Source organism: Rhinoraja longicauda, chromosome 19, assembly GCF_053455715.1.
Source record: "Rhinoraja longicauda isolate Sanriku21f chromosome 19, sRhiLon1.1, whole genome shotgun sequence".
In the NCBI taxonomy this organism is placed as follows: Eukaryota; Metazoa; Chordata; class Chondrichthyes; order Rajiformes; family Arhynchobatidae; genus Rhinoraja; species Rhinoraja longicauda.
Genome location: NC_135971.1, coordinates 41090453 through 41162541, shown reverse-complemented (window position 1 = coordinate 41162541; position 72089 = coordinate 41090453). Strand labels below are relative to the sequence as shown.

Genomic DNA, 72089 nt, shown 5'->3' with positions numbered 1-72089 from the left:
CGGATGGCGGTTTACATAGACGTTGGACACAAAATGCTGGAGAAACTCAGCGGGAAAGGCAGCGTCTCTGGAGAGAAGAGATGGGTGACGTTTCGGGTCGAGACCCTTCTTCAGACTAAACGTCAGGGGAGAGGGACACACAGAGACAAGGAGGTGTAAGGAGTGAGAACGAGACATCTTAGGGGATGCAGCTCAAGGAAAATGTAGAATAGATCATTGTTAGCTGGGAGAAGGTGAGAACAAAGTAAACAGAGATTATGTAATCGAGGACAGTCAGACTCGTAGGTAAAACGGGAAGGGGAGGGATGAAGAGGGCACACGCTGGAGGGGGGGTGAATGCACGTTCAAGTAGTAAACAACAAAGAGAGGGGGGAGCATGTAGGTTGATACTGAAGTTGTGGATCATATGGATTTGGGGCAAAAAGAATGTGCTGGATATTGATGTTAGAAGAACAAATACGTCACGCATGAACTCGCCTTGAACAGGTGTTGCGAGCGCGCTACATGGGAAATATATCGGGGCTTGCAAGTTACAATAATTTAGACATTGGGATAACATTTTATTCCACGAAGAGTCCTGCCCATCATGCCCGCTCTGGATGGAACCAAATTCACCGAACAGCACGATCATGTGAGATAATGGATTGATGGGCTGCGTCATATCCCACCTCCAGTTCTAGGCAACTGGCGCGCCGGTGTCATGAGTTTAACGATAATACTCGTTAAATGTGTAAATGCGTTCTTCACCTCCTGTCTAAATTTCCTCTGTGTAATCCCGTAGATACACGTGTTGGCGCAGGAGCTGACGTGTATGAGCAAGACCCCAACGTCATAGGCGATGTAAGATGGGCTTGAGTGATTCCCGCCCAGGAAATTCACAGCGACCCGAGTGCAGATGAAAGTTACAGCGACCGTTGTCCAAAGCAGTATGAAGGCGCCCGACACGGTGAACAGTAAAACGATGGACTTCCGCCGATTCTCCGCCTCCGTGTCCTTGCTATCCACTGCCTTCAGGCGACGACGGACTCTGTTGGCCGCTATGATGTTTTTGACCGTCAGTCCGTTGAACAATAGGATTATTAGGAAGGGTAGCAAGGGGTTAGAGATGGTACACATCCACGAAAAAACCAACCACCAATCGGACATGAAGTAGGCGCGTTTGAGTCGGCACCCCCATTTCACACTGTCCACGGTGAAGCGAGGCACGTACATAAAGTTAAAGGGGATGTACTTCAAGCAGCTCAGCGCGCACAAGGACACAATGACCGTGACGGCCGTGCAATAGGTGAGTCTCAGCTTCGCACAGCAAATGCTGACAAAACGGTCAAAGGTGAAGGACATGGTTAACCAGACGGAATAGTCCAGAGTAACGACCCGCAGGTATATATTGGAAGGACAAATTGCGCTGAGGGAGAGGAAGGAGTTGGGGGTATAGTACATGTAGATTTTCCGAATTAACACGTGAACGATGAAAACGAGGAGGTTGGAGATTGCCATCGCCACCATGTACCGGGTGATTCCTTTCGAGAGCCCGCACTTACCCCGGTAGAGGATCGCAGCCGTCAGCACGTTCGCTGGGGGAAGAGCAAAGTACAGTGAAATTAATATTTAAATGGAACCACCGATGTAATGGAACTAAAGTTACGATTGAATGTTGCGCAGCGCGACAGCCCTCAACGATGCGAATCACAAGAACCACTTAGAGGAATAACACGAGGATCCTTTTGGAGCAATTATCACATGCATTCAAAAGCACTTGATGCCGGCGAATGGTTGCATTAAAAATTCATTATTAAAAATAACATTTGCGTTTCGTAAATCCCCAAAACCTCGTGGACTTCTGAATCCTCAACTCTGTTTCTTTACACGACAACAAATGGAAAAAAAAACATTAATGAGGAAACACGCATCAAGTCAGGTGGGACTTGACAAAAGTTAGATGTCAAACCTAGAGGTCTTGCCGCTCCTTCTCAATTTCTTGCACCGCGCAGCGATTCCTATTTTGGTTTGGCAACGAATCAAAAAGAAAAGCAAAGGGGAAACTATAGGATCTGAAATTGGACCAATTAGTTCTGAGAACACTCGGCCATGCTGGCTGCATCTAATCGGGGAAAGCAGATTTAACACTTCAGTGTTTTATGTTGCAGGGAAGGGGACGACCTGAGCGAGAACAAAGTGGTGCCTGCTGGGACCAATAACAGGGGAGGTTGAATATACCGAGGATAAATATGTTGGGCAGGTGAGGGTGAAAATTTAGTATTGGCGGATGAACAGTCTGAGCGGAAAGTAGATAAAAGGAGGAGATGATGAACATCATAATTCTCCTCGTTTTATTTACCCGTTCAGGCCGATTAAAATCAGTTCAGCCTCAGTCAGCCCCCACCACCATCCATTGCTTACAAGTTAAACAGCAAACAATGTAATGTGGGAGACAAAAAGAAGTGCAGGTTCTGAAATCACGGGTTGGGCACAAGGTGCTCTTGTAAGTCAACAGGTGAAGCTACTTCCACGGAAGAAGTAGAAAGGCTAAGTTTCGAATTTGTCCAACACAAAGTGCTGGAATAACACAGCGTGCCGACGATAGTGTAGAATTGTACCGCTCGAGGCAACGCTTATCCTTGTCCTCCGGAGATGCTGCGTGACCCTTTGCATTCGGCATTTTGCTTTCCAATGTAATGTTCCACGCCTCATACCAAGCCCCTCGTTAAGCTTGTCTCCTGCAATCTCTGTCTCGTCATCCTGCCCACAGACCCGAGATCCCAATTCTCCTTCAATGCTACATTCGTCAGAAACTCATCAAATTAATTATCACAACATCATGTGCTCTTTAAAATCGAGTTTGCGTTTGGAAGTTTCTTCCTGAGTCAACGCTGAAGTTTGGGCTGCAGCAGAGGCTTCCATCTGTCCTGGTTCTTCTTCTTCCAACAGTCTTGTTCTAACCGTTCCTTTTTTAACGGTTTTTAACGGGGGGGGGGGTGCGACTTAGCGACATTTACTATTAAAAATCGCGATCTGATGACGTCACCCACCCTTCGTTAAGAATTGCCGGTAAGTTGCAACGGGCCCGTCCCGTTCCTCTCTCCTTAAATCGAAATTTTCACTGAGCTAGTTGGCGTGCGACTTACTCAGTCCATAGCGCCACCGGAAGTTTGGAAGAATTTCGTAGCGTTGTTGGTGAAGTCTCAAGTAACGAATATGACGGTTGAACTCCAAGAGATGAAAGCTGAATTCGTATCGCTTAAAGGAATGAAGGGGGAAATACTAACTATTATTAAGGATCAGTTGGCTTCATCAAAGGCTGAAATATGTGAAATCATGAATGAACACATGGAGGGAGTAACCTCCAAGCTACAAAAGTTGGACTCCGATTTTTCCGGTAAGGTGAACCACATCACTGCGTCAATACAACAACATGATGAGGCTATATGTGAGTTGGAAGCCTTAGCCGAGACGAGTGCTGAAACAACAAAAGCAGTATTGACGGAGACTCAGCGTTTATCTGATTTATTAATGAAATTAACTGAAAAATGTACTGACCTAGAGGGTCATTCTAAACGACAAAATTTAAGAATTCTTGGAGTTAAAGAAGGTAAAGAGCAAGCTAAAAACCTTCGTGACTTTACTGCTGAGCTGTTACAAGAAGTTTTGAAAATGGATTCAAGGCCCTTGCTGGATCGAGCCCACAGAGCACTGAGAGCACGTCCAGGTGCTAACGCCCCTCCAAGGCATTTGATACTGAAGGTGCATCATCCTCACGTTTTAGAAGATATGCTGTCGAGAATTGCTAGCAACAGAACTTTATCATTTCAAGGCGATGAGATTCGCATCTTCAGAGATTACCCTGCTGAGGTGGTCAAGAAAAGAGCACTGTTCAATGAGTCAAGATCTATTCTTAGGAAGATCCCATCGCCCAGATTTGGTATGTTGTATCCAGCAAAACTCCGAGTTACCTACAATCAAACAGAATCCTTTTTTACTGACCACAATAAAGCACTGGAATTCGCTCGGGAGATCGAAAGGGTTGAATATGACTTCACGGCATTATTAATTGGCAGGCAACTGATTAGACTTTAAGATATTAAAACCTAAAGATTTAAGCTTAGTGTATATACTATACGAATATTAACCTTAACTAATTACTATTAATCAAAAAAACATATATATTATTATTAATCATTACTAATAAGAAGTACAAGTAATATTTGATTTATGTAACCTTTACTTCGAACAGTTAATTAATATACCTTAGACAGAAAAATCGATTTATCATAGACTAATTAGTTTCGGGCCTGCCCCGTTTAACTCTTTTTTATATTAAAAAAAACAACAACTTCGTTAAAAAACTGAGCTAGTATTATTTTTTTTTTACATCCCACGGAAGTCCTTAGATTTTTTGCCACCTTAGGGTGGCTATCACTAACTGCACTAATTGTAGTTGTAGTTTTAGTTGTTTCTTTTTTTTTCCTGCACTCTTTTAACCTTTAATATATTGATTTTTTTTTTAGATTCAATTTTTATTATTATGTCATTTTTCAGAATTTATATACCTGTGGGAGATATTTCCGGGAGACATTCTACGTAGTACAAAAGATCATCCACCCTTCATTCAAGAAAAATGTTGTAGTTCGGGTGCCAGGCCATTTGCTTTATTATAGACTATTTATCGGTTAAGATGCAAGATACTACTATGAAAACAGGGGGTAAAGGTATTATATTTTGTAGTTGGAATGTCAAGGGTATTAATGAACCAATTAAAAGAGGTAGAGTACTTTCACATTTAAAATCTATTGATGCTGATATAATGTTCCTTCAGGAAACTCATCTCAAAAATGTAGCACATAATAGATTGAAAGGCAAATGGATTGATAAATTATTTCACTCATCATTTCCCTTTAAATCAAGAGGTGTTGCCATTTTAATTCGTAAGGTTATACCATTTATACATACTTCCTCTATAGTTGACATTGAAGGTAGATATGTTATATTAGTGGGAGAACTATATTCTACAAAATTGATATTGGTGAATGTCTATGCACCAAATTTTGATAATCCGTTATTTAAAAAATATATATTTAATACCATTCCAGAATTTGGACAATATAACTTGATAATTGGAGGAGATTTAAATTGTACATTAGATCCTTATTTGGATAGATCGTCAACTCAAAGGAAAACAAAATCCAAGTCGTGTGAATTACTAAACTCTTATATAAATAGTGCAAATATAAAAGATGTTTGGAGAATTGAAAACCCTTCAGGCCGAGAGTATTCATTTCATTCACCAGTGCATAAAACTTACTCAAGAATTGACTATTTCTTGGTGGACTCCAAACTTATTCCTTATACGTATAACTCAAAATATCATAATATTATTATATCCGATCATGCCCCTTTAACATATAGGGTAAAACTCAAATGAGTAACGGGGAAACAGACCAATTGGAGATTTAATCCTCAAATTTTAAATGAAACAGCATGTTATGACTATCTTAAATCGCAAATTGAAACTTTTTTTTACGCAAATGACCTCCCTGAAACACCTGCGTCCCTGCTTTGGGAAACATTTAAAGCGTTTGTGAGAGGATGTATTATTGCCTTTCAAGCGTCTCAAAACAAGAAGAAGCGGGTTGAACAACATGAGCTAGAAAGTCAGATAAAACAGTTAGACATAACAAATGCCATCGCTCCCTCTATTGAAATACATAATAAAATCGCAGCTCTCAAATATAAGTTAAATTATATACTTTCAGCACATATTTTAAGGCTTTTTCAATATACTAAACAAAAACATTTTGAATTTGGAGATAAACCACAGAAATTGCTAGCACGTCAACTCCGTAAATTAGAAGATGATTCTACAATTCATAAAATTAGATCAGAAAACGGAGATTTGCTTAAACTACCCAAGGACATTAATCAGAGATTTTTGCAATTTTATCAGACATTATATTCATCAAAAATAACAGATAGCTCTGCGCAGATGCAAAACTTTTTGCAGGAATGTAACCTCCCTGGTTTGAATGTGAGTGACAGAAATTTACTGGGTGCAGAAATAACTATGAAAGACGTTGAAGAGACCATTAAATCCATGAAAAATGGGAAGACTCCTGGCCCTGACGGCTTAAATAATGAATTTTATAAAAAATTTAGTGATTTGATCTCTCCACGTTTGCAAACTGTATATAGTTACGCCTTTAAACAACAGAGATTACCACAAACTCTGACTGAATCAACAATAATACTTATTCCTAAAAAAGATAAGGATTCTGAAGACCCTGGTTCGTACAGAGCGATAGCTCTTTTAAATACTGATTAGAAGATATTAGCGAAAATCTTAGCTCATAGATTAAGTCTAGTTATAGATAAATTGATACACCCCGATCAATCAGGCTTTATAGCTAAACGATATTCATTTTTCAATTTGAGACGCTTGTTCAATATAATATATTCAAATAGACTATTAAAAGAAGATTTAGCAATCATTTCGCTAGATGCTGAAAAGGCATTTGATTAAGTGGAATGGCCCTATCTTTTCTCAGTGATGGAAAAATTTCAATTAGGTGAAAATTTTTGTTCATGGGTGAAACTTTTATATACATCCCCAACAGCTAGAATATTAACTAATCAAATGCTGTCATCCAAATTTCATTTATTTAGGGGTTGTAGACAAGGATGCCCACTATCTCCGTTTCTATTTGCCCTTGTTATAGAACCACTTGCTGAGAGTATTAGATCAAATTCAGATATTCACGGTTATAACACTAAACATACAACCAATAAAATTTCTTTATATGCGGATGATGTATTAATATACATTACAAATCCTGAAATTAGCATTCCGAATTTATTAAATCTCATAACACAATTTGGTTCATTTTCAGGTTATAGAATTAACTGGTACAAAAGTGAAATTATGCCAATAATGGAACACAATCCGGCCATACTTCAACAATTTCCTTTTAAAATTGCCTATGAAAAGTTTAAATATCTTGGAATTTACGTGACTATGAAATATACTTCTTTATTTAAATTAAATTTTCCTCCTTTACTTAATAAATTATACAGAAATATCCAATTTTGGAAAACACTTCCTATATCATTAGTTGGTCGTAGTAAGGCTATAAAGATGATCTTTCTTCCACAGCTACTATACTTATTTCAAGCAATTCCGATCTATCTTCCAAAAAAGTTTTTTTTTAAAGTCGATTCAATTATTACTAATTTTATTTGGGACTACAAGACTCATAGAATAAATAAAAGACATCTATGTAAGTCTAAAACTAATGGAGGAATTGCCTTACCTAACTTCTTATTTTATTACTGGGCGGTTAATATTAAAAATATAACCTGCTGTTTGGATGACACTGATCAACAACCGGATTGGTTAAAGATGGAGAAAGAGGATTGTTTACCATTTGACATTGGTGCGATCCTCTTAGCTCCAATATATTTAAATAAAAAAACATATGGAGGTAATCCGATTATACACAGTGTTATCCGTACCTGGAAACAATTAAAACTTACTTTAAAACTGAGTAAATTATCTGCTTTCCTCCCTATTGCGAATAACCCTTCTTTTAAACCGTCTGTTTTAGATAGAGGATTTGCTCAATGGAAAAGTTATGGAATTAAAAGGGTGGGAGACCTTTATCATAAGGGAACTTTTCATTCTTTTCAGGATTTACAGCAGAAGTACGGATTTCATGTTAATAATTATTTTAGATATTTACAACTTAGAGATTATGTAAAATTACACATGCAAGAATATAAGTTTAGAGGTCCAGAAACTCTTGATGTATGCCTGAATCGACATTATAATTCAAATATATTAATATCCTTTATTTATAATACTCTCTTAGATACTGACATTCCGTCATCAGAATCATATAGACGAGCCTGGGAGGACGAACTGAACCAACCTATAATGCAATATATATGGGATGAAAGTTTACAACATATACACCAATGTTCATTAAATACTAGACATTCCTTAATACAATTTAAAATAATACATAGATTACATTATTCGAAGACGAAATTAAATAGGATTTTTCCTAGTATCTCTCCTATTTGTGATAAATGTCAATTTCAAGAAGCTAATTTAACTCATATTTTCGTAACTTGCATAAAAATGCAACATTTCTGGTTGGATATTTTTTTAACAGTTTCTAAAGTTATCGATAACCAATTGGATATGAATCCAAAATTAATTATATTAGGATTATCAGAACATACTACAAACTTTACAACAAGTCAGGTACATTTTCTTGATTACAGTTTAATAACTGCGAAAAAATTAATACTTAAATTTTGGAAAAAACCAATAACCGCCACAATTAAAATGTGGACTACGGAAATGACAGAGACCCTGCATTTGGAAAAAATAAGATTTGCCTTAATTGACAAACCTGATTTATTTTTTAAAATATGGTCTCCATTTATTGAATTTTTAGAAAAGTAAATGGGTTTGACACAGGACTAAAATAAAAATTAAAAATTAAAAGTTGAAACTTGAGTATATGGTTGGATGTACAACTGTGGTTATTGTCTCCCGGATCTACCCCCTTTAATTTTTACAGTTATACCTTTAAAAAAAAAATTATTCTCTCTTCCCAATAGTTTATCGTTTTTTTTTCTTTCTTTCTTCTTTATTTTTTATTTTCTCTCTTTAAAAATTGAAGCTATGTAAGAACTTTGTAACAAATTTGTCTTTTATTTCTATCTGTACATATGCTTTTCAAAAATAAAATATGAAAAATAAAAAAAACTCGAGTTTGCGTTTTCATTGCTCCTTTAGAAACGCCGCATAAAATCCCCGTGATGTCCACGCTTTGGACATCTGTCCACATATCTCCTATTCTATTCCCTATCTACGCTATTATACCCGATGGCGCCCATGCACTGCGGATGAAGGTGCACTCTCCGTGTTGATCGCACATCAGATTACTGTAAAGTGCCGGAGAGGATGGAACAGGCTGTCAGAGTACTCACGGTTCGTCAGGAGGAAGCATTAAACAATCTCATCACAGCTTACCAGGGATACCAAACGCAGCCAGGATCGGATAGGTAATTTCATTGACGTACAGAATTGGGGCCCGTTCCATCTGATTGTCCCAGTGAAGTTCGGGAACACAATGGAGCGATACCGCAGTTCGGATGTTCTTTAATACTCCCACCAACTCCCCAGTGGGGACGGGAGAATGACGCAACCCCAATATTAGTCACACTCTCTTGAACAAACATGTTTCTTTCCGTCTGTGTTTGTGCGCGTGCGTGTGTTTTCGCGCGCGCGTGTATGTGTGTGTGTGAGAGTGAGCGAGTGTGCGTGTGTGTGCGTGTATGTGTGTGTGTGAGCGAATGTGCGTGTGTGTGTGTGAGCGAGTGTGCGTGTGTGTGTGTAGATTCGTGTATATGTATGATTGTGCGGTGTTGTGTGCGCGTGCGTGAGTCTCTGTGAGTGTGTGGGCATATGTTTGTGTGTGCGTGTCTGTAGATTCGTACATGTGTATGGTTGTGCGTTCATCAATTCCTGCATTGGTAAGTAATAGAAGTAAATTAGGCAATTCAGCACAAGGAGTCTATTCCGCCATTCAGTCACGACTCACCTCTCTTTTTGTCAGTATAAAAAATAAAGTGGATGAGCTTGAGGCTCAGTTAGTCATGGGCAAGTATGATGTTGTAGGGATCACTGAGACATGGCTACAAGAGGACCAGGGCTGGGAACTGAATATTCAGGGGTACACAACGTATAGAAAAGACAGACAGGTGGGCAGAGGTGGTGGGGTTGCTCTGCTGGTAAGGAATGATATTCATTCCCTTGCAAGGGGTGACATAGAATCAGGAGATGTTGAATCAGTATGGATAGAAATGAGGAATTGTAAGGGTAAAAAGACCCTAATGGGTGTTATCTATAGGCCCCCAAACAGTAGCCTCGACATAGGGTGCAAGTTGAATCAGGAGATAAAATTGGCGTGTCACAAATGTAATGCTACGGTGGTTATGGGAGATTTCAACATGCAGGTAGACTGGGAAAATCAGGTTGGAAATGGACCCCAGGAAAGAGAGTTTGTAGAGTGCCTTCGAGATGGATTCTTAGAACAGCTAGTACTGGAGCCTACCAGGGAGAAGGCAATTCTGGATTTAGTGTTGTGTAGTGATCCTGATCTGATAAGGGGACTAGAGGTAAAAGAGCCATTAGGAGGCAGTGATCACAACATGATAAGTTTTACTCTGCAAATGGAAAGGCAGAAGGGAAAATCGGAAGTGTCGGTATTACAGTATAGCAAAGGGGATTACAGAGGCATGAGGCAGGAGCTGGCCAAAATTGACTGGAAGGAGGCCCTAGCAGGGAAGACGGTAGAACAGCAATGGCAGGTATTCCTGGGAATAATGCAGAGGTTGCAGGATCAATTTATCCCAAAGAGGCGGAAAGACTCTAAGGGGAGTAAGAGACACCTGTGGCTGACAAGGGAAGTCAAGGACAGCATAAAAATTAAGGAGAGGAAGTATAACATAGCAAAGAAGAGTGGGAAGACAGAGGATTGGGACTCTTTTAAAGAGCAACAAAAGTTAACTAAAAAGGCAATACGGGGGTGAAAAGATGAGGTACGAGGGTAAACTAGCCAATAATATAAAGGAGGATAGCAAAAGTTTTTTTAGGTACGTGAAGAGGAAAAAAATAGTCAAGGCAAATGTGGGTCCCTTGAAGACAGAAGCAGGGGAATTTATTATGGGGAACAAAGAAATGACAGACGAGTTAAACCGTTACTTTGGATCTGTGTTTACTGAGGAGGATACACACAATCTCCCAAATGTTATAGGGGCCGGAGAACCTAGGGTGATGGAGGAACTGAAGGAAATCCACATTAGGCAGGAAATGGTTTTGGGTAGACTGACGGGACTGAAGGCTGATAAATCCCTAGGGCCTGATGGTCTGCATCCCAGGGTACTTAAGGAGGTGGCTCTAGAAATAATGGAAGCATTGGAGATCATTTTTCAATGTTCTATAGATTCAGGATCAGTTCCTGTGGATTGGAGGATAGCAAATGTTATCCCACTTTTTAAGAAAGGAGGTAGAGAGAAAACGGGTAATTATAGACCAGTTAGTCTGACATCAGTGGTGGGGAAGATGCTGGAGTCAATTATAAAAGACGAAATTGCTGAGCATTTGGATAGCAGTAACGGGATCATTCCGAGTCAGCATGGATTTACGAATGGGAAATCATGCTTGACAAATCTACTGGAATTTTTTGAGGATGTAACTAGGAAAATTGACAGGGGAGAGTCAGTGGATGTGGTGTACCTCGACTTTCAGAAAGCTTTCGACAAGGTCCCACATAGGAGATTAGTGGGCAAAATTAGGGCACATGGTATTGGAGGTAGGGTACTGACATGGATAGAAAATTGGTTGACAGACAGAAAGCAAAGAGTGGTGATAAATGGGTCCCTTTCGGAATGGCAGGTAGTGACCAGTGGGGTACCGCAAGGTTCGGTGCTGGGACCCCAGCTATTTACGATATACATTAATGACTTAGATGAAGGGATTAAAAGTACCATTAGCAAATTTGCAGATGATACTAAGCTGGGGGGTAGTGTGAATTGTGAGGAAGATGCAATATGGCTGCAGGGTGATTGGACAGGTTGTGTGAGTGGGCGGATACATGGCAGATGCAATTTAATGTAGATAAGTGTGAGGTTATTCACTTTGGAAGTAAGAATACAAAGGCAGATTATTATCTGAATGGTGTCAAGTTAGGAAGAGGGGATGTACAACGAGATCTGGGTGTCCTAGTGCATCAGTCACTGAAAGGAAGCATGCAGGTACAGCAGGCAGTGAAGAAAGCCAATGGAATGTTGGCCTTCGTAACAAGAGGAGTTGAGTATAGGAGCAAAGTGGTCCTTCTACAGTTATACCGGGCCCTGGTGAGACCGCACCTGGAGTACTGTGTGCAGTTTTCGTCTCCAAATTTGAGGAAGGATATTCTTGCTATTGAGGGCGTGCAGCGTAGGTTCACTAGGTTGATTCCCGGAATGGCGGGACTGTCGTATGTTGAAAGGCTGGAGCAATTAGGCTTGTATACACTGGAATTTAGAAGGATGAGGGCGGATCTTATTGAAACATATAAGATAATTAGGGGATTGGACACATTAGAGGCAGGAAACATGTTCCCAATGTTGGGGGAGTCCAGAACAAGGGGCCACAGTTTAAGAATAAGGGGTAGGCCATTTAGAACGGAGATGAGGAAGAACTTTTTCAGTCAGAGAGTGGTGAAGGTGTGGAATTCTCTGCCTCAGAAGGCAGTGGAGGCCAGTTCGTTGGATGCTTTCAAGAGAGAGCTGGATAGAGCTCTTAAGGATAGCGGAGTGAGGGGGTATGGGGAGAAGGCAGGAACGGGGTACTGATTGAGAGTGATCATCCATGATCGCATTGAATGGCGGTGCTGGCTCGAAGGGCTGAATGGCCTACTCCTGCACCTATTGTCTATTGTCTAACCTCATTATCCAGCTTTCTCCCCATAACGTTTCCACCCTTGTTAATCAAACATCTGTCATTCTCCGCCTTACAAATACCCGATCAATTGGCCTCCACAGCCGTCTGATGGAGTTATATTTTTAGGCCACCCAATTATATGCAGGCAGATCGTGAAAAGATGTAGAAAAAAAGTGTTATTGTAATTAGTGATTTGCACTTTTCCAATTTTCACTGGAACTCATTTGAAGAGTGAGTTTCGGATAGAACTGAAAAGGTTAGATGCCTCTGGGAAGTTTCTTGAAACAATGCGTGTAGTCAAACTCGGGATGGGGAAGCACTAAAACATATTGGGAATGCGTCCGATGAGGTGATCACATTTGAAACGTTTCGCATTTTGAGGACAATGATCATAATTCAATAAGTCCTAGAGATATTATACGCTTCGTCAATAAAAGGAAGCGTATGCAAAGTTAAGAAACTGGTATCAGGTGAATATAATGAAGGGGAAAGAAGCGGGAACAAACAACTGGGGGCGCTAAAAGAGGCCATGAAAGGTTCTTGGCAAATGGGAGTAAGGGGAAACCCACGGCATTTTATGCATATATTATAAGCAAAAAAATGGGAGCATTCATTGTTTATAATATAGGGTTGTAGGCTTTTCTCTTTACTATTTCTCACTGGAGCTCTTCTGTGTACAGGCCCTGATGTAAATGCTGTGTATTTCCATTGCTTTATATTTGCATCTGGTAAATACAGACCCGTGAGTTCAGGCACAGTCTGTGAGGCGGGGGCAAGATATTGTACTGTAGGAGAGCACCAGGCTTCAATTCGGGCTTAGCGTTGAGGTAGCTGTCTCTGAAGGCTGGAAGCGAGCAATGAAGTGGACAGAGCTTCACGCAGTCCACGCAGTCAGCTACACGCAGTAAGGGGAAATGTAGACACAAAGAACTGCAGACGCTGGAAATTTGAGCTAAACGCCAAATGTTTTATTAATACATCGGTTAGGAAGAATCTGCGAAGGATGTGGGTGGGCGAAGTTTCTCGTCCCTTTTCTGTCAGGTTCAGCATATTATCCGCCAATCCACCCAGTTCCTATTGAAGAATAACCTCGCAGGTCGGTAAAGTGAAATATTTTGTGGATCTTCCGCTCTCCGATCCACCTGCCTTAAACTTCAATGATCCGCGAATAGGAACACCAAAACCGCTCTCAATGTCCACCACATGTTCGGCACATCTTGTCTCGCTGCGGGTGTAGTTCTGATGTCCCAACCTACCCATTGGGATGTCTGCAATTTGTTAAATCTTCACTTTCTCCCCAGATGTAACATCCTTGCACCCTGGTTGTCTTTCCCTTTGCACTACCTGTTGCATTTGTCTATGGTTTGGTTGTTCTCATGAATGGCATGACTTAACTGCAGAGCCCGCGAACGAAGTATCTGGTGACAATAATAAACCGACGCCGATGCCACTCTCTCTGCTAGGACTGTGTGCTGTACTGCAACATGACTATTGTTGTAGAGTAATCTCCGCAATGAAGGTCAATGCGCGTACAATAGGGAAACTCGTCAAAAATGCCCCTCTGAGTGGAAGTGTCAAAGACTAGAGGACACAGCTTCAATGTGTGCGAGTGGTAAATGGAGGCGTGCGGGGACAGTTACACAGCGCACGTTGAGTCGCTGGAACGATGTCAAAAGTGGTGGGTGATCCCAAGATGATAATGACATTTAAAAGGCTTCTGGAAAAGCACATGTATGTGCTGGGAATGGAGTAGAATGGATTGTTTATAGACAAAATAGATTGGTTGATCTTGACATGGTTGACAGCTATTTTCGTCCGAAAACCATGTGACTGTAGCGTAGTGCTCTATGTTCAATATATAGCAGTTTAAAAACACTGAAACCGAACCACTAACAGTTCTGACATTGCAGTCCATTTTCAATTGCCCACCCGCCGGTCATAAAAGCAATTGGCGTAGAATTGGCTACTCGGCCGTTCAAACCTATCCTGTCATTGAATTCGCTCATTCCTGATCTACACTGGCCATGTGTCTCATTATATACCAGTTCCCAATTGCTCTCAATGCCTTGATCGTTACCAGGCTTCATCTTAAATACCACTGACGGGCGATGCCCCCTCTTCCCGCACCTGTAACTGAACAGGATAAAGGGAGCACTGAGGGTTTCCCGTTTACGATACGATACGATACGAAGGAACTTTGTTCATCCCCGGAGGGAACTTGATTTGCCAACAGTTATAATACACAACAAGGTACACGAAAAACTTGAAATAAAAATTTAATTAAACATGAAGAGAAAAGAAAAAGACAAGCGACTTTTGGCTGGCTGCCGTGTTATAAACAATAGACAATAGACAATAGGTGCAAGAGTAGGTCATTCGGCCCTTCGAGCCAGCACCACCATTCAATGTGATCATTCTCAATCAGTATCCCGGTCTTGCCTTCTCCCCATACCCCCTGACTCCGCTATCCTTAACAGCTCTATATAGCTCTCTCTTGAATGCATTCAGAGAATTGGCCTCCACTGCCTTCTGAGGCGCAGAATTCCACAGATTTCTAACTCTATGACTGAAATTCTTTTTCCTCATCTCAGTTCGAAATGGCCTACACCTTATTCTTAAACTGTGGCCCTTGGTTCTGGACTCCCCCAACATTGGGAACATGTTTCCTGCCTCTAACGTTTCCAACCCCTTAATAATCTTATATATTTCGATAAGATCCCCTCTCATCCTTCTAAGTTCCAGTGTATACAAGCCTAATCGCTCCAGTCTTTCAACATATGACAGTCCCGCCATTTCGGGCATTAACCCAGTAAACCTACGCTGCAAGCCCTCAATACCAAGAATATCCTTCCTCAAATGTGGAGACCAAAACTGCACACAGTACTCCAGGTGCGGTCTCACTACGGCCCTGAACAACTGCAGAAGGACCTCTTTGCTCCTATGCTCAACTCCTCTCGTTATGAAGGCCAACCTTCCATTGGCTTTCTTCACTGCCTGCTGTACCTGCATGCTTCCTTTCAGTGACTGATGCACTAGGACACCCAGATCTCGTGTTAACAGCGCTTTCACCGGAACGACCGACCAAACAAACAAACAAACAAACAAACAAACAAACAAAAGCGGGCTTATCCCCTGGGAAGAGGATTCTAAAACTAGAGCCCCCCCCCCCTTCCCCACACAGGGTCCCCCTTTTTTCTCCCACCCTCCCTCACGGCGGTCCACCCAACGCCGGATCCTTCAATGTTCTTCACGGCGGTCCTCCCACGTCGACCCCTCCATTGTTCTTCACGGCGGCCCCACCACCGCGGTCCCCTCCCCCTCCCCCCTCGCTCCTCACGCTCATCGACGGCTGATCGCGGGTCGATCCCGAGGCCCCACCGTCGCCGAGGTTGCCGCTGCCGCTGAGGCTCCCGTTGCCGCCGAGGCTCACGCTGCCGCACATGCCCCAACGCCGCCTAGTTCTCGTCTCACGGATAGAGGGCGCCTTGAATGGAGACACAAGTTACTGCAGATGCCGGAACGTTGAACAAAACACAAACTGATGGCGGAACTCAACGGGGCAGGCCGCATCTGTGAAGTGAATGGTCAGGTGACGATTCGGGTCGGCGCCCTTCTCCAGACAGCGTATTACACGGGTCTGTGGACGCAGGCACCCCCCTATTTAGTCCGTTAAGTTGGCAAACAGATCTTTTTTTAAATAATGTTTTTATTAACCGCTCTTCCTGTTGGCATTCGTTGCTCCGTATGATCCCGCCATCATAGCTGGTACCGGAAATTTAATTTCGCTTACTTCTGATGGAGGGGTATTATCCCGTCCTCCTCGGATCGTTCACCTTGTTGTGTTGAAGAGACTTGCGTCCCCCCATGATTCCGAGAGCGATGCCGTCGGAAGAACTAGCTTCTGTTAGGGCCACCCATGGCGGTAAGGTCGAGGATGAGGGTCCAGACAAAGAACGATCCAATCTACCAGACCTCAACGGCGGACCAGGCAGACGAAGTTATCTTGAACTCAACGACTGTGAAGTCGGATGAAGGCTGCAACAGATCTATCAGCTCCAATCGTCTTGGTTCCCTTGCCATTGTAATTAGTGGATTGCTTTGTGAAGGACCGTGTGCTTCTTGGAGTGCAACATCATGTACACGTTAAACAAACACAGGCACAGGCATCTTCGTTCTGTGAGCAGCACGAAACTTCACTGAAGACTTTCGGCGATCGGGGAAAGGCGACAGGAGCAGGCTACGTGATCGCTGAAAGTTCCCAGTCAACAACGGGAAGCGGTGAATACTTGACTCAATCGCTCAACTTTGGACAGAAGCAGAAAAGTTGTTCGCCAGCAGCATTCATGTCTGAGCAGCCCTAATTAGGATCCACTCTGCTCACCCTGAACTGGGAAGGGGTTGGAAAAGGTGCCCTAAAATACTTTGCTTCGCCTCGTCCTGTCTGAAAACCCACGTCCAGAGGGATCATCATCATGTGGTCCAAAACCACCAAGAAGCGAAACTATGAAACATGGAACCTGGAACATACAAACTCTGATGGACAACCAAAACTCAGACTGTCCAGAGAGAAGAACCACCTTTGTTGCTTGGGAACTCCACAAATTCAGCTTTGACATCGCTACTCTGAGTGAACCCACAGAGCTGGAGAATGACAACTAAAGGAAGAACAAGGTAAAAACACGTTTTTTTCTGGAAAGGTCTTGATCCTGAACAACAGAGGATTCACGGAGTGCGTTTTGCCATCGGAAACAGCCAACTTCAGAAGCTGACAGAGCAACCACTGGGGATCAATGAACGTCTTATGACTCTGCGACTCTAGCTCGTCAAGAACTAATACACCACCATGATCAGCGCCTATTCTCCAACTCTGGACACTGAAGACGAAGTAAAGGAGAACCTTTCTGCCCAACTTGACGATGCCCTTTCCTCTGTTCCCAACGACGACAAGACCATTCTCTTAGGAGACTTCAATGCCAGAGTCGGGAAAGATCATAGGCTCTGGACGGGAACAATGGGCAAGGAAGGAGTTCGCAAGGTCAAGGCCAATGGAACATTCCTCGTCACCAAATGTGCCAAAAACATCCTGTTGCTTACAAACACCTTATTTCGCCAGAAAAACAGGCACAGAGTTTCCTGGCAGCATCCACGTTCTAAACACTGGCACCTCATCGACTACATCATCCTACGATCCCCTGACCGACAAGGTGTACTGAATATTCTCATCTGGTCCAACGTGAGAATTAAGATTCGACCCAAAAGGAAATATCAAAACCAGAACACTATTAAGAAATTCAATTTTGGCGTCCTTCAAGACATCACCCATGTACAGAAGTTTCAACAAAAACTTCAAGAACAACTGCCCCAACAAATCCCACCATCCATCGGAGAACACTGGAGTCTATGGTAGAACGCTATCATCGCCTCCTGCAAGGAAACAATTGCGTTCAAGTTAAAAAAACATCGGGATTGGTTCGACGATAATGACAAACAACTCCAACAACAAAAGAGAAAAATATTCATCACCTTACAAAATGACCAACAGTCGGCTACGAAAAGGAAGTGCTATCAGGAATGCAAGTCTGCAGTCCAGAAGAGGCGCGAACCCTGAAAAAACAGTGGTGCAGGACGAAAGCTCTGGAAATCCAACAACAAGCAGACTCCAACGACACTCGAGGCTTTTTCAACGCAACTAAAGCTATTTTGGCCTATGTATTCACGGTCAAGCCCTAAAAGCAAAGATGGCTCCACCATCCTGAAGGGCAATGGAGACATCCATTCTAGATGGAGGGAACACATTGAAGATCCTCTAAATCAAACCGTCTCATATGACAGGAATGTGATTAATAACATTCCAAAGCCCACTGACGAATCCCTAAGCAGAATACCATCACTTGAAGAAATGAAAGAAGCCATCAAAACCTTGAAAAACTACAAGGCTGCTGGACTCGACGGAATACCAGCAGAGGTCTACAAAATTGGATGTAAGCTGCAGCATTACCAACTGCATCAACCATCTACAAAAGGAAGGGCGATCTGTCTGACTGCGGAAACTATCGTGGATTTTCCCTGTTAGCAACCGCAGGCAAGGTTCTCGCCCGTAACATGAACAACCGAATCAAGCCCTTAGCTGAGATGATCCTTCCGAAGACACAAGCCGGTTTTAGATCATCACGTGGAACAGCGGACATGATCTTCAGAATTCTTCAACGACAAGAAAATGTCAACATTTTGTACATGGCATTCATCGACCTCGCTACGGCCTTCGCCTTGGTATCAAGGAAACACCTATTGGACGTGCTATCCACTTATGGATGTCCTGAACAGTACATTTGAATCCAGAGCCTCCTCCAGGATGACATGCTTGCCACAGTTATGGCCAGCAACAGCAAGCGTGAGCCATTTCAAGTCAGATCAGGAGTGAAACAGAAATGCGTGATTGCCCCAACACTGTTCACCATCTTCATTGCGACAACTATCCACATCATCAAGGGCGACCTACCCCCAGGAATCGGAATCATCTACAGTACAGATGGCAGACTTTTCAATCTTGCTCGTCTCAAGTCCAAGACTAAGACATCTACGAGCTCTCTCGTCGAGTTCCAATACGCAAACGACAACTGTGTTGCAGCTCTCTCGGAAAATCATCTGCAACAGATCCTGACTGCCCTCAACAGTACATACACGAAACGTGCACTTACCGTCAACTCCAGGAAGACTCAGGTTATCGACCAATCGTCACAAACTGAGACAAATTGGAAAGAACCGTCAATTCAACTTTGTGAAACAACCCTGGAAAACTTTCTGTACCTTGGAAGTCACCTCCTCCAATGTCGAACTTGATAATGAGATCCTGCATCGTCTTTAGTGTGTTGGAACAGCTTTTGGACGTCTTCCAACGAAAGTCTTTCAAAATCGTGACAGACACCAAAATGTTTGTGCACAAAGCAGTGGTGATTCCACCGCTCCTGTATGCATCAGAAACCTGGACAACATACCACCGCCTTCTGAAACCATTTTAAAAGTTCCACGAATGATGTCTTCGAAGCAGCTTAAATACCAGCTGGGAAGACAGAAGAACCAACGTCAGCGTGCTGAATGAAGCAAAAACGTCAAGCATTGACGCCTTCGTCCTCAAGAACCACCTAAGACGGTTGGAAGTCGAGCGTCTACCAAAGCAAACATTCCACTCCCAGCTTAAAGAAGGCAAACTTAAAAGAGGCAGACAAAAGAAGAGATTCAAAGACGCCTTAAAAGACACCAGGAAGAAATGTGAAATCGACATCGACAATTGGGAAACAAATGCCAAAGACAAGAAACTCTGGTGAACCATCATCCAAAAAGGAATAGCGACAACCAATGCCCGATCTGACATCTGGAATTTCCTGTCCTGAATGCCAAAGAACTTACAAAGCCAGGATTGGACTCAGAAGCCTCCTGAGAGTTCATTAAAACAACGGAACGTCCACCATCCTCGACCCTGAGGGATAGCCACGACCACGACGATTAACCCGTAAGACCAATTGTTTTCCAATCATGTCTTCAACAATCCTCTTAGTATTTCCAATCGTTCTTGCCTTTTTATTCATAATTTGCGCGTTTGAACTCAATCTATGGCACAGGGGTACAACTGATAGAGTAGCTTCCTCGTAACACCGGAGATCCGGGTTCGATCACAACCGCGGATGGTGTCTGTGTGCAGTTTGAATGTTCTCGGTGTGATCGCGTGGGTTTCCTCTGCTTTCAGGGTTTCTCCCATATCCCGAAGACTTGAGGCCTTGGAGGTTAATTGGCTTTTGTAGCTCGTGTGTATGGAATGCATGCGGAAGTAGGATAACATAGCGCTAGTGTAAACGGATCGGCATGGACTCGGTGGGCCATGAGCCCATTTTCATTCTGTGTCCTTCAATAAATCAATCAATCTGTTACAGTTTATGTGAAGGAGAGAACAGCAGATGCTGGTTTACACCGAAGATAGACGCAAAATACTGGACTGACTCAGCGGGACAGGCAGCATCTCTGAGTAGAAGGAATGGGTGACGAAGGTATGAAGAAGAGCCTCGACCCATTCCTTCTATCCAGAGATGCTGCCATGTAATATTATAACGATGTAACATTTCCGGCGCTGTTGTTATCTTTCCCTATTGTATTTGTTGATGGTTTGATTGTACTCATGATGGTATGACATAACCGGATGCCTCACAAACATTTATCCCGTGGCGATAATAAACCACTGCAAAGCCCAATTTCTCGGCTCCAACTGTGCGCCACATTGAAACATAACCATTGTCATCGAACAATATCATCAAATTTTCAATCCTCAATTCTCAATATGCAAATGAAAATCAATGCACATTGCAGTAAGGTAGACAGATGTCGACATTGTTGGGAAATTGGAAAAGATAGTGACTGATGTGTTCGTGGTTGAATCTGTCGGGACCAGCGACCACTGTTCTATGAGCTTTAAGATAACTATGGGTAACGACATGGCAGGCCCGCGATTTAAAATTCTGAATTGGGGCAAGCTCAACTTTGATGGTACTCGCAGACAGAAACTCACACAAGTTGATCCGATTAGGTTTTTACTAGTAAAGGAACGTCCAAATCGCGGGGTGCTTTAAAGGTGTGATGACTGGAGTTCAGGGCATGCATGTGCCTGTTAGACTGAAGGGATAGACAGATGAGCAAAAGCATGAGTGATGAGAGAAATTGAGACTCTGGTCAGGAAATAGAAGGAGGCACAGGACGGATATAAGCAGCTGGCATCATATAGATTCCTGAGGAATTTGGGGAACTGACGAACAGACTTAATAAAAAAAGGAAAAGGGCAAAAAGGGGGCAGGGGGTAACGTTAGCAGATAGTATCAGGCAACATCAAAAGAAAATGTGTGTACATTAAGGTAAAGTTGGTAACTAGAGAGAAAATGGGGGGGGGGGGGCAAAAAAACAAACCAGAGGTGGCAATGTCCCCATTGAGTATTCACCCTCTGTTTTTACCGTGGAGAAAGACACAACAACTGTAAATCTTGGGGACAATCAATGGCAGTGTCCTGAAGGCAGTCGATATTACAGTCGATATTACAGTCGAGGAATTGCTAAGGCGTCTGAAGGTAGACATATCTCCTTGATTTGGTCATATATATCTGTGGGCGCTGTCGGAAGCCAGAGATGAAATTACAGGCACCGTGTCTTAGTTACCTACGTCATAATTAAAGACGGACGAGTTGCCGGAAGACAGGTGGTTAATGTTTGTATCACAATTTAAGAAAGGCTGAAAGGAAAACCATGGGGACTATAGTCCAGTTAGCCTAACATCTGTGGTAGGCACGTAACTGGAGAGCATTCTGAGGGATAAGATCTGTATGCATTCAGATAGACAGGAGTGAGTCCTGTTGACTTTTGTGAAGATATAACCCAAAAACGTGACGAGGACGGAGTTGCAGACATTATATTTCTTGATTTCATCAAGGCTTTTGATGAAGTTCCGTGTCGTAGTCTACTTTGAAGCGTTAGATCGCATGGACTCAAAGGAAATCCAGCCGACTGGATGGAATATTGGCCTCATGGAAAAGGAGACAGTGGGTGTTGCTGGAAAGTTGGTTAGCGGACTAGAGGCCTGTGACAGTGGTGTGTCTCTGGGGTCGGTGCTGGGCCCAAACCCCTTTGTTGTTTGTATTAAAGATTTGGATGAAAATGTACAAGGTAGGATTAATAAATGTGCGAATCCATACAAGTGGATTGTAATGTAGATAGCGAAGATGGTTATGAAAGATAACAGCAGGATCTTGCGCAGTTGGGCAAGTGAGCTGAGGAATAGTTAGTGGTGTTTAATGCATATATGAGTGAGGTGTTGCATTTTGAGAAGTGAAGCCCGGGCAGGGACTTTGCAATAAATGATATGGCTCTCGGGAGTATTGTGGAGAAGAGCTATCTGGGAGTGCAGGTACTAGTTCCCAGAAAATGGCGCCACAGGTAGATAGTGGTCATCATCAATCAGGGCATTGAGCATAGAAGCTATGATGGTATTTTACAGTTCTATAAGGTTGATGAGATCACGTTTGGAGTATCTGGCTCAGTTTTGGTCACCCTGCTATAGGAAAGATGGCGTTAAGAAAGAAAGAATCCAGATTTACGGGGATGTTAGCAAAACTTAATGCCTCAGCTATAGGGAGAGGTTGGGCAGGTCCGGCCTGTATTCCTTGGTGCACAGGAGGATGAAGGATATTCTCACAGTGGTGTATAAGAGCGGGAGTGGAATTAATAGGGTAGATACACAGAATATTTAACCCAAACCAGGGGAATCAAGAACCAGACCATTTTGCCGTTAAGTGAGTGGGTAAATATTTGATATGAATCTAAGGGTGAAACTTTTCACACAGAGGGTGGTGGGTATATTGAATGAGTTGCCAGAGGAGGTAGTTGAGGCAGATATTATAACATAATTTCAAAGACGTTTCGGCAAGTGCATGTACAGGAACGATTCAGAGGGATATGGGCGCAACGCGGGCAGGGGCGACTATTGTGGATGGGGCACTGTGGTCAGCATGGGTAGGTTAGGCCAAAGAGTCAATTTCCGTGCAATGGGACTATCTGACTTGTTTACGTCTGCCTCTGTCTAGTGATGGAGGAGATTCTGGACAAAAAGGTAAATTTGGGAATTGAAAAGGGAGTTAGCAACCGGAATGTCCATTGGACGTTGGCGGACCGAGCGCGGGTGTTCAGCAAAGCAGTCGCCGGTGCTTGGTCTCGCCAATATACAGGCGGCCACATCGGGAACTCCGGGTGCAGGAGATGATGTTAGAGGTACATGTGAACCTCTGTCCCACCTGGAAGGACTGCTGGCGTCACTGAATGGAGGTAAAGGGAGAGGCATTACACCTCTTGCATTTTCTGGGGAAAGCACATGGTGAGGTGTGTAGTTTGACTGAGAAGGGTCGAATCCGGAGATTGGAGAAAGAGCATCTCATATTTCATTTGGGTAGCTAACAAGCCAACGGTATGAACATTAAATTCTCCAATTTTGGGTACTATCCTACAAACACCCCCCTTCCATCTTGTCTTTCGCCCCCAAGACCCCCGCCCCTCCCACTTCTTACCCCACCCACTCCCTCGCCAAGTCGCCTCCCCTGAATCCTGGATGACGTTGCGTCGGTTCTCCGGTCCCGCTCCATCTGCACCCCCCCCCCCCCCCCCCCCCCACGCCATGGCTACACAATTGGCGACTTTTTTATGTTTAGGTTAGTCCGGGCTGAATAATCAATCTGAAGCATATCAGTAAAGCCGATATCAGTAAGCAAAGCTTACTGTTTATTTCAGATTTACCTCATTTTTGTTTTAATTTTAGTTCAGAGATACAGCAATTGTTCTGTGCCTTGTATCCATTAGTGCCATTATTGATGATAGAAATCAATGAACAATCACACAAACACGTCGGGCCCGCCACCAAGGCAAATCGAGGGCCGAAGATGTCCTGGTTGGGTTGCTCCTGGGCCTGGCCAAGCTGGCCATCCGCGACTCACGGCGCCAGGCGGAAGAGGGCTCTGCCCGAGCCGGCTGCCTACCCCTTTTCCGGGGTTACATCCGCGCCCGGGTGGTGTTGGAGAGGGACTACGCGCTGTCCACGGGCACCCTGGAGGATTTGTGGGACCGCTGGGCACCGCGGGGGATTGGATGTATCCTGGATGGGGATTGTAATATAATTGTATAATAGTTTCAATTGGTATATTTGTTTGAATAGTATTCTGGTGGTGGTTTCTGTTTTGGTTTTATTATATTGTATATATTATTTTAATATTTGAATAAATATTTTTGATTAAAAAAACAAGGAAAATCGACGGACAAATGCTCAGACATTCTCGGAAAACAGAAATGCGCAACCAACTTCTGAGTATTTCCAACCATTCGTGCTGCTTTTTTTTTCAAATTTGCAACAGGTTTGTGGTTTTCAGCGCAATATGTTACCGTTTAATTGAAGCAGTTAATCGGTCACAAAATAAGAGGTCAAAGGAGAAATGTTTCATGAAATTGCTGACGGGAGGATATGTTCTAATTCGAACTTTGAGGTGATATCAAGAGGGGATGTGACATTTATAGCCGCACACCTATTTCAAGGACTTCATGCTCCTTTTCCCTGGGTTCAACATTAAGCATTCATATTAGACATCAACAGAAACGACCTGAGCAAACCATTGTGAAATATCTAATTCCCGCTTTCTTGGGTATAAATGCGATAAAGCGCGGATTATATTTCGGGTTTTCCCCGCGTTAAATATCCTCCGACATCCAGCACATCGGCCGCCCAGTGAACGAAGTGAATCCCGCCACATGAAACGTCGTGGATCAAGATACAGCTCAATAATAAGCCCGTGTCCTCCTACAATTTTTGCAATGAGTATTGCTCCTCCAATAAGGAGTTAAAATTCATAAGTTCACAGGTTATAGGAGTAGAATTGGGCCATTCGGACCATCGAGTCTATTCCGCCATGGAATCATGGCTGATCTTGCCTCCTGATGCCGTTTTTCTGCTTTCTCCCCATAACCTCTGACACTCCTTCTAATCAAGTGTTTGTCTATCTCTACCTTAAAAATATCTATTGACTTGGCCTCCACAGCTGTCTGTGTGGAATTGCGTGGAAATGTTTGTTCAAATGTCCATGACTAATGCCATTGTTCCATCACTCCGTGAATACGCTGGAGGATAGGCGCGAGTATTAATGAGCATTGGAGTCGTGCTCCTTGCTCCATCGTGTTCGCACAGTGAGCTGCAGAGATCATCCAGAATGAGGCGGGCTCCGATTCTATACGTGAAGGACATCGCCTATCCAATTATGGCGGCATTTGGAATCCCTGGTAAGTCCGGGCACATCGTTCAACGTGTTTCTGCGGTACCTCAACGTTCGGTGTTGCGATGTAGAAACAAAGAACTCCAGACGTCGGTTTACAATAAAAAGGCATATTGTGCGGGAGTAACGCAGCTGGTCAGGAGCTGCTCCGGGACACATGGATCTCCACAGATGCTGTTGACCCGCTGAGTTACTCTAGCACTTTATTTTTTTTTGTAATCCAGCATCTCCAGTATCTTGTTTCCACATTTCACTGCTCCACTGTGAAGTTTCTTCAAGCGATGCGACATTGAAGAAGTTATCCTGCTATCTCTGACGGCAGTTCAGTGAGACTCTCTCACTGCTCCCCGTCTGTGATTGCTGCTGCTGCTTTCCCGCTCATGTACAGTAAGCGCCCCAATTTGAACCGTCACCTTTCCATGTTCTCCCGAGATGCTGCCTGGCCCGCCGTGTTACTCCAGCACTTTGTGGTTCTGTGATTTTGTGACTTTGTGATCAGTATTCCGATATCATCTTTGTCAGCTCCTTCCGCTCTCTGTTGCCACTTGCATTCGCAGTCTCGCTGCCTCCTTAGCTCTGTGTCTTTTCGCCTTCGCTTTGCCTTCCTTATAGGAACCTCCACGTTCTCAACTCCGCTTGTAGGGAAAATTAGGATTAAGTCTCTTAGTCTCATTCATTCTGTGCAAAATGTCCTCGCCCGTATCCCGCGAATTTCTCCTGCTTCGGCAAAGAAATTTTGACTGAAGCTCCTGACCCCTCGAGTTCAGCGGCTCTGGTGCGGGAGTTTAATCCGATTGATCCCTGTGCCTAATACAACCCCGTCCTGGCAATGTAAAGACCTTACGCTTGATTCCGAGAGATATTTGGTAATAAGCGCAGACAGCATACCCAATACCCACGCAAGTGTGTTAATGGCAGCATCCACACTGCGAGAACAGGAAGGTCTATTCCATGGAGTAACTTCTGAACTCCCAAGGTCATGACTCTTTACGAACCACTGACTCCCAGGAACCGAAGGGCAGAAGTCTAAATGCCCAATGTAATAGAATACAGAACATACATCAAAGAACATACAACAAACAGTACATCAGAGGAACAGGACCTTCGGCCTACAATGTCCATGCCGACGTGATGCAAAGTTAAACTAATCTCATACACCAGATCCATATCCCCATACTCCCTCCCCATACTCCCCAAAACTTCCCCAAATTGACTTTCTAATCTGCTCCACCGCCATTCCTGGCAGCGCATTCAAGGCACCCGCCACCCTCAATGCTCATAACGTGTTAGAGAGTGGTAAAGTTTAATCCATATTTACATGGGAAGTTTTCATTCGCACGGAGATTAATGGGTGCCTGGAACACGCTGCCAGGGTAGATGGTGGAGGCCGATGCCATAGTGGTCTTTAGGAGGCTTCTAGATAGATTATATATACTGTATATGTGAAGAGAATGGAGAGGCTTGTGTCATGTGCAGGCAGAAGAAGTTAGCTTAACTTAGCATCATGTTCGCCGCGGATACAGTGTGTTGTGAAAGGCGTGTACCTATGCTGTGATGTTCAATGTTTCATGCAGCTGTCTGCATTGTTTCCTCTCCAACTAAGCCTATTTCCCCTCTGTTACACCTGGCGGTACATTAATTAGTTAATTCCCTCCACTTTGTTCTTCCCCCAGCGAACGTGCTGACGGCTGCGATCCTGTGCCGGGGTAAGTGCGGTCTCACCAAAGGAATCACCCGTTACATGGTGGCGATGGCAATGTGCGACCTGCTGGTGGTCATCCTCCACGTACTGCTCAGGGAAATCTACCTTTACCACAACCCTTATTCCTTCCTCTCCCTCAGCACAGTGTGCTCTTCATACGTACACTTGCGGATCGCCACCCTGGACTTCTCCGCCTGGCTAACCGTGTCCTTCACTTTTGACCGTTTTGTCAGCATTTGCTGCCCGAAGCTGAGACTCACATATTGCACGGGTAAGACGGCCGCCGTGGTCATTGTGTCCTTGTGCGCGCTGAGCTGTTTAAAGTACATCCCCTTTCACTTCATGTACGAGCCACATTTCACCATGGACAATGTGAACTGGGGTTGCCGGCCCAAAGCCGTGTACTTCACTTCCATCGGCTGGGAAGCTTTCACCTGGCTATGTAGCGTCTCCCTCTCCTTACTCCCCTTTGGTCTTATCATACTTCTGAACGGGCTGACGGTCAGGAACATCGTAGCGGCCAGCAGAGTCCGCCGGCGCCTGAAGTCAGTGGAGGCCAAGGACAGCGAGACGGATAATCGGCGCAATGCCATCGTTTTACTCTTCACCGTGTCCGGCACCTCCATATTACTCCGGGTGACGGCTACGGTGACTTTGATCTGCACTCGGGTCACCGTCAATTTCGTTGGCGCGGATCTCACGAGCCCCTCGCACATCGCCAACGAAGTAGGAATCTTACTTTTTCGGGTCAGCTGCTGCGTGAACACTTGTATCTATGCAATGACCCAACGCAAGTTTAGAGAGCAGCTGAAGAACGGGATCAAGATTCTAACCCGTGTCATTATTAACCCCATGAAACAGGCGAAGCAGTGAGCCGTGAGTTGGAATTTAATGTTGACGCCTCTGATTTCTCTATTTCGCTCACCGAACTTCACCATTCAGTGAAAGCCCCGGATCCGACACATTACGTTTCAATTCCCTCTACAGATGTTGCCCGCCTCGTTCAGTTCGTCCAGCATGTCATGTTTTGCTCAAGACTCAATCGCTCCTTGTATATCGATTATATACCCCATTTCCGTTTGGAGCGGTTTAGTTGAACAGGAGACTGCATAACTTATACCCGGGAATATGGATAAAACATGTGCCACCGCATCACGGTTAACCACTTGGTCTTCTGTAGAACATAAACGAAGTGCTGGGGGAACTCAGCGGACCGAACAGCATGTCCCAATTATCAGAGACCATAGACAGGGTTGGCTGGATAGAGAATGGACACAAAATGCTCGAGTAACGCAGCGGGACAGGCAGCATCTCTGGAAAGAAGGAATGGGTGACGTTTCGCGTCGAGACCCTTCTTCAGATTGTACTCCAGGATATTGATTTAAACCAGCGTCTGCAGTTCAATCCTGCACATTATGTCAACGCATTCCTTTTCCAGAAATGCTGCCTGTCTCGGTGAATTACTGGAGCATTTTGTGTCTATCTTCCATTTAAACCAGCATCCGCAGTTTGTTCCTGCACAAGGACTAGAGGATATCGCTTTAAAGTGAGGGGGGACATTTTAAAGCAGATCTGCGGAGCAGGTTTTTAACACAGATGGTGGTGGTTGGCTGGAACGCGCTGGCAGGGGTAGTGATGGAGGCATAAATGAAACGACCATTTAGAAGCGAAGGGATGTGGACCATGTGCAGACAGAGTAGATTGTCTTGGCATCATGCTCGGCGCGGATATTGTGGACAGAACGGCCTGTCGCTGCACTGTAGCTCTTCTATGTTTTATCCCTCGGTCATAAAAGCAAACGATCCGTGCTTTTTTTTCAGCCCGACACACTTTGGCGGTCAGCCAAATTGAATCCCACGGCTCCTCTGGACACCCGACCGTTTTCCCGCCGCACATGGCCGCGTTTCTTTATCTGTTCCGACTACATGCGTATCCAAATAGATGTGGTGGCCAAAGCAGAATTAAGTCAATGCAGTTCACCATAAAGGTTGAGCAAAACACAAAGTATTGGAGTAACTCAGCGGGCCAAGCAGAATCTGTGGAGCGAAATGATCCGGGAATTAAAGTTGTACTTGAAAACCAACTGAAAAATACCGAATCGAAACCCCTTCTATCCATTTTAGAATTGTATTCCGTATTCGATTGCTGCTTGGTGGTAAAAACACAATGACATCAATGGTAAAGTTAAAGAGAAACATGACTTCCTGCCGTTGAAGAGACTTCCTACAGCTGATCAGGACGGGGTGGGCGGGGGTGAACCATTGGTTCAAGCGTGGAACAGCGGGCGGGATGTTATCACCCTCTTGATTTCGCCAAACGCAAAGTGCTGTACTAACTAACGGGTCAGGGAGCATCTGCAGGGGCAATCAATAGGCGACATTTCCGTTTCAGATCCATCTTCCGTCTCTTTATTCGACCAGCTCGTCCAAAGGAAAAATACAATAAAACGAATTTACATTTCAATTAAATGGTATTTTCTTTAGCCTGAAAAGGATTAATTTGATTTGTTTTCTTGTTGTTCAAAGCGCCTGCTTGGTCAAACATGGGAGAATGGTTCAAAGGAAGGGGGGGGGGGGGGGGGAGAGGGAGATATGATGATTGTGGAGGCTTGTGTTTTGTGACTGGAAGTCTGTGACGTGCGGGTTACAGCAGGGATCGGCGCTGAGACTGTTGTTTGCGATTTCCATTGATAAACTAAATACGAATGTAGGAGGCATGATTAGCTAAGTCGCGATGGCAAGGACACTGAGACGGAGAATCGGCGTAATTCTGTTGCCTTACACTTCACGGTGACGGGAACCTCCATATTACTGTGTTGGTGCGGTTGGGAATGCTTCCAAGACTGCGCCCAACACAGGCGACTATTTGCGTGCCAGCCACAGAAGCAGATATACAAACACACATTACAATCGCTCCACACTCTTAAATCGATGTAAATGAATTGATTGCAATCATGTCTTGTCTTTCTGCTGACAGGTTAGCATGCAAACAAAAAGCTTTTCACTGTACCTGCTGTATATATATGCTGTATATGACAATAAATTAAACTGAAACTGACTTTTGCAAGTCAAGTCAACTTTTGCTTTTAATACGTTCAAGTATACCACATACACCACAACTAGAGAGCAGTGCTGAACTACGATCTACCTCTTTGGTGACCCTCGGTCTATGCTTGGTCGGACATTGCTGGCTTTACCTTGCACCAAATGTTATTCCCTTATCGTGTTTCTAAACTCTGTAAATGGCTCGATTGTTATCATGTGTTGTCTTTCTGCTAACTTGCGAACATGTATTGTATTTCTACATGCAACAAAAGCTTTTCACTGTTCACTGACAAGAAACTAAACTGAAGTGCGGTGAGGCACAGGTACAATGGAAAATATTGCTTCTGAAGGGTCTCGAACCGAAACGTCACCCATTCTTTCTATCGAGAGTTGCTGCCTGTCCCAAAGAGTTACTCTAACATTTTGTGCCTACAATGGAACGTCCATTCATCTTCCTCAGCGTCGGGTCAGGGTGAGGGGAATTGGGTACCAAGGGACCTGTATTCCAGAAAATAATCCAAACACGGTATGAGAGACCATCACCACTGACCACCGTATCCTGCCAAGCTCTCAATGAACCAACCACCTTGCACAGCCATGGTCTAGGTGACGTGGAATAACTCATATTTTATGATATTTTTATGTGATGTATTCTTGCTTTGAATATGCCAGCAAAACTGCAGCAAGCAGGTATTTCACTTGTTCCTTTACTGTTGCAAATGACAATTAAACACTCTTGAATCTTACCCAATGTCCTGACCATCGGTCATCATTATTAACCATATTGTTATTCACTTTGTGCAAACTGACAGCAACAATGACTTTATCAGCTGCAAGGGTAAACTTCTTACGGATTGAAGAGAGCTATTTAAAAATTATATAAAAAGTTTAAATCTAAGTGCAAACTCTGATCAAATCTCAGGCGCGACCCAAATTCTTACACACAGATGCTGATTGGCTGGGTAAATGTAAAAATTGTCCTTAGTGGGTGTAGGATAGTGTTAATGTACGGGGATCGCTGGGGGGCACGGACTTGGAGGGCCGAAAAGGCCTGTTTCCGGCTGTATATATATATGATAAGGAACCCAGTCAGGACAGAGAACGATACCCTAAATAATTAAACAACCTGAAAAGCTCAGAGATGCTCCAATGGTTCCAAGGACGGCAGATAGAGTGAGGGCATTCTGAGTGCAGTCATGTCCTTGCAATTTTCATTGCATGTGGTCTAACTGTGGCACTGAGTGATGGTTACAAAGAAGACACAATAAACTGTGTTGAATAAATTGAAAAAACATTTCTTCACACAGAGTGGTGAATCTGTGGAATTCTCTGCCACAGAAGGTAGTTGAGGCCAGTTCATTGGCTATATTTAAGAGGGAGTTAGATGTGGCCCTTGTGCCTAAAGGAATCAGGGGGTATGGAGAGAAGGCAGGTACAGGTTACTGAGCTGGATGATCAGCCATGATCATATTGAATGGCGGTGCAGGCTTGAAGGGCCGAATGGCCTACTCCTGCACCTATTTTCTATGTTTCTATGAAAAGTGAAGGGCATGAATAGAGTGGATGTGGAGAGGTTGTTTCCACTAGTGGGAGGGCCTTGCACCAGAGGCCATAGCCTCAGAATAGAAGAACACACCTGTGAAAAGATGAGGAGGAATTTCTTTAGTCAGAGGGTGGTGATTCTGTGGAATTCATTGCCACCGATGGCTGTGGAGGTCATCACTGCATATTTTTAAGGAGGAGATTGACAGATTCTTTATTAGTAAGGGTGCCAGGGGTTATGGCGAGAAGGCAGGAGAATGGGGTTGAGAGGGCAAGATCGATTAGCCATGATTGAATGGCGGAGTAAACTTGATTCTGCACCTTAAACATATGAAGCAGCGAATGCTGGAATCTTAAGCAAAAAAACAAAGTGCTGGAGGAACTCAACGGGTCAAGCGGCAGGATTGGACAGATGATGTTTTGGGTCAGGAACGAACCCGAAATGCTTCCTGTCCATTCCCTCCACACATGCTGCCTGACCCGCTGAGTTGCTGCTCGAAGGTATTTATTCACAAAATGCTGGAGTAACTCAGCAGGTCAGGCAGCATCTCAGGAGAGTAAGAATGGGTGACGTTTCGGGTCGTGACCCTTCTTCAGACTGCAGAGTTGCTGCAGTGCTTTCTCCCTTCACGGTTCAGAATATCGGCTCAAGTTGTGGAGAGAGGGACAGGATTGAAAGCTCCATGACATGACTGAGAAGCGACCCAACATCCAGCTATAGTAATGTTGATACCAATCAAAACAAATCTGCTGAACTGACGAAAGTATAAAACACATGTTAAGTGCCACCACCTTTTCCCTTGACAGAAATCTTTCACAGCCACTGTGTATTTCCAACATTTCCTTTTTGTTTCCTGGACATTCGTATGTCCGGGACTGTCGTATGTTGAAAGGCTGGAGCAATTAGGCTTGTATACACTGGAATATAGAAGGATGAGGGGGGGTCTTATTGAAACATATAAGATAATTAGGGGATTGGACACATTAGAGGCAGGAAACATGTTCCCAATGTTGGGGGAGTCCAGAACAAGGGGCCACAGTTTAAGAATAAGGGGTAGGTCATTTAGAACGGAGATGAGGAAGAACTTTTTCGGTCAGAGAGTGGTGAAGGTGTGGAATTCTCTGCCTCAGAAGGCAGTGGAGGCCAGTTCGTTGGATGCTTTCAAGAGAGAGCTGGATAGAGCTCTTAAGGATAGCGGAGTGAGGGGGTATGGGGAGAAGGCAGGAACGGGGTACTGATTGAGAGTGATCAGCCATGATCGCATTGAATGGCGGTGCTGGCTCAAAGGGCTGAAGGGCACCTATTTTCTATTGTCTATTCCCAGGTCTCTGTGTCTCCGCAGTAGCCTCAGGGAAGACAAGAGGTTGTACATAGTCAGACGGACCAGGGAACTCATAGGTCTTGTTCCCAGCCTGCAAGGAATCAGCCGATCTCAGTCAGTGCTCCCGCAGAGAAGACAGAGCTGTGCTCAGTTATGCAATCCTGGCCCCTGTTTGATGCTTAAAATTCCAACTGAATGGATGTCATGCTCCCACGGAATGTCAGAACCCGATCCAGGTCCCGTTGAAGAACACCATTAAAATCACTTCCAGGATAATAATGTTGAAATTCATCGACCGCGACAGTCCACAAACTAGTTCAGCTTCAAACCTCAATCAATGCGGAGACACAGAGACCTGGGAATAGACAATAGAAAATAGGTGCCCTTCAGCCCTTTGAGCCAGCACCGCCATTCAATGCGATCATGGCTGATCACTCTCAATCAGTACCCCGTTCCTGCCTTCTCCCCATACCCCCTCACTCCGCTATCCTTAAGAGCTCTATCCAGCTCTCTCTTGAAAGCATCCAACGAACTGGCCTCCACTGCCTTCTGAGGCAGAGAATTCCACACCTTCACCACTCTCTGACTGAAAAAGTTCTTCCTCATCTCCGTTCTAAATGACCTACCCCTTATTCTTAAACTGTGGCCCCTTGTTCTGGACTCCCCCAACATTGGGAACATGTTTCTTGCCTCTAATGTGTCCAATGTATGGCAATCTTCATTGCATGCATCTATACATACACACACGTGTAACGCACAGGGCCGACACACACACGTGCACACACATGCATATCTGCACGCACCCACACGTTCACTCACACTCGCACACGTACATACATGTACACACAAATGCATAACGCACACAGGGTCGACCGACAGTTCACTATCAAAGGTGATCGTTGTATGGCAGCGTTCATTGGATACATCTGTATACACACGTAACATACACACACACGTACATACATGTACACACACATGCAAAATGCAGACAAGGTTGACCGTATACACACACACGGACACTCACGCGCTCACACACGTATGATGGATGCATCCGTACACACACACACACATGTAACACACACAGGGCCGAGCGACAGTTCACTATCAACGGTGATCGATGTATGGCAGTGTTCATTGGATACATCTGTGCACACACTCAAACACACACAAGCGTAACACACACGGGGGTATGAAGAGAAAGCAACTTCAGATCCTGATTCCTGGGATCGCGGTGAATCACTGTGACTGTAAGCGGCTCTCACTGTCTGTCGGTCAGTCAGATCTGAAATCAGTTCTTACGCACATCTTCAACTTGCCTCGGTGGCTGGAGACGACGATTCTTGGTCTGTTGCACCAGTCACTGAAAACAAAGGAACACAACTAGTGAGTGATGTTGGAGGGGGCACAGCCGAGAGGGAAACAGACAGTAATAAATTATTGGGGGACGCACACAGTAATGTGTCCAGAGTACACATGGTGCAAAACGGTAAAACAATATTTGAGGAAACATTCAGTAATAAATCATGATAGAGGGCTTGGTAAGTCCCACTGAGTTACTCCAGCATTTTGTGTCTATCTTTGGTCAATAAGTATCAGAGGGCCTGTCTATCAGTGGAAAGGTAATCTTCTGATAGATAAAATGGTGAGAGGGGCAAAGTTTCAAGGAGATGTGCGAGGCAAGTTGTTTTTCTCGTTGTCACTTTACACGGAAGGTACTGAGTGCCTGGACTATGCAAGGGTGGTGAATCTGTGGAATTCTTGGCCACAGAAGGCTGAGGAGGCAAAGCAGTGAATATATTTAAGGCAGTGATAGATAGATTCTTGATTAGTGCGGGTGTCAGAGGTTATGGGAGATTTCAATATGCAGGTAGACTGTGAAAGTCAGGTTGGTACTGGACCCTAAGAAAGGGAGTTTGTAGTGTGCCTCCGAGAAGGATTCTTAGAGCAGCTTGAACTGGAGCCTACCAGGGAGAAGGCAATTCTGGATTTAGTGTTGTGTAATGTACTGGATTTCATAAGGTAACTCAAGATAAAGGAACCATTAGGAGGTAGTGACCATAGTCTGCAATTTGAGAGGGTAAAATCCGAAGTGTCAGTGTTGCAGTTAAACAAAGGGGACATTGAAGGCATGAGGGAGGAGCTGGCCAAAGTTGACTGGAAAGGGTCCCTAGCAGGGATGACGGTGGAACAGCAATGGCAGGAATTTCTGGGAATAATCCAGAAGATGCAGGATCATTTCATTCCAAAGAGGAAGAAAGATTCTAAGGGGAATAAGAGGCAACCGGGTCTGACAAGGGAAGTCAAGGACAGTATAAAAATAAAAGAGAAGACTTATAACATAGCAAAGATGAGTGGGAAGCCAGAGGATTGGGTAACTTTTAAAGAACAGAAGGTAACTAAAAAGGCAATATTGGGAGAAAAGATAAAGTACGAAGGTAAGCTAGCCAAGAATATAAAGGAGGATAGTAAAAGCATCTTTAGGTATGTGAAGAGGAAGAGATTAGTGAAGACAAATGTGGGTCCCTTAAAGACAGAAACAGGTGAATTTATTATGGGGAGCAAGAAAATGGCAGACGAGTTGAAAAGGCACGTTGGTTCTTTATTCACTAAGAAAGACACAAATAATCTCCCAGAAGTACTAGGGTACAGAGGATCGAGGGTGACGGAGAAACTGAAGGAAATTCACATTCAGTCAGGAATCGTGTTGGGAAGACTGATGGGACTGAAGGCTGATAAATCCCCAGGGTCTGGTCTGCATCCCAGGGTAGTTAAGGAGGTGGCTCTAGCAATCATGGACGCATTGGTGATCATTTTACAATGTTCTATTGATTCTGGATCAGTTCCTGTGGATTGGAAGGTAGCTAATGTTATCCCACTTTTTAATAAAGGATAGAGAGAGAAAACAGGGGATTATAGACCAGTTAGCCTGACATCGGTGGTGGGGAAGTTGCTGGAGTCAATTATTAAATATGTGATAACGGTGCATTTGGAGAGCAGTAACAGTCAACATGGTCCAAGTCAGCATGGATTTATGAAGGGGAATTCTTGTTTGACTAATCTTCTGGAATTGTTTGAGGATGTAACAAGTAAAATGGATAAAGGAGAGCCAGTGAATGTAGTGTATCTGGACTTTCAGAAAGCCTTTGATAAGGTTCCACACAGGAGATTAGTGGGCAAAATTATAGCAGATGGTATTGGGGGTAGGATATTGACATGGATTGAAAATTGGTTGGTAGACAGGAAACAAAAGGTAGGAATTAATGGGTCCTTTTCAGAATGGCAGGCAGCGACTAGTGGGGTGCCGCAAGGCTTGGTCCTGTGACTGCAGCTATTTACGATATATATTAATGATTTAGATGAAGGAATTAAAAGTAACATAAGCAAATTTACAGATGACACAAAGCTGGGTGGCAGAGTGAACTGTGAAGAGGCTATGAGGATGCAGGGTAACTTGAGTAGGTTGGGTGAGTGAGCAATGTATGGCAGATGCAGTATAATGTGGATAAATGTGAGGTTATCCACTTTGGTGGCAAGGACAAGGCAGATTATAATTTGAATGGTACCAGATAAGGAAAAGGGGAAGTGAAACGAGATGTGTGTGTCCTTGTACATCAGTCACTGAAAGTAAGCATGCAGGTACAGCAAGAGGATTTGAGTAGAGGAGCAAAGAGGTCCTTCTGCAGTTGTACAAGGCCCTGGTGAGGCCATACCTGGATATTGTGTGCAGTTATGGTCTCCAAATTTGAGGAAGGACATTCTTGCTATTGAGGGAGAGCAGCGTAGGTTCACGAGGTTAATTCCCAGGATGGCGGGACTGTCATATGACGCAAGAATGGAACAAATGGGCTTGTATTCACAGGAATTTAGGATCAGAGCAGATCTTATAGAAACATATAAGATTATTAAGTCAAGTCAAGTCAAGTCAATTTTATTTGTATAGCACATTTAAAAACAACCCACGTTGACCAAAGTGCTGCACATCTGATTAGGAAAAAAAAAAAGAAACATACAGTGGCAGGCAGCCAAGACATTGGACAAGCTAGATGCTCCCGATGTTGGGGGAGTCCAGAAACAGGGGCCACAATTTTAGAATGAGAGCTAGGCCATTTAGAACAGAGATGAGGGAAAAACTTCTTCACCCAGAGTTGTGAATTTGTGGAATTCTCTGCATTAGAAGGCAGTAGAGGCCGATTCACTGGATGCATTCAAAAGAGAGTCAGATAGGGCTCTTAGGGCTAGCGGAATCAAGGGATATGGGGAGAAGGCAGGAACGGGGGAGATTATGGATGATCAACCATGATCACATTGAATGGCGGTGCTGGCTCGAAGGGCCAAATGGTCTGCTCTTGCACTAATTTTCTATGTTTCTCTGTTATGGGGAGAAGGCAGGAGAATGGGGTGAGGGAGAGATGAATCAGCCATGAATGAATGGCGGAGTAGACTTGATGGGACAAATTGCCTAATCCTACTCCTGTCACTTATGATCTTATGAACCATATGTGGCGGTAGAGGTAGATGTGATAATGGAGTTTACGAGGCAGTAGATAGGCACATGGATATGCAAGGAATGGGGAGATATGGATGATATGCAGGTAGATAAGCGATGGTCTTGTCATCATGTTCATTGTGTGCTGAAGGGCCTGTCCTTGTGCTGTGCTGCTCCATGTTTTGTGTGTCGTTGCTTCACTCTCTCTGAGACTGCGTCGCTACAAACCATTGGTTTCGGTGACTTGCACCTGGCCACCTCTGGCCCAGATGTCGGTGACGGCCGTCATGACCGCCAGGCACCTGCCAAAGTCTTCGGCCGGACACCGGGCGGCGAGGGAGGAGAGTTTACGAGCTACCTTGAGGGCCTGGCGGTATCGCTCCTGCTGCACCTTGGCCCGCTCCCTCGGCGACGCGGGCGGGAGCTGACCGCCGAGGAAGTGCTCCTGCGTCCAGCGAGCGGCGCAGAGTGAGGGCTCAAAGAGGTCGGAGCCCAGCAGCCGCCGGAGAGCCAGGACGTGCCGGCAGGGGAGCCTCATGGAGGTGCGGAAGGCACACTGGCAGCTGGCCTGGTCCGTCACCAGGGCCCGGCGCCGGCACACGGGCCAGGCCCTCTCGGCCTCCACACTGAGAAAGGAGACCGACTCCGCTTCCTGCAGCTCCGTCCGCACCCGGCGGAAGGCGAAGTCGGTGAGCAGCGCCCGGTAGGAAGACTCCGCGGAGTTGTCCTCTGGCCCTGCGGGGGGCTCACTCTGCAACACCCGCTGGTCGCACTCGGCCCGCACCGTGTCCACGGCCTTCAGGAGGTCCCGGGTGAAGGAGGTCACGTCGGAGAAGTCCTCGACCGTGGCCGCCAGCCTCTGGCTCATCACCTGCACCCGCTGGAGGGTGCTGGTGAGGTAGCTCTCGTTCTCGTGCTTGAAGCCCTCCACCCACTGGCGGCGGGACCCGTGCCAGGTCTTGTGGAAGTAGTCGACGGCGCTCTCCGCGTTGGAGTCCAGCAGCTGGCGGTACAGCAGGTCGTAGTCCTCAGTGGACGTCGCGTAACACATACTGTGCAGGATCTGCAGCAGCTGGCTCCTGGCGGGAAGAAAGGGAAGAGGAGACAAGGTGAGGAACCTCCCGGTGCAACACGGTGGCGTAGCGGTGGAGTTGCTGCCTTACAGTGCCAGTCCCAGGATCCATCCTGTCGACAGGCATTGTCTGTGTGGAGTTTGTACGTTTTCCCTGTGACCATGTGGGTTTCCTCCGGGTTCTCCGGGTTCCTCCCAAGTTCCAAAGACGTGCAGGTTTGTACGTTAATTGGCCTCTGTAAATTGTCCCGTGTGTCGCCCAGAACTAGTGTGAACCAAAGATACTAGAGGAACAAAATGGACCACTCCATTCAATTCGCCTATACTGAAGTGTAGTGTGCAAAGGAGCGGGACGTCCGCCATTTTAGTAAGCAAACCCCGCCGTTCGCTCTGCCTCTCGCAGTGTAATCAGTGTTTTGGGGGAACAGTATGTGTGATGATACCATTAAAATGCAGAAAATAACATCTATCAATTCATACATTTTTGTTATTTCGCTTTTTAAACGTTTCTGCAATTTTCTTCCCACTAAAATGGTGCCATGACCTTCTACGCTTTTTAACGTTGAGTGGTCTATCTTGTTGCTCTAGTATCTTTGGTGTGAACGGGTGATTAATGGTCGGTGTGGACTCAGTGGGGCAAAGGGCCCGTTTCCAATCTGTATTTCCGAAACTAAACCAAACTCTCACCTCAACAGTCCCCAGCGGTTACAACAAAAACTCCACCGTTTCTTTCCCTACGAAAAATAAAGTGACCTCCTCAATGACTACTGAACAGTGGAGTCAAACAGCACGGAAATAGGCCTCTCGGCCCAACTCGTCCTTGCTGACCAAGATGCCCCATCTAATGCTGACCAAGATGCCCCATCTAATGCTGACCAAGATGCCCCATTTAATGCTGACCAAGATGCCCCATTTAATGCTGACCAGATGCCCCATCTAATGCTGACCAAGATGCCCCATCTAATGCTGACCAAGATGCCCCATCTAATGCTGACCAGATACCCCATCTACAGAAAGGGGAGTGGAGGGGGCAAAAGGGGAAGGAGCAGGCAAAGGGGGAGAGGAGGGTGGAAAGGAGGAGGGAGAGTGGGGCAGGGGTAGACTGGATTGTGCAGACCATGTTGCGGAATGAGTCGCACCCTTATCTGACCAACGCCGTGACAGGAGGCGGAATATTTGGGATAAACCAACCTCCCCCTCCCCCGCCCGCTCCGGTCCCACGGCGGAATCACGATGCCAGAGCTTATTGTTGCCCGATGGTGGAGGAGAGGAGGGGGAGGAGAGCAGAGGGAAGGAGAGGAGGGGAGGAGGAGAGGAGGGGGAAGATGAGAGGGGGAAGGAGGCGAGGAGGGGGAAGAGGGGAGGAGTGGGTGAAGTGGGTGAGGAGGAAACAGGAGTAGGGGAAAGGAGAGAAGGGGCGGAGGAGAAGGAGAGAAGAGGGAGAAAGAAAGAAGGGAAGGAGGAGCGGGTAAGAAAGAAGGAAAGAAGAGAGAGAGAGAGGGCAGAGAGTGGAGGAGATGGGACATGGGTTGACTGGATTGTGCAGAGGGATGAGAGTCACAACTTTACCAAACCAACACAATCTGACAGGAGGAATATTTGGGCCCCCCACCCGCCCGCTCCGCTCCGGCCCCACGAGGGAATGGCGGTGCCAGTGCTTACTGTTGCCCGGCGGTCACGTGCAGCTTCTCGGCGGTCACGTGGTCCTGGAAGACGCTCAGGGTGTGGGCGAGGCAGGCCAGCGGCTTGCAGTGGGGCAGCACGTCGGTCACCAGCTCCCCGTCACACGCCTGGCCGCCGACCACCACCGCCCGCGTTCCCTCCGCCGCCGGGTTCTTCTGCCTGAAGATGCGCAGAAGCTGCCGGACGGTCTCGCGCTCCTCGCTCTGCAGGAACCACAGGCACGCCAGCTCGCTCTCCCCGTTGCCGTCGATGGCCAGCAGCAGGTAGGTGGGCAGCCACAGGCCCGCCCAGCTGTAGGTGGCGCCCACCAGCAGCACCTCGGGGAACCTCTCGAAGGTCTGCTTCATGCGGCCGTCCTGGTAGTAGATGGCCTGCAACACGTTGGCCTTGTTCACCACCACCACCACCGTGCCGTCTGCAAGCAAACGCAGACAAGAGTTATAGAAACACAGAAAATAGGTGCAGGAGGCCATTTGGCCCTTCGAACCAGCACCGCTATTCAATGTGATCATGCCTGATCATCCACAATCAGTAACCGGTTCCTGCCTTCCCCCCATATCCCTTGATACCACTAGCGCCTAGAGCTCTATCTAACTCTCTTTTAAATTCATCCAGTGAATTGGCCTCCACTGCCTTCTGTGGCAGAGAATTCCACAAATTCATAACTCTCTGGGTGAAAAAGTGTCTTCTCACCTCAGTTTTAAATGGCCTCTCCTTTATTCTTACACTGTGTCCCCTGGTTCTGGACTCCCCCAAAATTGGGAACATTTTTCCTGCATCTAGCTTGTCCAGTCCTTTTATAATCTTATACGTCTCTTTAAGATCCCCTCTCAACCTTCTAAACTCCAGTGAATACATCCCCAGTCTTTCCTCATATGACAAGAACAGGCAGAACAAGGGACTGACCCACTCTCACCCTGGCCACAAACTCTTTGAAGTAGAAACACAGAAAATAGGTGCAGGAGTAGGCCATTCGGCCCTTCGAGCCAGTACCGCCATTCAATATGATCATGGCTGATCATCCAGAATCAGTACCCTGTTCTGGCTTTCTCCCCATATCCCTTGATTCCATCAGCCCTAAGACCTACAGTGCATTCAGAAAGTATTCTGACCCCTTCACCTTTTCCACATTTTGTTACATTACAGCCTTATTTTAAAATGAATTAAATTCTTTTTTTTTAAATCGTCAATCTACACGCAATACCCCAGAATGAAGAAGCGAAAACAGGTGTTTAGAAACTTTTGCAAAGTAATTTAAAAGAAATAGCTGAAATATCACATTTACATAAGTATTCAAACCTTTGCTATGATGCTCAAAATTGAGCTGAGGTTCATTTTGTTTCCATTCATTATCCTTGAGATGTTTCTACAACTTGATTGGAGTCCACCAGTGGTAAATTAAATTGATTAGACATGATTTGAAAATGCACACACCTGTCTATATAAGGTCCCACAGTTGACAGTGCATGTCAGAGCAAAAACCAAGACATGAAGAAGGAATTGTCCGTAGATCTCCGAGACAGGATTGTGTCGAGATACAGATATGGGGAAGGGTATAAAACACTTTCTGCAGCATTGCAGGTCCCGAAGAGCACAGTGGCCTCCATCATTCTTAAATGGAAAAACTTTGGAACCACCAGGATTCTTCATAGAGCTGGCCACTCGGCCAAACTGAGCAATCAGGGGAGAAGGGCCTTGGTCAGGGAGGTGACCAAGAACCCGATGATCACTGACATAGCTCCAGAGGTCCTCTGTGAAGATGGGAGAAACTTCCAGAAGGCCAACTTTATCTGCAGGACTCCACCAGTCAGGCCTTTATGGTAGAGTGGCCAGACGGAAGCCACTCCTCAGTAAAAGGCACATGATGGCCTGCTTGGAGTTTGCCAAAAGGCACCTAAAGGACTCTCTGACCATGAGAGATAAGATTCTCTTGTCTGATGAAACCAAGATTGAACTCTTTGGCCTGAATGCCAAACGTCACGTTTGGGGGGAGCCAGGCACTGCTCATCACCTGGCCAATACCATACCTACAGTGAAGCATGGTGGTGGCAACATCATGCTGTGGGGATGTTTTTCAGCGGCAGGAACTGGGACACTAGTCAGGATCAAGGGAAAAATGAACAGAGCAAAGTAAAGAGAGATCCTTGATGAAAACCTGCTCCAGAGCATTCTGGACCTCAGACTGGGGAGGAGGTTCACCTTCCAACAGGACAATGACCCCAAGCACACAGCCAAGACAACGCAGGAGTGGCTTCATGACAAGTCTGTGAATGTCCTTGAGTGGCCCAGCCAGAACCCGGACATCTCTGGAGGGACCTGAAAATAGCTGTGCATCGACACTCCGCATCCAACCTGACAGAGCTTGAGAGAAGAATGGGAGAAATTACCCAAATACAGGTGTGCCAAGCTTGTAGCATCATACCCAAGAAGACTTGAGGCTGTAATTACTGCCAAAGATGCCTCAACAAAGTACTGAGTAAAGTGTCTGAATACATTTGTAAATATGATATCAGTTATTTCTTTTTAATTACTTTGCAAAAAATTCTAAACACCTGTTTTCACTTTTTTATTATGGGGTATTGTATGTAGATTGATGATAAAAAAAATAATGAATCCATTTTAAAATAAGGCTGCAACGTGACAAAATTTGGAAAAAGTGAAGGGGTCTGAATACTTTCTGAATGCACTGTATATCTAACTCTCTCATGAAGCCCTCCCCTCTGGGCACATCCAGACACAAAAACAGCCTCTTCCCACGAGTGGTAGGTCTAGTTAACAACCACTCTACACCACTACATTCTGGTCTGTAAGCCAAACAATTATGAACTCTCCAAGTGCATTTTAGATATTTACACGTGCAATATTTAGCAAAGCTGCCACTTATTACTCTTGCACTTTTTTTTACATTGTTTAATTATAATGTTTTTTTAATTGTCTGCTGTCTTGTGTTTTTATCACGTGTAGTAAAGCACCAAATCAAATTCCTTGTTTGTGTACAAACTAGGCCGATACATTGAGTCTGATTCTGAAATGGATTCTGAACAAAGCACTGGTAACGCACAGTGGCAGTGGTGAGGTACGTTTGCCTTCATTGGACGGTGTACTGAGTACAAGAGTCAGATAGTCAAGATGCAGCTCTATCAAACTCTGGAGAAACAAGGATCTGCAGATGCTGGTTCATGACAAAAGACAAAGTGCGAGAATAACTCAGCAGGTCAGGCAACATCTCTGGAGTTTCCCCTCTCCCCTGACTCTCGGTCTGAGTAAGAGTCTTGACTTGAAATGTCTCCTATTCTTTTTCTCGAGAGATGCTGCCTGACCCGCTGAGTTACTGCAGCATTTTGTGTCCATCTCCAGTGTAAACAAGCATCTGCAGTTCTTTCCTACACATGTCTGGAAAACATGGATACGTGATATTTCAGGTTGGGACCCTTCTTCAACTAATTGTGGCAAGTCGGGGGTGGGGGAGGAGGAGGAAGAAAGCTGGAAGAGAGATGGGGGCAGGACAAAGCCTTGCAAGTGACAGGTGGAGGAAGGACTGCAAATGCAGCCTGGGTGGGGTGGATGGGGTTACAGGAGGGAAAAGTCATCTGAAGAGAGCGTGGTGCGATCCAAGAGCGATCCCATGAGAAAGTATTGGGGACACAGCGGTAGAGTTGCTACTTACAGCGCTACAGACCCGGGTTCCATCCTGACTGTGGGTGCGGTCTGTATGGAGTTCGTACTTTCATGGGTTTTCTCCGGTTTCCGCCCACACTCCAAAGATTTGCAGTATTGTAGGTTAATTGGTTTCAGTAACTTGTAAAAAGAAATTGGCGCTTGTGTGTGTAAGTTAGCGTACAGGTTCATCGCTGGTCAGCACCAACTCGATGGGCCGAACGGCCAGTTTCCACGCTGTATCTCTGAAGTTTAAAAGTCATTGACTATCCCAGGGGAGAGGAGGGAGCGATCTAGTGACAAGACAGTGCACTATCATGAGATGGGGGAAGGAGGATCCACACCCAATCCTCATCCATTTATTTGGAGTATTATGAGCAGTTTTGGCCCCATGTCTAAGGAAGGATGTGCTGGCGGTGGAGAGGGTCCAGAGGAGGTTTACCAGAATGATACCAGGAATGTCTGGGTTAACATCTGATCAGTGTTTGACGGCACTGGGCCTGTACTCGCTGGAGTTTAGAACGATGAGGAGGGGCCTCGTTGAAACTTACCAGATAGTGAAATGCCTGGGTAGAGTGCATGTGGAAAGGATCTTTCCACCTGTGGGAGTGTCTAGGAATCATGGCTGATCTATCTTTCCCTCTCAACCCCATTTGCCACCCTAACGAATGAAGAACCTGTCAATCTCTGCTTTATAAATAGCCACAGACTTGGCCTCCACAGCCATCTGTGGCAATGATTTCCACAGATTCATCACCCTCTGACTAAAGAAATTCCTTCTCATCTCCTTTCTAAAGGAACGTCCTTTTATTGTGAGGCTGTGCCCTCTGGTCCATCACTCTCCCACTAGTGGAAACATCTTCTCCACATCCACTTTATCCGGTCCTTTCACTATTCGGTAAGTTTCAGTGAGGTCCCCCCTCATCCTTCTAAACTCCAGCGAGTACAGGCCCAGAGCCATCAAATGGTCATCATTAACCCAATAAAGGGGTGATCCGCATTATTCCGGAATGAAGGAAGGATGCAGGATACCCCAGGACAAGAGAGGGAGTGGTGCAAACCTGGAGCAGCCGGTTAGGCCTGGGACAAGCGAGGACACCTTCACCTACCTTGATTCTTGATCAGTACGGGTGTCAGAGGTTATGGGGAGAAGGCAGGAGAATGGGGTTAGGGGAGAGAGATAGATCAGCCATGATTGAATGACGGAGTAGACCTGATGGGCCGAATGGCCTAATTCTACTCCTATTCCTTATGACCTTACCCTTGACGGCTGCCAGTGTGGGCACCATCATCTCCAAGTCGGTTTTGTTGGTCTTGAACTCGACCCATTTCTCCTTGAGTGCGGGGCTAAGGGCATCCTCATCAGCGAGCACCTTGCTGGCAACCTCCCCCAGCTGCACCTGGATACCCGCTCCATTACTCCGCAGCGAGACGATGGAAGTGGGGTCCACGCGCAGCGCTGTAACAAAGCGCCTTTGGTGCCGGAGCCTCTCCTCCTCTTCCTGTGGGGTACAAGCAAGATCCTAGGGTCAGTTCATCCGGTTTGGAGGTCAATTGTCCTCTGTAAATTGCCCCGAGCGTGTCGGGAGTGGATGAGAAATTAGGACAACATAGAACCAGTGCACGCAGGTGGTCGATGATCAGCGTGGACTAGGTAGGCCTATGTTTCCATGCTGTATCTGTAAACTAAACTCAGATCCCGTATTAGAACACAGAACAGCACAGGAATGGGCCCTCCAGCCTACATTATCTGTGCCAAACATGATGCCAAGTTGAACTGATCTCATCTCCCTGTACATGATCCATATCGCTCTATTCCCTGAACTTCCATGTGCCTTTCCCAAAGCCTCTTAAACACCCCTATCGTATCTGCATCCACCACCATCTCTAGCAGTGCATTCCCAACCCCCACCCCTCTCTGTGTAAAAATCTTGCCTCGCACATTAAACCTCCCCCCTCTCACCATATCACTCTGCCCTCTAGTGCTGGACATTTCCACCCTGGGAACAAGCCTCTGATTGCCCACCTTATGTGTGCCTCTCAAAACTTTATATACTTCCATCGAGTCTTCCCTCAACCTCTGACGCTCCAGAGAAAATAACCCAAGTTTATCCAACCTCCCCCTGTAGCTGAAACCCTCTAATCCAGGCAGCATTCTGGTAAACCTCCTCTGCACCCTCTCCAAAGCCTCCACACCTTTCCTGTAATGGGGCGACTAGAACTGCACATAATACTCCAAATGCAGTCTAACTAAAGCCCTATAGAGCTTCATCATGACTTGCTGACTCTTATGTTCAATGCCCCTAGCACAGAAGACAAGCATACCACACGTTTCACCCATACTGGTTAACATATGATGATCGTTTATCAGCACTGGGCCTGTACTCGCTAGTGTTTAGAAGAATGAGGGGGGACCTCATTGAAACGTACTGAATAGTGAAACGTTTGGATAGAGTGGATGTGGAGAGGACGTTCCACTAGTGGGAGAGTGTCGGACTAGAGGCCATAGCCTCAGAATTAGAGGACGTTCCTTTAGGAAGGAGAGGAGGAGGAATTTCTTTAGTCAGAGGGTGGTGAATCAGTGGAATTCATTGCCACAGAAGGCTGTGGAGGCCAAGTCAATGGATATTTTTACAGCAGAGATAGATGGATTCTTGATTAGTGCGGGTGTCAGGGGTTATGGGGAGAAGGCAGGAGAATGGGGTTAGGAGGGCGAGATAGATCAGCCATGACTGAATGGCGGAATAGACAATGGGCTGAATGGCCTAATTCTGCTCCTGTCATTTATGAGGCCTTCTTCCCCACCCCATCTACTTGTGCTGCCTCCATCAGTGAGCTATGAACTTGAACTCCAAGATCCCTCTGCACATCAATGCTGTTAATGGTCATGTCATTAACTGTATACTCTCTCCTTGCATTTAACCTGTCAAAGTGCATCACCTCACACTTGCTCAGGTTAAACTCCATCTGCCATTTCTCCACCCCTTTCTGCAGCTGGTCTACGTTCTGATATCTACAGACAGCATTTCTCGCTGTCTGCAACTCCTAATTTTGGCGTCATTAGCAAACTTACTCACCAACCCATCTACACTTCAGATATATATATATAATACAAAATCTCTCTAACTCTGGCCCCAGCCCATTCCTGAATTTTAATCCCTGTCCAATTGACTTTGCCTTTAGCAGCTATTTGGAACTTTCTCCCTCTATCTGTCTCTGCACCTCCACAACTACCATGGGGGGAAAAACAATCGGACCATATTCCCCATCTAGTTTAGTCTAGTTTCTTGTCACGTGTACCAAAAAGCTTTTTTGTTACATGCTACCAGTCCATGGAACGACTATCCATGATTACAATCAAGCCGTCCACAGTCGAAATGTGTTGGAAGGAACTGCAGATGCTGGTTTAAACCGAAGATAGATACAAAAAGCTGCTGTAACTCAGTGGGTCAGGAAGCATCAATCTGAAGATGGGTCTCGAACTGAAATTTCACCTATTCCTTTTCTGGTCTGAAGAGGGGTCTTGACCCGAAACGTCACCTATTCCTTTTCTGGTCTGAAGAAGGGTCTTGACCCGAAACGTCACCTATTCCTTTTCTCCAGAGATGCTGTCTGACCTACTAAGTTCCTCCAGATTTTTGTGTCTAAGCCGTCCACAGTCCACAGACACAGGATAAAGGGAATAGTGTTTAGCATCAGATAAAGTCCAGTAAAGTCCAATTAAAGATAGTCCGAGGGTCTCCATTCTATGCCTCTCATGAACAGATATACTTCTCTCAGATCACCCTCACACACTCTTGCCTCCTTAAACCCCATTATAAGACATTCCTTGAAATCCACCAACTCCACCCAAGTTATAGGTCATCTCCAGAATCCCTGCTAAGGCAGTTCACATCAATTACTTTGATAATGTCCCTGAAAGCGGGAGGTATTTTTAGTGTGTTAGAACTACGTAAATAAAACTTGTTACTGTGAGGGAAATGACTAGTGATATCGAGTGTGACTCTGTTAAACAATGCCAAAGTTGTCAGAGTTCAGAGGCTGGATTGATATCCCAGTGGGGGAGTGTGGTATCATCCCATAGAATCACACCGGCTCTTCCACCTACATTGTCAGCAATGACCATCAAGCACCCATCTTGTTCTGTTCTATGTGTCGGGGCAGCACGGTGGTGCAGCGGAAGAGTTGCTGTGTTACAGCGCCAGAGACTCGGGTTTGATCCTGACTACGGGTGCTGTCTGTACGGAGATTGTACGTTCTCCCCATGGGTTTTCTTCGGGAGCTGCGGTTTCCTTTCACACTCTAAAGATGTACAGGTTTATAGGCTAATTGGCTTGCTAAAATTGAAAGTTGTCCCTGATGTGGGTAGGATAGCGTTAATGTGCAGGGATCGCTGGTCAGCCTGGACTCGGTGGGCTGAAGAGCCTGTTTACACGCTGTATGTCTAAACTAAACAGCAGATTCTAGTTCACGCTAATTCGAGACACAAAAAGACGTACAGGTATGTAGGTTAATTGGCTGGGTAAAATGTAAAAAAAATAAAAATAAAAATAAATAAAAATTGTCCCTAGTGGGTGTAGGATAGTGTTAATGTACGGGGATCGCTGGGCGGCACGGACTTGGTGGGCCGAAAAAGCCTGTTTCTGGCTGTATATATATGATATGATATGATAATTCAGCGGGTCAGTCAACATCTCTGGAGAAAAGAAAAAGGTGACATTTCGGGTCGAGACCCTTCTTCAGACCAGCCAGGAAGGACCCGAAACGTCACCTATTCCTTTTCTCCAGAGATGATGCTTGACCCACTGAGTTACTCCAGCTTGTTGTGTCCATCTTTGTTGCTATGTATTATGTTTTCTTGAACCAATGCTGCACAAATCCCATTTTATTGCAGTCTACAGCTTTAAGTCCCAACGATATGTGTTGGTGCCACAGGTAACATTCTCTCACAGGCAAAGACACGGGCAGAGAGACCGTTATTAAGCTCGTTGTAAATAATTACGTGGACATATTCTGGATGGCATGTTGGCGCAGCTGTAGTGTTGCTGCCTTACAGCGCTTGCAGCGCCGGAGACCCAAGTTGGATTCCGACCATGAGTGCTGTCTGTGTGGAGTTTTTACGTTCTCCCCGTGACCTGCGTGGGTTTTCTCCAAGCTCTTCAGTTTCCTCCCACACTCTATACAGGTATGGAGGTTCATTGGCTTGGTGCATGTGTAAATTGTCCCTAGTGTGTGTAGGATAGTGTTAATCATATCATCATATCATCATATATATACAGCGCGGAAACAGGCCTTTTCGGCCCACCAAGTCTGTGCCGCCCAGCGATCCCCGCACATTAACACTATCCTACACCCACTAGGGACAATTTTTTACATTTACCCAGTCAATTAACCTACAAATGTGGGGGATCGCTGGTGGGCGCGGACTCGGTGGGCCGAAGGGCCTGTTTCTGTGCTGTATTGTTGAACTAAGATATTCAACAGCCCAGGATCCAAGGCTGGAACTGAGCGTGTCCAGAACTAGTCTAATGCTTTCTGAAAATGTGGAGAGGTGGGACACACACAGACACCCCCCCCCCTACACACACACACACACGCACAGAGACACACACACAGAGACACACACACAGACACACACACTGACCCGTCAATCTGAAGCAGTGGCAGATCCAACAACTCTACCTGGCTGGTGTGTGTGTTCTGCTTTTACCTGCGGCACTGTGTGGTTATGCGATTCATTCATCTCTTTCACCACAAACTTGTTTCCATCCGCAGAGAGACGGACTTTAATGACACAGGGACACTTCATCTTGTTGGTTCTGAAAAAGACAGTGGGAGGCAGTGTGTAAGCCAACTGGGTGAACACCAGCAATCGATAAGACACAAAATGCTGGAGTAACTCAGCGGGTCGGGCATCATCTCTGGAGAAAAGGAATAGGTGACGTTTTGGACTGAGACCCTTCAGTTTTGTTTAGTTCAGTTTATTGTCACGTGTACCGAGGTACAGTGAAAAGCTTTGTTGCATGCTAACCAGTAGGTGGGAAGACAATACATGATTACAATCGAGCCATTTACAGTGTATAGATACACGATAAGGGAATAACATTTAGTGCAAGGTAAAGTCCAAACAAAGATAGTCCGAGGGTCACCAATGAGGAAGATCACAGTTCAGGACTGCTCTCTCGTTGTGGTAGGATGATTCAGACCAGCAGTGTATGGCGATCTTTTACAATCATCACAGAATCCAACAGAAATATTCCATTGACATTGGCCATGAAGCAGTGTGAGTGGGAAGACAAGATGGTGTGCTGAATGACTGCCCTTTGACTGATAATAAACTCTTTCACAAACTGGGGGGACTTGATGCAACAGCTGCAATAAAATGTGATTCATGCAGGATTGGTGTAAGATAACATAGTGCATAACAAAGGAAATGGACACAAAATGCTGGAGCAACTCAGCGGGTCAGGCAGCATCTCTGGAGAAAAGGAATAGGTGACATTTCTGGTTGGGACCATTTATCAGACTGAGAGTCATTGGAGAGGGAACTAGGGAGATGAAGGGTTACAAAGAACAAATGAATGAAAGAACAACACAAAGCCTGCAAAAATGATAAAGGAAAGGTGGAGCACACAATGGTCCATTGTTGGCGGTGGAGAAGGTGATAAGAAGTAGATACAGTGAAACTAAGCAAGACGACAGTGAAATTAATAGAACGATGAGAGTGGGAGAAACTTCTAGTTTACCTCCCCCCTGACTCTCAGCCTTAAGACGGGTGTCAAACCGAAACGTCACCTATTATTTTTCTCCAGAGATGCTGCCCTCCCCGCTGAGTTAATTCACCATTTTGTGTCTATCTTCAGTGTAAACCAGCATCTGTAGTTCCTTCCTACACATAGTACATAACAAGCTGGGTGCTTGATGGTCATTGCAGGCGGAAGACCCTGTGTGATTTAATGGGATAATATCACACTCCCCCACTGGGATATCAATCCAGTCTCTGAACCATAAAACACAAACTATCAAATTGTCAATTGTTCTGAGTGTGTAGGCAGTGGATGGCAAAGTGGGATAACATGGATAATACCGTGTCCCTTGTGTTAACACAGCAAATTGTATGTCACAAGTGGAATAGATAGGGTGAATGCACAAATCTTTTATCTGGGATAGGGGAATCAAGATCCATAGGACAGAGATTTAACATGAGAGGGGAAAGATTTAAAAAGAATGTAAGGGGTAACCTTTTCTGCACAGTGTGGTGGGTAAATGGAACTAGCTTCCAGATGAGGTAGTTGAGGCAGGTACTCTAGCATTTAAAATACATTTGGACAGGTACATGGATAGGGAAGGTTCTGAGGGCAGGCGGGACTGGTGTACATGGGCCATCTCGATGAGCATAGACAAGTTGGACCGAAGGGCCTATTTCTGTGTTGGATGACTCTACCACTTTATACAATCCCAGCGAGCCGTAGGTGCGGGTAGGAATGGGAGAATGTGTGGTGGGGGAGAGAGAGAGGGAGAGAGGGAGAGAGGGAGAGAGGGAGAGAGGGAGAGAGGGAGAGAGGGAGAGAGGGGGAGAGAGAGAGAGAGAGAGAGAGAGAGAGAGAGAGAGAGAGAGAGAGAGAGAGAGAGAGAGAGAGAGAGAGAGAGAGAGAGAGAGAGAGAGAGAGAGAGAGAGAGAGAGAGAGAGGAGAGAGAGAGAGAGAGAGAGGAGAGAGAGAGAGAGAGAGAGAGAGAGAGAGAGAGAGAGAGAGAGAGAGAGAGAGAGAGAGAGACGCAGACGCGCACCGCACACACACACAAAGATGAATAAAGAGTGCAAAAGAGAAAAAAAAATGAAGAGAGGGGGGAGAGAGACAGAGAAAAAATAGAGAAAGAGACAGACAGGGGCAGCAGTAGAGCTGCTGTCTGTCTCTTTCTCTATTTTTGCCTCACAGCGCCGGATACTCAGGTTCGATCCTGACTACGGGTGCTGTCTGTGTGGAGATTGTACGTTCTCCCTGTGACCACGGCGGTTTTTTCCAAGTGGTTTCCTTCCACATTCTAAAGACGTGCAGGTTTGTGGGTTAATTTGCTTTTGTAAATTGCCCCTCGTGTGTAGAGAGTGGATGAGAAAGTGGGATAACATAGAACTAGTGTGAATGGATGATTAATGGTTGGTGTGGACTCGGTGGGCCGAAAGGCCTGTTTCCATGATGTAACTCTAAACAAAACTAACTACCCGGCTAAACTTATACAATTAAATTTAAAAGGATAAAACATCTTTAAATAAGAAGGTAGGAAACAGGAGCAGGTGTCGACCATGTTCCATGTTCTCCCACTTTGTCATCCACTCCCGACACACTCGGGACGATTTACAGAGGGCCAATTAACCAAGAAACCTGCACGTTTTCGATACGGGAGGAAACTGAAGCCCACAGAAGAAACACAGCTGGTCACAGAGAGGACGTGCAAACTCCACACACGGAGAGCACCCGTGGTCAGGATGGAACCGGGATCCCCGGCGTTGTGAGGCAGCGGCTCTACCAACTGCGCCGCTGTGTCGCCCCTGCAAGTATTTCCTCACCTCTGGATTGTCCGTTTGCCGGATCCTTTGGTCTTGAATAACTTGCCGCCGTGAATGCACGCGTAGTCGATCTCGGCAAAGTTCAGCGCGTCGTTCATCGGGCGCTTGGGTGCCCGACGCCGCTGCGCCTTGATGGTCCGCGAGTGCCTGGTCCACATCTGCACGGAGCTGTCCCTCTGGTAGCGCCGGTACTCCCGGTGCAGCTCGCTGTAGCTCGAGAACTCGGCGCCCATTCGGAAACCCGCCACCTGGGACATGGCTGCACGTGTGTCAGATGGAGTTGGCAGACTGATCCCACCTGGAGAGCGGGCACTGAGAATAGACCACAGGCAGCAGCTGCACGTCAGCCAAGGTAGAACGCATCACAACAGCTCATATATAGAGTTCAAGAACAGCACGGTGGTCCAACTGTAGAGTCACCGCCTCACAGCGCCAGAGACCCAGGATCCACCCTTTGCTCCGATGCTGTCTTTACAGTTTACTTTAGACTTCAGAGAAGAAACAGGCCCTTCAGCCCACTGAGTCCGCGCCAACCAGCGATCACCCCGTATACTAGCACTATACTACATAATAGGACAATTTACAATTTTACAGAAGCTAATTAACCTGCACGTCTTTGAAGTGTGGGAGAAACACAAGATCTCAGCAATGCAATTCTCAGCATTGGGAGGAAAATCACGGGATTGTGGATCGGGGTTGGGGGCAATCCTTGATTCAGGTAGTCTGCAAGTTCCTGGGATTGGGATAATCGCCCGTGTGTGGGTGGGGGGTAATTCTCTGGGTTGGAGTAGGGGCATCTTGCAATGCTCAGCATTGGGATTGGGATAGCATTGGGATAAATCAATCCCTGATTTACATAGAATGCTCATTACTGGGAATGAGATCAAAATTGCCCGTGTGTGGGTGGGGGATAATTCCCTGGGTTTAGGGGAGGTGCATCTTGCGATATTCCACATTGAGATTGGGAACAATCCCTAATTTAGAAAGGATGGATATTTCTGGCATTGCAATAATAGCCCGTGTGCAGGTGGGATAATTCCCTGGGTTGGGGGGAGGGGCATCGTGCAATGCCCAGCATTGGGAGGGATATCTGCGGGATGGAAGATCGTAATAAATCCCTGATTTCAGCAGATGAAAATTCCTGGGATTGGGATAATAATCGCCCTTGTGCAGGTATGGTGGTAATACGCGAGTTCGGTATCTCAACTGCGCATGCCCAGGTCATAGGTCACTCGTGCTAAACATTCTCGCCGGCTGAGCTGCTGCGCGTATACAGACCTGCTTTTCATCCGTATTTTCCAGTTTTGCTTCTTCAAGGTAACACAATGCTGCTTTCAAAACTATTAACTAGGCGTATTTACGGTTAATTTGTACAAAACTACGTTGATTTTGTTGGTTTTATTGCTTTGTGCTTCGGTGAGTGAGCAAAGCCATGCCAATTTTTGTTTGCATTGTAACTTGTACGGTATGTAATGGGCATGCTTACAGGACTCTATTTGACAACATATGATTGACTTTATTATATATTTTGTTTTATATGTTACTGGGCAAAGCCATGCACATTTGTGCAACTTTGGGCTGTGGGAGTACCACGTATCACCTGAATAAGTGGATGCAGAATGTGTGTGACAGCCACAACTGTCAATTTGCAAAGGGAAACTGTTTCTGCCCACCTCCCTTCAAACACTAGGAAAAAAAACTACAGTTGCTAGTTTAAATCGAAGGTAGACACAAAATGCTGGAGTAACTCAGCGGGTCAAGTAGAACCTCAGGAGAGAAGGAATGGGTAATGATTCGGGTAAAGACCCTTTTTCAGAAGTCTGAAGCGAGATACCTAACTCGCTTATTCTCCAGACTTCTGAAGAAGCGTCTCAACACAAAACGTCACCCATTCTTTCTCTCCTGAGATGATGGCTGACCCACTGAGTTACACCAGCATTTTGTGTCGACCTTCGATTTAAACCAGCATCTGCAGTTTATTTTCCTCGAGTTTGAAGGCAGGTGGGCAGAAACAGTTTCCTGTTGCAAATTGACAGTTGTGGCTGTCACACACATTCTGCATCCACTTATTCAGGTGATACGTATTACTCCCAGTCCAAAGTTGCACAAATAGACAATAGACAATAGGTGCAGGAGTAGGCCATTCAGCCCTTCGAGCCAGCACCGCCATTCAATGCGATCATGGCTGATCACTCTCAAGCAGTACCCTGTTCCTGCCTTCTCCCCATACCCCCTCACTCCGCTATCCTTAAGAGCTCTATCCAGCTCTCTCCTGAAAGCATCCAACGAACTGGCCTCCACTGCCTTCTGAGGCAGAGAATTCCACACCTTCACCACTCTCTGACTGAAAAAGTTCTTCCTCATCTCCGTTCTAAATGGCCTACCCCTTATTCTTAAACTGTGGCCCCTTGTTCTGGACTCCCCCAACATTGGGAACATGTTTCCTGCCATGTGTCCAATCCCCTAATTATCTTATATGTTTCAATAAGATCCCCCCTCATCCTTTTAAATTCCAGTGTATACAAGCCTAATTGCTCCAGCCTTTCAACATACGACAGTCCCGCCATTCCGGGAATTAACCTAGTGAACCTACGCTGCACACCCTCAATAGCAAGAATATCCTTCCTCAAATTTGGAGACCAAAACTGCACACAGTACTCCAGGTGCGGTCTCACCAGGGCCCGGTATCATATCATATCATATATATACAGCCGGAAACAGGCCTTTTCGGCCCTCCAAGTCCGTGCCGCCCAGTGATCCCCGCACATTAACACTATCCTACACCCACTAGGGACAATTTTTACATTTACATTTACCCAGCCAATTAACCTACATACCTGTACGTCTTTGGAGTGTGGGAGGAAACCGAAGATCTCGGAGAAAACCCACGCAGGTCACGGGGAGAACGTACAAACTCCTTACAGTGCAGCACCCGTAGTCAGGATCGAACCTGAGTCTCCGGCGCTGCATTCGCTGTAAAGCAGCAACTCTACCGCTGCGCTACCGTGCCGCTACAACTGGCTTTGCCAGTAACATATAAAACAAAATAAATAACAAGGTCAATCATATGTTAATTCGAATAGGGTCCTGTAAGCATGTCCATTACATACTGGTACAAGTTACAATGTAAAAGAAATTGTCATGATCTCGCTCACTCACCGAAGCATAAAGCAATAAAACCAACAAAATCATCATAGTTTTGTACAAATTAACCATATATACACCTAGTTAAGTTTTGAAAGCAGTATTTTCTTACCTTGAAGAAACAAACCTGGAAAATACCGATGAAACGCAGGTCTGTATACACACAGCAGCTCGGCCAGCGAGAATGTTTAGCACGAATGACCTATGACCTGGGCATGTGCAGTCAAGATACCGAACTGGCTTATTCTCCAGGTTTGCACTGGGAGCATCCTGCAAGGACCCGCATTCGGAGGGAAATCCCCGGGATGGGAGATCTGGGGGGGAGGGAGGGAGGGGCAATCCCTGATTTAGATACGATGGAAATTCGTGGCTTTGGAATAATAACCACCCATGTGCGGTTGGTGGGATAATTCCCCAGGTTTGGGGAAGGGGGCATCTTGCAATGTTCAACATCGGGATAGGGGGGTCGGGATCAATCCCTGATTTAGATAGGATACAAATTCATGGGATTGGGATGTAAATGCCCGTGTATGTGTGGGGGATAATTCCCCAGGTTTGGGGAAGGGGGCATCTTGCAATGTTCAACATCAGGATAGGGAGTCGGGATCAATCCCTGATTTAGATAGGATACAAATTCATGGGATTGGGATAAAAATGCCCGTGTATGTGTGGGGGATAATTCCCTGGGTTTGGGGTCGGGGCGTCGTGCAATGCTCAGTATTGGGATGGAAATCCGCGGGATAGTAGATTGGGATCAATCCCTGAATGAGGTTGATGCAAATCCCTGTGATTGGGATGAAACTGCCCGTGTGGAGGGGGGGGCGGGTTAATGTATGGGGACGGGGGGGGGGGGGGGGGGGGGGCGGCTGCAGCTCCAGCTCCAGCCCGGTGGTCGCGGTGCAGGATTGGGACGATCCCGGATCCCTGGGCCCAGGGATGGGGTTTCCCGCGTATTTGGCGGCGTCTGACGCGCAGCCGCGGCCCCGGCGCTTTGTGGCGGCTCCGCTCCGCTCCGGGCCCGGCCCGAGGTTGGCGCATGCGCTGCCGGCACACGGGCACCGCTCTCAGAGCCCCCGGGTCACCTACCGGTCAACACTGAGCGGCCCCGCCCCCCCCCGCTCTCTCTCCACGTCACTCTCCGCCCCAACCCCTCGCCATCCGTGTCCGGGCCGCCCGGTCTCCACTCTGCGGCCGCTCCACATGCGCACTGCCGCCGCCCGCACGTTCCCCGGCCCGACCTGCACATGCGCACTGCCGCCGCCCGCGCGTCCCCAGCCGCCATGCACATGCGCACTGCCGCCGCCCGCACGTCCCCTGCCGCCCTGCACATGCGCACTGCCGCCGCCCGCATATTCCCGGCCGCCCTGCACATGCGCACTGCCGCGGCAACTGGTCGGCGCCGGGCACTTTCTCGCTCCCTTTGCATTGTGGGAGATCTAGCCGCCATTGCTGTCCTGTCGCCGCCCCGCCGTGACCGCTGAAACCCGACGCCGAATCACTCCCAAGATAGACACGAAACCCTAGAGGAACTCAGCGGGGCCGGCGGCATCTCTGGATAGAAGGAATTGGGGGACGTTTCGGGTCGAGACCCTTTTTTCAAACACCCTCTCGTTTTAGTGTTTTTAGTTTATTTAAAGATACAGCGCGGAAACAGGCCCTTCGGCCCAGCGAATCCATGCCGACCACCGATCACCCGTACACCAGTTTTGTTCTGCACACTCGGGACGTGAGTCAAGAGTGTTTCATTCTCTAATGAACCAATTAGAACAATGAAATTCTTACTTGCAGCAGCACAACACAATATGTAAACATAGTACTCTGTAAACAATGTTATAAACAGAAGGAAAAGATTACGTTTTGGGTTGGGTCTGAGAAAGGGCCCTGCACGTCTTTGGAATGTGGAAGGAAAGAAGAGCACCCCCAGAAAACCCATGCGATCAAAGGGCACCCATATTCAGGATCGATTCCATGTCCCCGGCACTTTTAGGCAGCAACTTTACGGCCACTGTGCTGCCCCGTAGTATTGAACTGAATTAAACATAGCTGTAAAGGGGGACATAGCGTGACTTAGATATTTAAGACTGAAAATGAATAGTTTGTTATTTTTAGTAACCAAAGTTACCAACATTTAATTTTTTTAAATCAAGATATAGTGGCACTGCTGGTAGAGTTGCTGCCTCACACCCAGAGATCTGTGTGCGATCCTGGAGAAGTGTCTCGACCCGAAACGTCACCCCTTCCTTCTCTCCTAGATGCTGCCTGACCCGCTGAGCTACTCCAGCATTTTGTGATACCTGTCCTTGGGCACTGTCTGTGTTCAATTTGCACATTCTCCCTGCAAGTGTGTAGGCTTCCTGCCACATCCCATAGACAAATTGGGTTTGGAGGTTAATTTGTCTCTAAAATTGCCCCAAATGTGTAGGGAGTAGGTGAGGAAAGTGGGATAACAGAACTAGTGTGAATGGGCAATTGATGGTCATGTGGACTTTGTGAGCCGAAGGGCCTGTTTCCATGCTAAATCTCCGTTGGAAATATGCAAGAGACCAAAGTATGAAGATGCACTGAAAACCTAGAGGGCTGAAAGATTAGAGGAGGTAGTGTGAATGGTGAAATTCATATTTCTTTTTAATTTACTCTGTTGACCACAGGTTAGCTGTATAAATCGCAAACTGGTTCCTGATTTTATTTTTGATTCTGGCAGTGAATGCCACATGCAAAATTATTAAAAACAGCATAAATCCCCCCACCCTCATCACCCAGTTCCTTTTTACTCCTCCATCCACTCACCTCCCTCCCTTCCCAATTCCAATTCAACCATTTTTCTGCCCCCATCCTTGTTCATGCCAGCCCTGGTTCTACATTTTATGCGCCATTTGCATTATTTTGTCTTCTGTATTTATAACCTCTAACTAACTCACCTGCCAATTAATCCTTCCTCACCTAGATAGACAAAAAATGCTGGAGTAATTCAGCGGGTCAGGCAGCATCGCTGGAGAACATGGATGGGTGACAGAACATGCATTGGACAGATCCAGGATGGGGAGGAATCTGCCTACAGATGGGAAGTGACACAGCTGGCATCCTGGTGCCATCGCAACAACCTCGAGCTTTATGCTCTAAAGACAGTGGAACTAATTGTAGACTTTCAAAGAGATCCACCTCCCCTACACCCACTCACCATCAACAACACCAGTCACATCTGTGGAGTCATTTAAGTTCCGTGGAACCATCGTCTCCTGGGACCTTAAATGGGGGGGGGGGGGCACCATCGATTCCACCGTCAAAAAGGCCCAACAGAGGATGTACTTCCTGCGGCAACTGAGGAAACACAATCTGCCACAGGCAATGATGCTCCAATTCTACACTGCTATCATTGAGTCTGTCCTCACCTCCTCCATCATGGTCTGGTTTGGCTCAGCCACCAAGCGCCACATCTGGAGGCTGCAACAGATCGTTCGCTCAGCTGAGGTTGTTGGCTGCAACGGATCGTTCGCTCAGCTGAGGTTGTTGGCTGCAACCTTCCCCCCCATTGACGAACTGTGCAGTGCAAGGGCCAGGAAGCGAGCGGTTAAGATGATCTCTGACCCCACTCGCCCTGGCCACAAAATCTTTGAAGTACTTCCCTCTGGAAGGCGACTCCGGACTGTCAAAGCAGCCACAGCCAGACATTAAAACAGCTTTTTTTGCACGAGTAGTTGTTCTACTCAATAACCAAAGTCTGTAGTCTCTTTTTTGCTCTGGTTTATTTTCACTTACATGTTTAGACCATAATATTGTATCCGTACTGTTTCGATGTGTTTATGCTTCATTCTTAATTGTTAAATGTATGTTTGCGTTGTGATTTGTGAGCGGAGCACCAAGGCACATTCCTTTGAAATGCACATACTTGGCAAATAAACTTATTCATTCATTCAGGACTTCGGACTGATCATCAGGGTCAGCCGATCACATCCTAGCTCTTATCCCATCCCTTACCCTCAAATCTTTCTATCAGCTATCTCCCCTCTACGCCATCACTCTGAAGAAGGATCCTGACCTGAAACATGATTTGTCCTCTACTTAAACAGATGCTGCCTGATCCAGATTCCTCCAGCAGTTGTTTTTTAAAAATCTTTGCTTTGGACACTGATTAGGATCTTGACCCCACTCATCACCTATTCCTTTTCTGCAGAGATGCTGCCTGACCCATTGAGTTACTCCAGCTTTGTCTGTCTGTCTTCAGTTTCCAAAGCCCTGCCTTGAACATTTACATGATTCAGGATGGCCCATTTCCTTTTTTATTTAAAAAATAAAATATATTCAGAAAGATATGAAAAGAAGAAATCCAAAATTGTACATGGGGTTTTATATTCACAATCTTTATCCATCTGTACATGGTGCTATCGGCTTAATAGATTCTATTATGACAATGCACCAATGTCACTCATGTGGCCTCTGAAAAGTACCCTGATATGTTTGTGGGACTCTGCCCCACGTTTTCTAATATTGGCAGGGTGTGAAGGGCTCCAATCTGCAACATCGCTTGCCCATTCCCTCCAGAGATGCTGCCTGACCCACTGAGATACTCAAGCACTTTGTGTTTCAATCAGTTTTCCAGTTCTCTGTCTCTCCTTAGATACCAGCCCTTCCCTACAAAGCCTTTGCATTGACAGCATGAACCAGGCCACTTAAACAAACTGGAAGAACAGCAGCTCATATTCCCCTTGGGTAGCTTTCAAACCAACAGTATGAACATTGAATTGTCCATTTTCAGTCAATGTCCAACTAATCCCCCCCCTTCCACACACCCTCTGTCTCTCCCATACCCCCTGTCTCTCCCATACCCTCTGTCTCTCCCATACCCTCTGTCTCTCCCATACCCCCTGTCTCTCCCATACCCTCTGTCTCTCCCATACCCCCTGTCTCTCCCATACCCCCTGTCTCTCCCATACCCCCTCCTCTCCCATGTGCCCCATTGGACTCCCATCTATTTTTCCACACCCCTCTCCCCACCTGCTACATTCCTCCCTCCAGCTTCAGGGTCATATCAGGGTCAGTACAGGAGAAGTGGGCCATAGTCCTGTGCTGGACTGTTGTCTGTTTCCTCCGCTTGCCGGCCTGGTCTGAAGCAGGGTCTCAGCCCAACCCGTCCCCCCTTCCTCCTCTCCAGAGATGCTGCCTGTCCCGCTGAGTTACTCCAGCATTTTGCTCCATCAATGTCCGGCACGTGACGTCCGGCCCCGCCCCGAATCATCGATGAATGGCCAACACGTGACGCCCAGCCCGGCATGAATGGAGATCACGTGACACTCACGCCCCAAACTAATGAGTGAGTGAATGGCACCTGCCGGCCCCGCCCACGCAAATCAACCGACGTCACGTGACGTCCCGGCCCACGCAAAATCCACAGACGTCACGTGACGTCCCCGCCATGGAGGATCATGTGACGTCCCCGCCTCGTGTCTGGGTGGAGGGTCACGTGACGTCCCCTACCCGTCAATGGACGGAGGGGCACGTGACGTCCCCGCCCCGCCATCAGCGCGGCCGCCACGTGACGCGACGCGCCGCCATCTTGCCGCCGCGGGCACGAGGCCGGTGGAGGGGGAGCGGTGGCGGCCGGGAAGCTGCAGGTTTCAGCGCCGCTCCTGTCCGTCCGTCTGCGGGTCCGGGCCCGGCCGCGGGTCCAAGCGGCGACACCCAGCGGGTCCACAGCTCACAATGGCGGCGTAAAGCGTCGTCCCTGTCTGAGGCCCCGCCCCCCCCGGGCGCTCCCTCCCTCCCCCCCCCGGGCGCTCCCTCCCCCCCCCCCTTCTCCCGGCGCTCCCTCCCCCCCCCAGGCGCTCCCTCCCCCCCCCCCGGGCGCTCCCTCCCCCCCCCCCCGGGCGCTCCCTCCCCCCCCCCCCCGGGCGCTCCCTCCCCCCCCCAGGCGCTCCCTCCCCCCCCCCCGGGCGCTCCCTCCCCCCCCCCCCGGGCGTTCCCTCCCCCCCCCCCGGGCGTTCCCTCCCCCCCCCCCCCGGGCGTTCCCTCCCCCCCCCCCTGGGCGCTCCCCCCCCCCCCCGGGCGCTCCCTCCCCCCCCCGGGCGCTCCCTCCCCCCCCCCGGGCGCTCCCTCCCCCCCCCGGGCGCTCCCTCCCCCCCCCGGGCGCTCCCTCCCCCCCCCCGGGCGCTCCCTCCCTCCCCGGGCGCTTGTCCCTCCCCCCCCCGGGCGCTCCGTCCCCCCCCCCCCCGGGCGCTTGTCCCTTGGGCCGTGTTATGTGAAACTACTTGACGCGTTCAAACAGGTGGGAATCTGGAAATCGTCCCGCATTTCGCGTTGAGACCAAGAGGGGGGTCGAGGTGTCCCAGCGGTAGAGTTGCTGCCTGACAGCGCCAGTGTCCCGGGTTCGACCCTGACTACAGGTGCAGGCTGTACGGCGTTTGTACCTTCTCCCCACAGCTTCAGACAGTGGGGTTTCTCCGGTTTCCACCCCCACTCCGAAGACGTCAGGTGGAGAATTCTTTAGTGTGTGGAAAAGGTGGTGGTAATAGTGAGGCGAGACTTCCACTGCTGAATCACTATCGCTGAATTACAATATGTACTCATTCCATATTCTTTCATCCTCCCACAGTATGGACAGTAATATCAATTGGCTAATGGAGAAGTGCTACGGATTCCTGCCCTTCCTGTGGTTGTACAACTCCTGATTGAAGAGGAGGATTTACCAGGAGCCCTGCTGCGGTTATGTTGCAATAGGTAGGTTCAGAGGTGCCATGTAATTATGTACCCTATATAAATTGCACCATTTAAAAATCTGGTCATGTACGGAATAAAAATAATTTGCACGAGTTGTCTTTGGAAGTGAATCAGATGGTCAACACACTTTTGCCAACGTTACTGATTTGAATGTTGCCAAATCATCCTCAAAGTTACTGTTGTTAAGCTAAAGTTGACTGACTCAAAGAAAGGAATAGAATAAAGAACATTATGGCTCTTTGGCTCACAATGTCTGTGTTGCCAAGATGTCTGTGTTGAAATTATGCCACTATAAATCCTCTACCTGCAGCTGATCCATTCCCTGCATGCCCAGGTGCCAATCAAAGGATTATAGAACAATACCATAGAACAGGCAAAAAAAACCTCATAAATAACTGATTGTCGAGTTCAGCATCTTACATTGTTTTAGTCACTCCCCTGAGCAGCAGGGAGAGAATCAAAGTACTGCATTCCAGTTACTTAGTCTTGGCCCTTGATGCTTGCTGCAGCACCTACACTTCTATAATAGCTGCTGGACTCTCAATTTCGCTGCCTACTAAGTTGGACAACAGTTTTGAGCAAAGATACAAGATAGACCACTCGACCCTAAAAACCATAGTATGTCACGGTGCTGTTTTAGTAGGCAGAAACTTGCAGAAACATTTAAAAAGAAAAATTAACAAAAATCTGTGAATTGATAGATGAGATATATTCTGCATTTTAATGGGAACATACTGTTCGCACTGATTACACTACAAGAGGCATAGCGAATGGTGGGTTTTGCCTACTAAAATGGTGGGGCGTTACGCTCCATTGCATACTACAGTTCAGTATAGCGATTTCAAGGAAGTAGTCCATCTTGTTCTTCTAGTATCTTTGGTTTTCAGTGGCGCTAAATATCTAGGCTTTGGATTCATTCCAGAGGGTCCTCGAATGAAATTCAACTGCTGCAGCTCGACTTTGACACATTTTGTTTGTGAAATCTTCACCCTCTCCTCTGGTTATCTCCTCTTTACACACTCAGTCCTGGTGCAGGGTCTCGACCTGAGACATAGATTATTCCTTTGCTTCCACAGTACTAGGAAGCAGCTGCTGAGTTCCTCCAGTAATGTGTTTGTTGCAGTACAATTATGCTGTTTTTTTATGCTAACAGAAATTATTTCCCCCCACAGTCAAGTATGGACAGATTGCCTCTTTCAAGAACGTTGACAAGAAATTCGACACTCGTGCCCTGATGTCTGAGGTAAAATAGGGAAAGGCTTATTATTGGAATTAGTTTTTATTTCAATGTATTACAGGAGTACAATTTACTGTGGCGTTGTGTTGCTTACTGCCCTGGAGCTAACACTTCACACTCACTTTGCCCCTCATCATTTAACCTCCCCACCATCTTTCAAATGAAAGAAAAACATTGTGGACATTCCCAAAACAATAGGAGAGATTAGACAGCAGGTGGTGTAATGTCAATGATAATAAAGCGATGTTGCTCATTTAGTGGAGATTACAGACTTTGTAAGTCTGAAAGTCTTTGCTTGCTTTGGTCATTGTTCAATTTCTTGTTAATCACTTTGAACAGAAATTTTCAGCAAATAGCTTTTAATATTCATAGATCTGAGACAAATGGATTAAATTGGCAATAATTTGTCAATCTTGTCCTCTCCATAATAAACATTGCACAGCACTGGGGTGCAAGGAAATTGCCTATTTGTTATCTCATTGATAGCTTTGTAAAAGTTGTTTTACTCTTCACTAAGTGGAAAAGTATATTATGTCTATTCTGTTGACCAAAAATCTTTCCTCAATGTTTTATTCTTTTCCTGATAAGTATAATTTCACATTTTTCTACCAATGCTTAATCATTTTTACAGCTCTTCTAGTGTATCCATATTTTTTTTAAATAGCATGGCAACTGAAACACAACACTAAGTTTTTCAAATTTTCGTTTTGTCCCTCTATAAATATGTTTGGTTTGCTTTTGCTTGAACCTTTTAAACCACTTCATGATTTTTTGTATATTTGTAAGTCCAAATTCATTTTTCCCTTTAGATTCTCAGACAGCTAGCCTAGAATTTTGACACATCAGAAAAACAGGAGTTACAATGTTGAAAATTGTATTAATGTGACATCATGTAATTTTGCCTACATTTTTGGCGCATCAACATCTATCATTATTCACGTATGATTATTTTAATGGTTAATTTGTTAACCTCACATATCGCTCAGCAAAATAGTGACAATGCCCAAATTCATTTCCAGGGAGATTTTCAAAGATGTTGGTCTATATAACGAAGGTATCACAAAATGCTGGAGTAACTCAGTGGGTGAGGCAGCATCTCTGGAGAGAAGGAAGGGGTGACGTTTCGGGTTGAGACCCTTCTTCAGACTGACCCGCTGAGTTACTCCAGCATTTTGTGATACCTTCGATTTGTACCAGCATCTGTAGTTATTTTTCTAAACAACTTGGTCTAAATAACGAATGCCATTGATCATGGAGAAGAACCAGCTTTTATTAATCATGAAGCTGAAACTGAATGTCTTTAAACAGCAAGTCTGTGTGCTTGCCTGTGTATAATCCATATCCCTTCATTCCTTGCACATTCATGTGCCTATCAAAAAGCCTCTCAAGTGCCATTATCGTATCTGTCTCAACCACAACCTTGGCAGTGCATTCCAGGCACTCAACACCCACTGTGTAAAAAATATATATTTAAAAAACCCCTCAATAATTTGCAATCAAAATTATCTCGTAGTGCCTCTCTGGCTAATCGTGGTTGTCAATAAGGTAGTCCTCAAGCCAACATAGTTTAGTATTTATTTCTGGAGAGGCTGAATTAAAATTTCAAAGTTACTGAGTTCCGATTGAATTCTGCCTCATATGTGGAAAGACATATGACTCTTCATGGAAGCATTGGAGGGGATACAAACATGATCAACAGGTGTGGGACCAAAATTGGGAATTGCTACTCATCTTTTAAACAATGAGTTAATTTGACTGGGAAAAAGAGGAACTTAACAAGATACTAGGGTTTTCCATTTCACCCACTACCAACCCTTGCAGACAACCATGGCTTATTGCAGACCGAACCATATGTCACTTTGCTGTGGAGAGCCAGTAGAGGGCTGAGGCCCTCTTTCAGGTTCTGAGTGTAATAGGAACCGAGTGTAATACATCCAGTGAATTGGCTTCCACTGCCACCTGTGGCAGAGAATTCCACAGGTTCACAACTCTCTGGGTGAAAAAGTTTTTCCTCATCTCAGTCCTAAATGGCCAACCCCCTTATTCTTAAACTGTGACTCCTGGTTCTGGACTCTCCCAACATGAAGAACATTTTTCCTGCATCTAGCCTGTCCTATCCCTTAACGTTATGTTTCTATAAGATCTCCTCTTATCCTTCTAAATTCCAGTGAATATAAACCCAGTCTAAATTCCAGTGAATATAAGCCCAGTATCTCCCTCCTTCTGCTTTGCATTTCACTTCTTTTCTCTAATTATCTGACAGTCTTGTGTCTCTTTTTATCTTCACCGTTTGTCCCCCCATCTGCTTATAAAACCCCCTCGCCTGTATCCACTTGCTCGGCTTTGTCCCCTCCCACCTTTTTTTCAGCTTTCTCGCCTTCCATATTACAACTAAAACATCACCTATTCATTCCCTCCAGTGATGTTGCCTGACCTGCTGAGTTATACCAGCACTCTATGTTTTATTTTTGGTGTGCTAGTTGTAAATGTGCGCTGGATCTACTAAGTGACTTGGTTTTATGTACCCTGCTACCATATCTTTAATTTAATTTCCCTAATGCTGATGCCAGCCTAACTGATCTGAGGTTCCTCATTTTCTATCTCCCTCTCTCCTGAAATAGTGAAGCGTCATTTGCTCTCTTCCAACTTGTGTGAACCATTCTGCAACCTACGGAATTCTGGAAGACGATGAACAGTGCGCCTGCCTGAAAGGCTGCGGATCAAGCTCTGGAATTTGGGCAGCTATTTTCCAGCCGGCACGGACACCATCTTCTATGTCACCAACTCTACGACTACTTGAAACTGGCAAGACCTCTGATACACGCAACATCGTGGAAACCTGGAGCGCTCTCCCCAAAAGGCTTTTTGGATGCTGTGGGTCAGTTGGTATTTTCAATGCCATGATAAATAAGATTTTTGGTGGGAGGGTTAATGTGCATAAATTCGGAGCAAATGTGCATAAATTAATCTGAGCACAGGCCTTCCCTGACTAACAAATGGATTCCATTTGTGCAGATGTTGATTTTTATATTTGTCAGAAAATAGGCAAAAATTACTCTTATGGTAACCATTCTACTGCATTTTGTAATGAATGCCATTAAAAAACACAATTCTGATAAGAAGGAACAAGAAGGACAAGAAGGAACAATTAAAAGAGACAAAACTAGTTCTGACGTTCCAAGAAATGAACGTATGTATGTACATTGGACTTTTGAATTTAATATTGGAGCTTTTCTGCATGTATGAGTTTCTCGTAAGTGGGGCATTTGTTACTCTGGGACGGCCTGTGTACTGCTCTGTCATGATTGAATGGCAAGAAAACTGAATTGATTGTGATTTTAGCTTTGAAGAGTAATGTTGTGCAGATCATCTAATTGAGGTATAGAAAAGTATTTATGGCACTTGGAATATAATTTTATATTCAGGAGGGAGGGACGGAATGCTGAGGCACAACAAATTTGCCATATGCTTGTTTAGTTTCTGTAATGAAAAATGATTTATAATCTGGCAAGCAAAGTCATTAATCGATTGTCTCGTGGTTTACACATGTGGCTATTTCACATAATAGATCAAAAGTATTACCTTTGATTCTTTTTCACTAAATCAGTATCCCTTGTTTGGAAACCTTTATGCCTTTGGCAAGAACCGTACGTACCTGACTGATCTATGAACTCTCCTTTTAACCTTCTCTAAGCACTACAATCCCACTTTCTTTGGATTTTTCATATAAGTGAAGCCTTTCATCTTGATACCATTCTTGCTGTTTTTTATGCAGTTGAGCAGACTGATGTAGAAGAGATTTGTAAAAACTTAGCACACCTTACTTGCTTTTATACTTTGCTTCTCTGTTCCAAAGGTTCTGTGTTCCTTTTTTAAATTGTCTAAACCAACTTGTTCTGCAATTGTTAAAAATTGCCTTTGCCTCTGCAGCAGTCCCTGTCCCAACATCCCCATAAAATTGTACCATTTAGTTCACATGGAATTATACAGGCGAGTGCTGGGTTACTGTTCCTTCTCTGTTGTTTAGGTAGCACTCTATGCAGTGCAGCTTTGATTGCAGGCATGAGATGATGTGGAATGCTTGGTTTTAGGTACTGGTGAATCCAACCAGTGACAGGACTCGGACTCAAGCAATAGACAACTCTCGACCGTCATTAGAGGCAAAAATTGGATATTAAAAGCTACTGTAGAATTGCATGCAAACATGGGTGACAAACTGCATTAATATTTCCCATGATTACAAGCATCTGATAATACCACAAAATGGTCATGCCAGAAGTATGCGAAACATTTTCGCTTTAAACTAATAATCCCATTACACATTGCCTTGCTTGCAAAGCCTGGATGTTTTGGGGTCACCACCAGAGTGGTAAATGTGACTTGTATCCTTCCTGAGTAATCGATTTAAAATGCATTTACAAGTTCATGAGTCATTCGAGTTTAGTTAGCCATTTGCCTCATTGAGTCGACCCCGCCATTCAATCATGGCTCATCTACCTTTCCTCCTCAACCCCATTCTCCTGCTTATCCCACAACCTTTGACATCCTTACTAATCAAGAACATGTCAATTTCTGCTTTAAGTATACCCAATGACATTGCCTCCACAGCCACCTGTGGCAATGAATTCCACAGATTCACAACCCGATGACTAAAGAAATTCATCCTTATATTTATATGGATATGTCCTTTTATTCCGAGGCTGTGCCCTGTGGTCCAAGACTCTCCCACTAGTGGAAACATCCCCTCCACGTCCACCCTATCCAAGCCTATCACTATTCTGTAAGTTTCAATGAGATCCTCTCTCATCCTTCCAAACTCCAGTGAGTACAGGTCCTGAGTGGTCAAACGCTCATACATTAACCCAATCATCCCCGGGATCATTCTCGTAAACCTCCTCTGGATGTCGGCACAGCCAGCCCCCGCCTCCGATGTGGGCCCAAAACTGCTCGCAATACTCCAAATGCAGTCTGACCAGTGCCTTCTAAAGCTTCAGCATTACATCCCTGTTTTTATATTCTAATCCTCTCAAAATAAATGTTTTTAGATCACTTGCCAGGCTTTGTACTCCCTCACCCACCCCTCTTTTTCAGGTTTGCTATGTCACGAAGCCACTCCCAACAGGCCGCTCCACTCGAGCTTGCTTCCCTTTTATTTGCTACTCTCTCTATCGGTCGCCTACTTCACACTAATGTCCCGCCCCCACAATCAGCAATTCTGAAAAAACTCTGCTACTCTTCACGCTGGTTTTTAAAACCTTTTTCTTGTAAAAAAAAAAGCAGATTCTTCTAGCAAGATGGCTCTTTTCCCTCTGGCTTCAGTTTTTGCAGTAGGAGCAATCCCAATGATCCTCTGCATCCATTGTATTTGATACTCCCACACTCTGGCCAGGGACCCCATCCAGATCTGTGCTTTCTGCGGATTCACTCTCAGGAAGTGGTCTTGCATCTCCCAAAGTAACTGTTGGTGCAAGTGCATCCAACACTAGCGGGACAAGTGGCATTCCACCACTGACCTCCTGTTTAAAATGCATTGAGTTCATGGGGCTGGGACCCATTGTTGCCCGCAATACTTGCTGTTTTTGTTTGGAAGCCGTTGTAATGTGTTAGCCTTGCCACAATGTAGGAGTATCCGTGTCAGTGCTGTGTGGAGGGGAGGGGGGGAGGTTGTGGGTTGGGTGATTGTGGGTTGGGTGGTTGTGGGTTGGGTGGTTGTGGGGTGGGTGCATGAGTGGTTGTGGGGGGGGGGGGGGGGTGGTGGTTCCAGCTTGTTTCTCACGTCTCGTGAGTGGATGGCAGCTCTTGGTCAAGGCAAGAATCAGCCACTCCATCAGGTGGGTGGTTGGGCTCATGCAGTCTGAGAGTTTGGTAGCAGATTCAGCCCTTCAGGAATATGAACGAAACTATTATGGTGGTGGCCGTTGTAGATGACGATAGGATTGTTGTGCAGTCTCATGTCTTGTTGGATTGAGTGTGGCTCATGAGTCCGATGTGCAGCCACACACGCGGGACCAGTGGGAGGCACATGATGGCCGCTGTGGGGGGGGGGGGATTTAGAGCTGCAGCCTTCCTCCTGTCTCTGGCATGAATGAGTCGGCTTCGGCGATTGTCTTTGAAACTGCTGAACGCCTCTCCAGTGGTTGTGCGCCAGTCTGTCCTGTCACTGGCACGGGTTTCCAGTTCTTTTGGGACTTGGCCTGTGTGGTGGAGGTGGTCCGTGATGCAGTCTTTGAACCGTTTCTTTGGGTGCCCTGGTTCTTTAACTCCATGACAGAACTCCGTACATACAAGGCATGCGAGATTCATCCACTCGGATCACATGGCCTGTCCATCGAAGATGGGCCTTTATGACCATTGCTTCTTTGATGCTTGTAAAGCCAGACTGGTCCAGCAGTTCCTCGTTGGTCACCCTGTCCTGCCAGCGAATGCCCATCATTGACCGCAGAGAGCGCATGTGAAATTTCTCAAGCTGCTGGGCGATAAATATTATTACAATTATACTTGGTGCCATACTTGCAGGTAGAAAAAATATTTAGAAGTGTAGAGCGATTTTATCGGATGATAGTATAAGAAAATAACTGCAGATGCTGGTACAAATCGACGGTATTTATTCACGGTATTGGAGTAACTCAGCAGGTCAGGCTGAAGAAGGGTCTCGACCCGAAACGTCACCCATTCCTTCTCTCCTGAGATGCTGCCTGACCTGCTGAGTTACTCCAGCATTTTGTGAAGCAATTATCGGATGATAGTGCAACTTCCTCTGGGAAGAGCACGCAAAGTGTAGCCACATTGGTGCCACTTATCGATCAGATGGATGGCAAAATCATGACTGGGACTGGGTCAGACGGAGGGTGTGAGGAGGACAGGGTAGGATGGGGGGGGGCTCAAGGAAGGTAGTGTGGAGTGAGTGATGGGTCAGGGAGTAGAGAGGGTTGTGCGGGCAGGAGGGTGCAGAAATGGGCAGATAGGAGGAACGTCAATGGGACCCCACAGTGAAAATAAAGTTAAGGCTGCACCATTTCGTACAAGTTCGATAAGGTGTTTCTTAAACTTTTCTGTGGATGTTACAGTTACTTTGTCTGTAGAACCTCCAAGGAATGCATACTTTGAGAAGATTTCGCAGTGGAGCAGTAAAATGGAGACAAGACATTTCTGGTGGTGGATTCTTGAGCAAAACACACAAGTGCCGGAGGAACTGGGTGGGTTCAGGCAGCATCCTTGGAGGGAATGGACAGGTGATGATGGGTCCGTTCGGGGCCCTTTTTTTTTTAAGAGTCTTTTTTCGTTTGGTCAATTTTCCAGCATCTGCAACTTTAATTTCTTGGTGGCTTTTACCAAATTTGGTTTATCATTGGCAAGTGTGAGACAGACCTTCAGTTCAGCTGATTGTCTGACTACATTTGTTTCATTGCATTGTCCTCTTCCTACTATGCATCAACCCTGTTACAATTGTACTGTTCACGGTCAAACACAGTGCAGCTGCTTACTTCCCTCTTAAGTTAGTCATCCTATGAGACTACCCATCCAGTGGAACTCAATTATTAACTTAATGGAAAATTTGTTCGTGTGCTTTCCACTGTCAAAAACTTGCAATAGATTATGACAAGGTGTTGGAGAGCAAATCACTTTTTTTTCCACAGAGAGCCCCTGCCCAATGAGTTTATGTGAACCATACTCATTGAGTTAATTAATAGGCCTATTGTTTTGTTTGAAGCAGGCTTTTACTCTTGTATCTCACAAGCATCTTTGATGGATTAGTTGAAATTACTCAGCATCATTTCTGGTAAAATGCTTATAACAATTGTGATTGAATTATTGTTGGAAAAATGAGTTAATTCCTGTTACTGCCATAATTAATCCTCCAAATTGGAACAGAAACTCAACCACAAGTGATCATCATTTTTATGCACCTTTGGTTTTGTATATTAACTCCTGAATGTTTCTGATCCTATACCCACCTTTCTCAACTGTGGTATTTTCCCAATTGTTTATCGGTCCTTACAAATCCTTCCTCCATGCTATTTGCTTTTAATAACAAAGTCTTCCCTGGGTGCCACGCTTTACCTACATGTGCACTAGAGCGTACTGCGAAAGGCATAATTGCTGCAGAGGTGAGTTTTTAACGAGATGGCCTCTTGGCTCCCTTCATCATCTCACAAAAGGGAGAGCACCTGCCTCATAGTACATGTGATGATGTCCTGTTAACTTCTGGACCTGCAAGTGAGTTGTAATAGCTAGCCCACACGCAATAGAGGTGTGGGAAAAGAATATCTAGCTTGTTTCTGTGGAATGCGAAACAAGTGGGCTGCTTTGAATAATGATCTCAACTATGGGAATGCTGTTGGAGATGCATCAATTGATGCAGATGGATAAAATCCTATCATGCTCCTGCCTTGCATCTGGTTGAAAACTTTGGGACATGAGTAGATGAATTACTACAGCCCCTGACCAGCTCTTGTCGCCACAGTAATTGTGTTTGATCTACTTGAGTTTCTGGCCGGTGATGACCCCAGAATGTTGGTGGGTCCTGATTGATTGAGGTTCAACTGTACGCGGTTCGATTCTCTATTTTTGAAGCTGATCTTTGATACTTCACT

The 72089-nt window shown here is 45.9% G+C and overlaps 1 protein-coding gene across 1 annotated transcript; it reads right to left on the bottom strand.

Annotated features, from left to right (window-relative positions):
* Nucleotides 1–34127: 34127 nt before the first annotated feature.
* On the bottom strand, nt 34128–52660 carry LOC144602796 (zinc finger SWIM domain-containing protein 1-like). Its single transcript, XM_078415924.1, has 6 exons — nt 52404–52660; nt 49548–49656; nt 45099–45339; nt 40160–40595; nt 37654–38504; nt 34128–34299 (listed from the first exon to the last, which is right to left on the bottom strand). The coding sequence occupies exons 1-6, from the start codon at nt 52658–52660 to the stop codon at nt 34247–34249; spliced, it is 1947 nt and encodes a 648-aa protein (XP_078272050.1). The 3' UTR covers nt 34128–34246.
* Nucleotides 52661–72089: the final 19429 nt, after the last annotated feature.

Bases quoted from the DNA above. Each gene is read 5' to 3' on its own strand.
- LOC144602796 (XM_078415924.1), bottom strand. From the start codon at position 52,660: ATGTCCCAGGTGGCGGGTTTCCGAATGGGCGCCGAGTTCTCGAGCTAC. The intron at 49,657-52,403 runs GTGAGGAAATAC...TGTCTTTTTCAG, and splicing joins GGCAAACGGACAATCCAGAG to AACCAACAAGATGAAGTGTC. The intron at 45,340-49,547 runs GTAAAAGCAGAA...TGTACCCCACAG, and splicing joins ATAACCACACAGTGCCGCAG to GAAGAGGAGGAGAGGCTCCG.